This window comes from Triticum aestivum, chromosome 6A (assembly GCF_018294505.1).
Source record: "Triticum aestivum cultivar Chinese Spring chromosome 6A, IWGSC CS RefSeq v2.1, whole genome shotgun sequence".
Classification (NCBI taxonomy): domain Eukaryota; kingdom Viridiplantae; phylum Streptophyta; class Magnoliopsida; order Poales; family Poaceae; genus Triticum; species Triticum aestivum.
The window spans coordinates 385442724-385514812 of record NC_057809.1 but is presented as its reverse complement, the minus strand read 5'-3'; the positions used below and the strand labels follow the sequence as shown (position 1 = coordinate 385514812).

Below are 72089 nucleotides of genomic sequence, written 5' to 3'. Positions count from 1 at the left end.
CTTGGTAAAGGGTGGAAGGCTCGGCCTTATGCCTGGTGTTTTGTTCCGCTCTTGCCGCCCTAGTTTCCGTCATATCGGTGTTATGTTCCCGGATTTTGCGTCCCTTGCGCGGATGGGCTATAACGGGAACCCCTTGACAGTTCGCCTTAAGTAAAGCTCTTCCAGCAATGCCCAACATTGGTTTTACCATTCGCCACCTAGCCTTTTCTTTCCCTTGGGTCGGCCAGCCCGAGGGTCATCTTTCCCTTGGGTCGCCTGAAGATTGAAGTTTGTTCCTTGTTGGAACATGGAGATGTTGTTCCTTGTTGGAACATGTTTACTTGTTGGGATATCACTATATATCTTATTTAATTAATGCATCTATATACTTGGTAAAGGGTGGAAGGCTCGGCCTTATGCCTGGTGTTTTGTTCCACTCTTGCCGCCCTAGTTTCCGTCATATCGGTGTTATGTTCCCGGATTTTGCGTCCCTTACGCGGTTGGGCTATAATGGGAACCGCTTGACAGTTCGCCTTAAGTAAAGCTCTTCTAGCAATGCCCAACATTGGTTTTACCATTCGCCACCTAGCCTTTTCTTTCCCTTGGGTCGGCCAGCCCGAGGGTCATCTTTATTTTAGCCCCCCCCCCCCGGGCCAGTGCTCCTCTAAGTGTTGGTCCGAACTGAGCTGCCTGCGGGGCCACCTCGGGGAAACTTGAGGGTTGGTTTTACTCGTAGCTAGTCTCATCTGAGTGTGCCCTGAGAAAGAGATATGTGCAGCTCCTATCGGGATTTGTCGGCACATTCGGGCGGTGTTGCTGGTTTAGTTTTACCCTGTCGAAATGTCTTGTTGTACCGGGATGCCGAGTCTGATCGGAATGTCTCGGGAGGAGGTCTATTCCTTCGTTGACCGTGAGAGCTTGTGATGGGCTAAGTTGGGACACCCCTGCAGGGATTTGAACTTTCGAAAGTCGTGCCCGCGGTTATGGGCAGATGGGAATTTGTTAACGTCCGGTTGTAGAAAACCTAAAGTCGACCTTAATTAAAATGAATCAACTGCGTGTGTAACCGTGATGGTCTCTTTCCGGCGGGGTCCGGGAAGTGAACACGGTTGTTGGAGTTATGCTGGACGTAGGTTGTTATAGGATCACTTCTTGATCATACTTTTATCGACCGAGCTTTGCCTTCTCTTCTCGCTCTCATTTGCGTATGTTAGCCACCATATATGCTAGTCGCTTGCTGCAGCTCCACCTCATACCTTTTTCCTTACCCATAAACTTAAATAGTCTTGATCGCGAGGGTGCGAGATTGTTGAGTCCCCGTGGCTCACAGATACTTCCAAACCAGCTTACAGGTGTCGATGAGTCCGTGCAGATGACGCAACCAAGCTCAGGAGGAGCTCGATGAAGATCTTGTCCTTTATGTTGTTTCGTTCTAGTTGATCAGTAGTGGAGCCCTGTTGGGGTCGATCAGGGACCTTTGTCGCATTTGGGGTTCTTCTTTTATTTTGGTTCCGTAGTCGGACCCTGATTGTATGTGGATGTTGTAATGCTTTATTCATGTATTTGTGTGAAGTGGCGATTTTAAGCCAACTATGTATCTTTTTCCCCTATTGTATTACTTGGGTTGTGTGAAGATTACCTCACTTGCGACATTGCTTTCAATGCGGTTATGCCTCTAAGTCGTGCTTCGACACATAGGAGATATAGCCGCATCGAGGGCGTTACAAGTTGGTATCAGAGCCTTCCCCGACCTTAGGAGCCCCATTGCTTGATCGTTTTTAGCGGCCGAGTTGTGTCTAGAAAAATGGTTTGAGTCATTTAGGAATTATATATCGGAGAGTTTAGGAATTCTTTTTACTTCCCAGTCTCCTCATCGCTCTGGTAAGGCATCCTGACGTAGAGTTTTGACTCTTCTCTTCTCAAATTTCACTAAAAAAAATTAGGATCACGCGGGTAACTTGGAATCGTTCCAATGGTTTTATGATGAGAACCTTGTCTTGGTGCCTCCTGTCAGGGGTTTAGTGAAAGTGTCCCGGGGAGTTGAGCTCTGAGGTGTTGTCTTCATAATTTTATCGTTGCAGTTCTGGAATACCTGAGTTTAGTACGCCGACATCAAAAATCTCTTTTATGCAGTTCGTTGGTGAGATAACCTCGACGCCACCCAGTACTGGGGCGGGAGTTCGGGAGTATCGCCATAACTTGTATAACGGATGCTTTTCGAAGGTTGAGGTAGATGATTTCCGGAGGTTTCTTGGTTATGTGTTGAAGGATGGGTACAGCTGGATGTAGGATTTGTTAGTTTGGGTGAGATATTATGCTTCCCCTGTATCCCCAACACCTGATTGCATAACCGGAAAATTTCGGGGGTTTTCATAGGTGGGAATTCAAGTAGCTCTTAGGATATCTTTCCGACAGATGTATGATATGAAATTGGGGTTCGACGTCTAGTGGTCCGCCTATTCACGGTCGATTTTACAGTGGTCTCGTTGTGTCTTAAAGAGTCCTTGGCTATGCCGACTCGGGGACACTTCGTATGTCATGTGCACTGCCTTGTACATGATGGTGCTGTACGATCGAGCCCGTGTAGGCCCCACCACGAAAACTTCGGACGAAATCTCTATCATATGTTTGTTCCGGCTTATTTCGCAAGCCAATCCTTTGTTTTGTTTTGAGTTGTGGTATTCGAGTTGCTTTGAATTCAAGAGTTGATTCCATACCTTTCCCAAATGGTGTTCTCATACTCCAATGTGAATACCAATCCTTCTTGATCATCAAGTTTGTCATGTCAATCCTTTTTCACCGGCGTGTTTTTCTCTTCAAGTGGATCCGATCACTTCAACATTCACAAGATCAATTATCAGTTCTTCTCAACGGTGTTCATTTCTTCCGTCTCCAAGTTGCCTTTGTTTTTTCCCACCCTCCCTCCCTTTGTTTTCTTCAAGGACTCAGATTTCTTAATCAAGTATCTTTTTATTCGTGTGAAGTCTCTCCATTCTTTTCGTCAATGTTCTTATCCGGTGATTCTCAAGAAGATACTAACGGAGCTTCAAGTTATCATTATTCATTCTTTTCTTCTCCGGTGGTTTAAATTCAAGCGTTATTGATCATATCTTTATCCTCGTTTCAAATACCTTCTCATGTCGGTGCACCTCATATTCATTCACTTCTCGCTATTTAATTGTTCCGGAGTGCTCAAGATATCTTGAAGATTCGTGTTTCCACTCTTCATTCGTTCAAGCTCTTTCGAGATTGGTATCTCATTCAAGTCATTTAATTCAACCGGTGCAACCTCTCTTTTTAATCATTTCAACGGTGTTTCTTTTGAGTGGGCCCTAACCCATAGGTCTTTCCCAGGATCTTACCTGACTCTTCATATTTTCCCGGAGCTATCCTAAATTCTTTTAAAGTTTGACGTAAGAATGAGTTATCATCAGTAAAATGCCATCTCCTAGATCTTTCACAATTCTTTTCATCGTTGGCTCAACGTCTTCGTTTTGATTCTTCCAGAGTGTCTAAATAATTCTTGGTGATGTTTCTCGTCGTCATTCTCGGATTTTGAAGACCGAAGAAGAGTTTCTCTTTAATCTTGCCCCATTCTCTGCCATCCTCTCATAATTGTTTTGACTGTGAGAATTCTTTTCACCTATCCGGAACAATTCAAGAGTCTTCTCAGTGTGTTATCCGGAGTCCACCAATTCAGTTTTATTCATTCTCAGCTGTCGGTTATCATTCTCCAATCTTACCGGTGCATCATTCAAGTTTTCTCTTACCAGCTCGCGATCTCTTCGTTCTTATGTATCTAAATTCCCCTCAAGTATCTTCATTTGCTCTCTAATCCTTCCCGGTGCTTCTTTATTTTTCTTCTTCGTTCATTTTCAATTCTTACGGTGGTTCGCTCAAGTGTTCTCTTTCTTCTTCATAATATCAATGCATTCGTTGTTTCAATCCTACCGGTGGTCCATTAAGTTTATGTTATATCTCTCTTAATCCTTGATACGAGAATGAGTAGTATGCCAAATCCATTATTTGTCATCGATTTAATTGATGAAGGATAAGCATAATGTAATTCTTATTCTTGTTTCATCCAAGTGATTAATTCCTTACTCCGGAGGCTCATCAAATTCTTGATTTCATTTGTTCATCTTTCTTTTCTGGAGTTCCAAGCTTTTCCGCATTATCTCGTCGCGAAGCTCCATCTAAATCATTGCAAGGCTTCACCTTGTGATTTTAACCACCCTTTCTTTCCGTTTGATCATTCTTTTGTTTAACGGAGTTCTTCATGGAGGTTCTACATGATAGTTCATCAAGGACTTAATTCGTTCTAGAAACATTCATCAAGATTATTTTCAGAGGAGTTCAAGCTTTCTTCTTCTTGCAATCCGGAGTGCAATTCCTTCTACCATATCATTTGAGGTGGTATTATGTCATTCCTGATAATTTGAATTCATGTTTCATGATTCACAGGTTGTTAAGAATGGGGTATTTTAAATCCATCAATCTCTTCATTGGAGTTATCTTGTCATGGCACACCTAAAGCCTTCCCTAAGGATTGTTGCTACTTATGGTGCTTATAAATGATCCAAGTTCTTCGTTTATCCTCCCGGGTGAAATAAGTTTCTCATCTCTATGTTCTTATCAATCCAAATTTTTTCCCGTGAGTGGTAGGTTATCACCTCATAATTGGAGTTGTACTCCATAATACCATATCAAACTTATTCTTTTCGTTCTTGGTTTTCAACAACTCCATTCTAGCATTTGTTGTAACCGTGCTCTCTCAAGATATTGTTTTCCCTTCATTCCGGAGGCAGTGTTTTGTAATGTCATCAAGTATCTTCTCATCTTATCAAGTTATTATTTAACTCTTTTTCTTTTCAATCGGAGTGCTTTCAACCTTGTTCTGCCTTGTTCCTCTTTTCTAACGGAGTGTTTTTAGCTTCGATCATCTCCGTTGTATTCTTTTCTCGATTTGGCTTAACCTTTTCAAGGTTCGTGGTTTCACTCGTTTGTCAAAGGAGCAACTTAGTTTTACCTCTTCTCTTTCTCTCTGTTTTCCCTCCGGTGCCATTCTAGATCTCGGGACGAGATCCTCTCGTAGTGGTGGAGTGTTGTAACGCCCCGAGACCGATGTGCCAGGTGTCGTCCAGTTATTCGCTGTGGTTGCGTTGTCATTGCTTGCGTGTCATGCATTGCATATCATCTCATCATGTGCATTTCTTTTGCATACGTGTTCGTCTCATGCATCCAAGTATTTTCCCCTTTGTCCGTTTTGCATTCCGGCACTTCGTTCTCCTCCGGTGGTCATTTCTACTTTTCTTTCGTGTGTGGGGATTAAACATTTCCGGATTGGACCGAGACTTGCCAAGCGGCCTTGGTTTACTACCCGTAGACCGCCTGTCAAGTTTCGTACCATTTGGACTTCGTTTGATACTCCAACGGTTAACCGAGGGACCGAGAAGGCCTCGTGTGTGTTGCAGCCCAACACCCCTCCAATTTGGCCCAAAACCCACCAAAACCTGTTCCATCATCTAGAGCGTTCGATCTCGATCGCGTGGCCGAAAACCGCACCTCATTTGGACTCTCCTAGCTCCCTCTACCTATATATATATGTGATCCCCTCCGAAATTTTCGCGGATGAACCCTAAAAACTCCTCCTCTCGTCGCCGCCGGACGCGTCCACGCTGCGCCGGACGTGTCCATCTCGCCGGCCACCTTACTCCCTCCAATAGGAGCCCGCCACCTCAGCTCCACCGCTCCGCTCGACCACTCCCCTCGCGCCACCTCGGCCCCGCCTTCCTCTCTCTCCTCAGCGCGCCGCCGCGGCCCGCAGGGCCCGAGGCAGGCCCGCCCGGGCCCGGAGCCGCCCGTCGCCGCACTCGCGCGCCCGCCGGATCCCGTGCATCGTTGGAGTTCCACGCGCTCACCGGACCTTCGTCGTCGCCGCCGCGCATCTCCGTCGCCGCCCGGCCTGCGCCTCACCGGCTTCCGCCTCGGCGCCGCCCTGGCTCCGGTCGCCGGACCGTGCCGCGCCCGAGGCGTTTGCCCCAGATCCCGCGCCGCCGCCGCCCGGACGTCGCCACCTCCGCCGGCGCCGCCTCGCCACTGCCGTCCATCGCCGAAGTTCGCGCCATCTCGCCGGAATCCGCTCCGGTCAGATCCGGGCGGGTAGATGAGATCCACCGGTCCCCGATCCGAACGCCCTCGCCCGTCCCCGCACCGCTCCGTCCTGGATATCCCCGTCCGCCGTTGACTTTTTCCGCGGGGTAAATTCCTCTAAGTCCCGAAAATCCCAGATCCAAGTGCTCCTGTTCATAGCCTCGTAACTCTGCATCCGTAGCTCCGATTCATGCATATAGCGTATCAAAATGTTCATCTCAGAGAGTACATCATTTCATTCCATTGCATCATTTTCATTTGAGCTCATCTTGATGCCCGAAATGTTGTTAGAAGAGGGCTACTTGAGATAATTGTCAGATCTGCTACTCCATTTAGGTTTTTGTCATTTTTGCCATGATTAATGTGTGCATGATATGCCCTTATGCTCTACATATGTTTTGTTAAGGGTTTTGTCATCTTTCCAGAGGTACAACCCATGTATTTTTGTGATGTGTGAGGTGACTAGTGCAAGCTTGCAAAGTGGTGCACTTAGTAATTCTGTTTTCAGGGACTTAGCAATTCCACTAAGTCCTTGAGCTGTTTATCTCATGTTGCCATATGTTCATGTTGTTTCCTAGCGATCCGTGCCTCTTTTGAGGATGATCAGTAAGGATGTTTTGTTAATATTGTAGTGCTCTATGCATCCATGTCTTTGTTTGCAATTATGGAGCAACCTAGCTTGAGTCAGTCGAGCTCTACTTTTGCTACTTTGTGAATCTGGGCAGATTGTCAACTTGTTTGCAATTTTGCCGGTGATGTTGTAGTTGATCCGTGCATGCTATGCTATTGTTCTTGCCATGTATAGCTTGCATTTTGTGCCTTCTTGATGGTTGTATGCTTGTCTTGCCATGACTTGCACCGTAGTGAGTGCATCGAGCTCGTAAACATGCCTACTTGAGTTATATTTCAACATGTGCCAGTTTTCACTAAGTCTGAAAACTGATTATGTTTTTGCTATGTTCACATGCTTGCAATTGTATTTTCTGATCCCTTTTGGCTCAAGGTCACTAAGGGACTTTTGTTAAGCTCTTTGAGTAGCTCCATGCCATGCTTTACTTTGCCATGTTCAGGTCCTGTAGCATGTAGTTTTGTTTCTCCGAAGAGGGCTACCTGATCTGAAATTCCAGACAAGTGTTAATTTCATAAGTCTGAGATCTGTTTGCCATATGCATTTTGCCATGCTTGTTTGAACATGTTAATGGATGATTTGGCTGTAGCTTAGTGCTAGACTTTTGTTAAGCATATTGAATGCATCCCTGCCATGTATTTTGTTGTCATGTTTGGGTGCTGTAGCATGTTCATCTCATTGCATTTAGATGGCTACTTGTTGTAAATCGCAGACCGGTGTCATTTTTGAAACGCTTGCCATTTCCAAACCGTAACTCTGATTCCGGTGTTCTTTATATCGTTTTCAAGCGATTTCATCTCATCTTTCCAGTGGCACACTTGGATTCCAAGTTGAGGCCAGGTTCATGCATTCCTTGTCAATTCATGCATATGCATCGCATCCCGCATCCCTCATATCATATCATGTTCATGTGTTGGTTGTTTACTATGTTGTGTGCTTTCTTTTCCGATGTTTGCTTCTTCGGGTTGGTTCCGGTAACGTCGCGTTTGTGAGGAACCATTCGTCTACGTCCGTTTGTCTTCTTCATGGACTCGTCCTTCTTCCTTGCGGGATTTCAGGCAAGATGATCATACCCTCGAAATCACTACTATCTTTGCTATGCTTGTTTGCTCGCTATTTTGCTATGCCTATGCTGCGATACCTACCACTTGCTTATCATGCCTCCCATATTGTTGAACCAAGCCTCTAACCCACCCTGTCCTAGCAAACCGTTGATTGGCTATGTTACCGCTTCACTCAGCCCCTCTTATAGCGTTGTTAGTTGCAGGTGAAGATTGAAGTTTGTTCCTTGTTGGAAATGGAGATGTTGTTCCTCGGTGGAACATGTTTATTTGTTGGGATATCACTATATATCTTATTTAATTAATGCATCTATATACTTGGTAAAGGGTGGAAGGCTCGGCCTTATGCCTGGTGTTTTGTTCCACTCGTGCTGCCCTAGTTTCCGTCATATCGGTGTTATGTTCCCGGATTTTGCGTCCCTTACGCGGTTGGGCTATAATGGGAACCCCTTGACAGTTCGCCTTAAGTAAAGCTCTTCCAGCAATGCCCAACATTGGTTTTACCATTCGCCACCTAGCCTTTTCTTTCCCTTGGGTCGGCCAGCCCGAGGGTCATCTTTCCCTTGGGTCGCCTGAAGATTGAAGTTTGTTCCTTGTTGGAACATGGAGATGTTGTTCCTTGTTGGAACATGTTTATTTGTTGGGATATCACTATATATCTTATTTAATTAATGCATCTATATACTTGGTAAAGGGTGGAAGGCTCGGCCTTATGCCTGGTGTTTTGTTCCACTCTTGCCGCCCTAGTTTCCGTCATATCGGTGTTATGTTCACGGATTTTGCGTCCCTTACGCGGTTGGGCTATAATGGGAACCCCTTGACAGTTCGCCTTAAGTAAAGCTCTTCCAGCAATGCCCAACATTGGTTTTACCATTCGCCACCTAGCCTTTTCTTTCCCTTGGGTCGGCCAGCCCGAGGGTCATCTTTATTTTACCCCCCCCCCCCGGGCCAGTGCTCCTCTAAGTGTTGGTCCGAACTGAGCTGCCTGCGGGGCCACCTCGGGGAAACTTGAGGGTTGGTTTTACTCATAGCTAGTCTCATCTGAGTGTGCCCTGAGAAAGAGATATGTGCAGCTCCTATCGGGATTTGTCGGCACATTCGGGCGGTGTTGCTGGTTTAGTTTTACCCTGTCGAAATGTCTTGTTGTACCGGGATGCCGAGTCTGATCGGAATGTCTCGGGAGGAGGTCTATTCCTTCGTTGACCGTGAGAGCTTGTGATGGGCTAAGTTGGGACACCCCTGCAGGGATTTGAACTTTCGAAAGCCGTGCCCGCGGTTATGGGCAGATGGGAATTTGTTAACGTTCGGTTGTAGAAAACCTAAAGTCGACCTTAATTAAAATGAATCAACTGCGTGTGTAACCGTGATGGTCTCTTTCCGGCGGGGTCCGGGAAGTGAACACGGTTGTTGGAGTTATGCTGGACGTAGGTTGTTATAGGATCACTTCTTGATCATACTTTTATCGACCGAGCTTTGCCTTCTCTTCTCGCTCTCATTTGCGTATGTTAGCCACCATATATGCTAGTCGCTTGCTGCAGCTCCACCTCATACCTTTTTCCTTACCCATAAACTTAAATAGTCTTGATCGCGAGGGTGCGAGATTGCTGAGTCCCCGTGGCTCACAGATACTTCCAAACCATCTTGCAGGTGTCGATGAGTCCGTGCAGATGACGCAACCAAGCTCAGGAGGAGCTCGATGAAGATCTTGTCCTTTATGTTGTTTCGTTCTAGTTGATCAGTAGTGGAGCCCTGTTGGGGTCGATCGGGGACCTTTGTCGCATTTGGGGTTCTTCTTTTATTTTGGTTCCGTAGTCGGACCCTGATTGTATGTGGATGTTGTAATGCTTTATTCATGTATTTGTGTGAAGTGGCGATTGTAAGCCAACTATGTATCTTTTTCCCCTATTGTATTACTTGGGTTGTGTGAAGATTACCTCACTTGCGACATTGCTTTCAATGCGGTTATGCCTCTAAGTCGTGCTTCGACACGTAGGAGATATAGCCGCATCGAGGGCGTTACAAGTTGGTATCAGAGCCTTCCCCGACCTTAGGAGCCCCATTGCTTGATCGTTTTTAGCGGCCGAGTTGTGTCTAGAAAAATGGTTTGAGTCATTTAGGAATTATATATCGGAGAGTTTAGGAATTCTTTTTACTTCCCAGTCTCCTGATCGCTCTGGTAAGGCATCCTGACGTAGAGTTTTGACTCTTCTCTTCTCAAATTTCACTAAAAAAAATTTAGGATCACGCGGGTAACTTGGAATCGTTCTGATGGTTTTATGATGAGAACATTGTCTTGGTGCCTCCTGTCAGGGGTTTAGTGAAAGTGTCCTGGGGAGTTGAGCTCTGAGGTGTTGTCGTCGTAATTTTATCGTTGCAGTTCTGGAATACCAGAGTTTAGTACGCCGACATCGAAAATCTCTTTTATGCAGTTCGTTGGTGAGATAACCTCGACGCCACCCAGTACTGGGGCGGGAGTTCGGGAGTATCGCCATAACTTGTATAACGGATGCTTTTTGAAGGTTGAGGTAGATGATTTCCGAAGGTTTCTTGGTTATGTGTTGAAGGATGGATACAGCTGGATGTAGGATTTGTTAGTTTGGGTGAGATATTATGCTTCCCCTGTATCCCCAACACCTGATTGCATAACTGGAAAATTTCGGGGGTTTTCATAGGTGGGAATTCAAGTAGCTCTTAGGATATCTTTCCGACAGATGTATGATATGAAATTGGGGTTCGACGTCTAGTGGTCCGCCTATTCACGGTCGATTTTACAGTGGTCTTGTTGTGTCTTAAAGAGTCCTTGGCTATGCCAACTCGAGGACGCTTCGTATGTCATGTGCACTGCCTTGTACATGATGGTGATGTACGATCGAGCCCGTGTAGGCCCCACCACGAAAACTTCGGACGAAATCTCTATCATATGTTTGTTCCGGCTTATTTCGCAAGCCAATCCTTTGTTTTGTTTTGAGTTGTGGTATTCGAGTTGCTTCGAAGTCAAGAGTTGATTCCATACCTTTCCCAAATGGTGTTCTCATACTCCGATGTGAATACCAATCCTTCTTGATCATCAAGTTTGTCATGTCAATTCTTTTTCACCGGCGTGTTTTTCTCTTCAAGTGGATCCGATCACTTCAACATTCACAAGATCAATTATCAGTTCTTCTCAACGGTGTTCATTTCTTCCGTCTCCAAGTTGCCTTTGTTTTTTCCCACCCTCCCTCCCTTTGTTTTCTTCAAGGACTCAGATTTCTTAATCAAGTATCTTTTTATTTGTGTGAAGTCTCTCCATTCTTTTCGTCAATGTTCTTATCCGGTGATTCTCAAGAAGATACTAACGGAGCTTCAAGTTATCATTATTCATTCTTTTCTTCTCCAGTGGTTTAAATTCAAGCGTTATTGATCATATCTTTCTCCTCGTTTCAAATACCTTCTCATGTCGGTGCACCTCATATTCATTCACTTCTCGCTATTTCATTTTTCCGGAGTGCTCAAGATATCTGGAAGATTCGTGTTTCCACTCTTCATTCGTTCAAGCTCTTTCGAGATTGGTATCTCATTCAAGTCATTTAATTCAACCGGTGCAACCTCTCTTTTTAATCATTTCAACGGTGTTTCTTTTGAGTGGGCCCTAACCCACAGGTCTTTCCCAGGATCTTACCTGACTCTTCTTATTTTCCCGGAGCTATCCTAAATTCTTTTAAAGTTTGACGTAAGAATGAGTTATCATCAGTCAAATGCCATCTCCTAGATCTTTCACAATTCTTTTCATCGTTGGCTCAACGTCTTCGTTTTGATTCTTCCGGAGTGTCTAAATAATTCTTGGTGATGTTTCTCGTTGTCATTCTCGGATTTTGAAGACCGAAGAAGAGTTTCTCTTTAATATTGCCCCATTCTCTGCCATCCTCTCATAATTGTTTTGACTGTGAGAATTCTTTTCACCTATCCGGAACAATTCAAGAGTCTTCTCAGTGTGTTATCCGGAGTCCACCAATTCAGTTTTATTCATTCTCAGCTGTCAGTTATCATTCTCCAATCTTACCGGTGCATCATTCAAGTTTTCTCTTACCAGCTCGCGATCTCTTCGTTCTTATGTATCTAAATTCCCCTCAAGTATCTTCATTTGCTCTCTAATCCTTCCCGGTGCTTCTTTATTTTTCTTCTTCGTTCATTTTCAATTCTTATGGTGGTTCGCTCAAGTGTTCTCTTTCTTCTTCATCATATCAATGCATTCGTTGTTTCAATCCTACCGGTGGTCCATTAAGTTTATGTTATTTCTCTCTTAATCCTTGATACGAGAATGAGTAGTATGCCAAATCCATTATTTGTCATCAATTTAATTGATGAAGGATAAGCATAATGTAATTCTTATTCTTGTTTCATCCAAGTGATTAATTCCTTACTCCGGAGGCTCATCAAATTCTTGATTTCATTTGTTCATCTTTCTTTTCTGGAGTTCCAAGCTTTTCCGCATTATCTCATCGTGAAGCTCCATCTAAATCATTGCAAGGCTTCACCTTGTGATTTTAACCACCCTTTCTTTCCGTCTGATCATTCTTTTGTTTAACGGAGTTCTTCATGGAGGTTCTACATGATAGTTCATCAAGGACTTAATTCGTTCTAGAAACATTCATCAAGATTATTTTCAGAGGAGTTCAAGCTTTCTTCTTCTTGCAATCCGGAGTGCAATTCCTTCTACCATATCATTTGAGGTGGTATTATGTCATTCCTGATAATTTGAATTCATGTTTCATGATTCACAGGTTGTTAAGAATGGGGTATTTTAAATTCATCAATCTCTTCATTGGATTTATCTCGTCATGGCACACCTAAAGCCTTCCCTAAGGATTGTTGCTACTTATGGTGCTTATAAATGATCCAAGTTCTTCGTTTATCCTCCCGGGTGAAATAAGTTTCTCGTCTCTGTGTTCTTATCAATCCAACTTTTTCCCCGTGAGTGGCAGGTTATCACCTCATAATTGGAGTTGTACTCCGTAATACCATATCAAACTTATTCTTTTCGTTCTTGGTTTTCAACAACTCCATTCTAGCATTTGTTGTAACCGTGCTCTCTCAAGATATTGTTTTCCCTTCATTCCGGAGGCAGTGTTTGTAATGTCATCAAGTATCTTCTCATCTTATCAAGTTATTATTTAACTCTTTTTCTTTTCAATCGGAGTGCTTTCAACCTTTTTCTGCCTTGTTCCTCTTTTCTAACGGAGTGTTTTCAGCTTCAATCATCTCCGTTGTATTCTTTTATCGATTTGGCTTAACCTTTTCAAGGTTCGTGGTTTCACTCGTTTGTCAAAGGAGCAACTTAGTTTTACCTCTTCTCTTTCTGTCCGTTTTCCCTCCGGTGCCATTCTAGATCTCGGGATGAGATCCTCTCGTAGTGGTGGAGTGTTGTAACGCCCCGAGACCGATGTGCCAGGTGTCGTCCAGTTATTCGCTATTGTTGCGTTGTCATTGCTTGCGTGTCATGCATTGCATATCATGTCATCATGTGCATTTCTTTTGCATACGTGTTCGTCTCATGCATCTGAGCATTTTCCCCGTTGTCCGTTTTGCATTCCGGCGCTTCGTTCTCCTCCGGTGGTCATTTCTACTTTTCTTTCGTGTGTGGGGATTAAACATTTCCGGATTGGACCGAGACTTGCCAAGCGGCCTTGGTTTACTACCCGTAGACCGCCTGTCAAGTTTCGTACCATTTGGACTTCGTTTGATACTCCAACGGTTAACCGAGGGACCGAGAAGGCCTCATGTGTGTTGCAGCCCAACACCCCTCCAATTTGGCCCAAAACCCACCAAAACCTGCTCCATCATCTAGAGCGTCGATCACGATCGCGTGGCCGAAAACCGCACCTCATTTGGACTCTCCTAGCTCCCTCTACCTATATATATGTGATCCCCTCCGAAATTTTCGCAGATGAACCCTAAAAACTCCTCCTCTCGTCGCCGCCGGACGCGTCCACGCCGCGCCGGACGTGTCCATCTCGCCGGCCACCTCACTCCCTCCAATAGGAGCCCGCCACCTCAGCTCCACCGCTCCGCTCGACCACTCCCCTCGCGCCACCTCGGCCCCGCCTTCCTCTCTCTCCTCAGCGCGCCGCCGCGGCCCGCAGGGCCCGAGGCAGGCCCGCCCGGGCACGGAGCCGCCCGCCGCCGCACTCGCGCGCCCGCCGGATCCCGTGCATCGCCGGAGTTCCCCGCGCTCACCGGACCTTCGCCGCCGCCGCCGCGCATCTCCGTCGCCGCCCAGCCTGCGCCTCACCGGCTTCCGCCTCCGCGCCGCCCTGGCTCCGGTCGCCGAACCGCGCCGCGCCCGAGGCGTTCGCCCCAGATCCCACGCCACCGTCGCCCGGACGTCGCCACCTCCGCCGGCGCCGCCTTGCCACTGCCGTCCATCGCCGGAGTTCGCGCCATCTCGCGGGTGGATGAGATCCACCGGTCCCCGATCCAAACGCCCTCGCCCGTCCCCGCACCGCTCCGTCCTAGATATCCCCGTCCGCCGTTGACTTTTTCTGCGGGGTAAATTCCTCTAAGTCCCGAAAATCCCAGATCCAAGTGCTCTTGTTCATAGCCTCGTAACTCTACATCCGTAGCTCCGATTCATGCATATAGTGTATCAAAATGTTCATCTCAGATAGTACATCATTTCATTCCATTGCTTCATTTTCATTTGAGCTCATCTTGATGCCTGAAATGCTGTTAGAAGAGGGCTACTTGAGATAATTGTCAGATCTGCTACTCCATTTAGGTTTTTGTCATTTTTGCCATGATTAATGTGTGTCTGATATGTCCTTATGCTCTACATATGTTTTGTTAAGGGTTTTGTCATCTTTCCAGAGGTGCAACCCATGTATTTTTGTGATGTGTGAGGTGACTAGTGCAAGCTTGCAAAGTGGTGCACTTACTAATTCTGTTTTCAGGGACTTAGCAATTCCACTAAGTCCTTGAGCTGTTTATCTCATGTTGCCATATGTTCATGTTGTTTCCTAGCGATCCGTGCCTCTTTTGAGGATGATCCGTAAGGATGTTTTGTTAATATTGTAGTGCTCTATGCATCCATGTCTTTGTTTGCAATTATGGAGCACCCTAGCTTGAGTCAATCGAGCTCTACTTTTGCTACTTTGTGAATCTGGGCAGATTGTCAACTTGTTTGCAATTTTGCCGGTGATGTTGTAGTTGATCCGTGCATGCTATGCTATTGTTCTTGCCATGTATAGCTTGCATTTTGTGCTTTCTTGATGGTTGTATGCTTGTCTTGCCATGACTTGCACCGTAGTGAGTGCATCGAGCTCGTAAACATGCCTACTTGAGTTATATTTCAGCATGTGCCAGTTTTCACTAAGTCTGAAAACTGATTATGTTTTTGCTATGTTCACATGCTTGCAATTGTATTTTTTGATCCCTTTTGGCTCAAGGTCACTAAGGGACTTTTGTTAAGCTCTTTGAGTAGCTCCATGCCATGCTTTACGTTGCCATGTTCAGGTCCTGTAGCATGTAGTTTTGTTGCTCCGAAGAGGGCTACCTGATCTGAAATTCCAGACAAGTGTTAATTTCATAAGTCTGAGATCTGTTTGCCATATGCATTTTGCCATGCTTGTTTGAACTTGTTAATGGATGATTTGGCCGTAGCTCAGTGCTAGACTTTTGTTAAGCATATTGAATGCATCCCTGCCATGTATTTTGTTGTCATGTTTGGGTGCTGTAGCATGTTCATCTCATTGCATTTAGATGGCTACTTGCCGTAAATCGCAGACCGGTGTCATTTTTGAAACGCTTGCCATTTCCAAACCGTAACTCTGATTCCGGTGTTCTTTATATCGTTTTCAAGCGATTTCATCTCATCTTTCCAGTGGCACACTTGGATTCCACGTTGAGGCCAGGTTCATGCATTCCTTGTCAATTCATGCATATGCATCGCATACCGCATCCCGCATATCATATCATGTTCATGTGTTGGTTGTTTACTATGTTGTGTGCTTTCTTTTCCGGTGTTTGCTTCTTCGGGTTGGTTCCGGTAACGTCGCGTTTGTGAGGAACCGTTCGTCTACGTTCATTTGTCTTCTTCATGGACTCGTTCTTCTTCCTTGCGGGGATTTCAGGCAAGATGATCATACCCTCGAAATCACTACTATCTTTGATATGCTAGTTTGCTCGCTATTTTGCTATGCCTATGCTGTGATACCTACCACTTGCTTATCATGCCTCCCATATTGTTGAACCAAGCCTCTAACCCACCTTGTCCTAGCAAACCGTTGATTCGCTATGTTACCGCTTCGCTCAGCCCCTCTTATAGCGTTGTTAGTTGCAGGTGAAGATTGAAGTTTGTTCCTTGTTGGAACATGGAGATGTTGTTCCTTGTTGGAACATGTTTATTTGTTGGGATATCACTATATATCTTATTTAATTAATGCATCTATATACTTGGTAAAGGATGCAAGGCTCGGCCTTATGCCTGGTGTTTTGTTCCACTCTTGCCGCCCTAGTTTCCGTCATATCGGTGTTATGTTCCCGGATTTTGCGTCCCTTACGCGGTTGGGCTATAATGGGAACCCCTTGACAGTTCACCTTAAGTAAAGCTCTTCTAGCAATGCCCAACATTGGTTTTACCATTCGCCACCTAGCCTTTTCTTTCCCTTGGGTCGGCCAGCCCGAGGGTCATCTTTATTTTACCCCCCCCCCCCCCGCCCCGGGCCAGTGCTCCTCTAAGTGTTGGTCCGAACTGAGCTGCCTGCGGGGCCACCTCGGGGAAACTTGAGGGTTGGTTTTACTCGTAGCTAGTCTCATCTGAGTGTGCCCTGAGAAAGAGATATGTGCAGCTCCTATCGGGATTTGTCGGCACATTCGGGCGGTGTTGCTGGTTTAGTTTTACCCTGTCGAAATGTCTTGTTGTACCGGGATACCGAGTCTGATCGGAATGTCTCGGGAGGAGGTCTATTCCTTCATTGACCGTGAGAGCTTGTGATGGGCTAAGTTGGGACACCCCTGCAGGGATTTGAAATTTCGAAAGCCGTGCCCGCGGTTATGGGCAGATGGGAATTTGTTAACGTCCGGTTGTAGAAAACCTAAAGTCGACCTTAATTAAAATGAATCAACTGCGTGTGTAACCGTGATGGTCTCTTTCCGGCGGGGTCCGGGAAGTGAACACGGTTGTTGGAGTTATGCTTGACGTAGGTTGTTATAGGATCACTTCTTGATCATTCTTTTATCGACCGAGCTTTGCCTTCTCTTCTTGCTCTCATTTGCGTATGTTAGCCACCATATATGCTATTCGCTTGCTGCAGCTCCACCTCATACCTTTTTCCTTACCCATAAACTTAAATAGTCTTGATCACGAGGGTGCGAGATTGCTGAGTCCCCGTGGCTCACAGATACTTCCAAACCAGCTTGCAGGTGTCGATGAGTCCGTGCAGATGACGCAACCAAGCTCAGGAGGAGCTCGATGAAGATCTTGTCCTTTATGTTGTTTCGTTCTAGTTGATCAGTAGTGGAGCCCTGTTTGGGTCGATCGGGGACCTTTGTCGCATTTGGGGTTCTTCTTTTATTTTGGTTCCGTAGTCAGACCCTGATTGTATGTGGATGTTGTAATGCTTTATTCATGTATTTGTGCGAAGTGGCGATTGTAAGCCAACTATTTATCTTTTTCCCCTATTGTATTACTTGGTTTGTGTGAAGATTACCTCACTTGCGACATTGCTTTCAATGCGGTTATGCCTCTAAGTCGTGCTTCGACACGTAGGAGATATAGCCGCATCGAGGGTGTTACAGAGTTTATGTGATTTGATGTACCGAAGGTAGTTCGGAGTCCCGGATGAGATCGGGGACATGACGAGGAGTCTCGAAATGGTCGAGACGTAAAGATCGATATATTGGACGACTATATTCGGACATCGGAAAGGTTCCGAGTGATTCGGGTATTTTCGGGAGTACCGTGGAGTTACGGGAATTCGTATTGGGCCTTAATGGGCCATACGGGAAAGGAGAGAAAGGCCTCAAAGGGTGGCCACACCCCTCTTCATGGACTGGTCCGAATTGGACTAGGGAGGGGGCGCCCCCTTCCTTCCTTCTCCTTTTCCCTTCCCTTTCCTTCCCTCCTACTCCTACTACTTGGAAGGGCTCCTAGTTCTACTAGGAAAGGGGGAATCCTACTCCCGGTGGGAGTAGGTCTCCCCTAGGGCGCGCGGTGCCCCCTTCCACCATAGTCCTCGATAATATTGTAGCAGTGCTTAGGCGAAGCCCTGCGACGGTAGTACATCAAGATCATCACTATGCCGTCGTGCTGACGGAACTCTTCCCCGACACTTTGCTGGATCGGAGTCCGGGGATCGTCATCGAGCTGAACGTGTGCTAGAACTCGGAGGTGCCGTAGTTTCGGTGCTTGATCGGTCGAGCCATGGAGACGTACGACTACATCAACCAAGTTAACGCTTCCGTTGTCGATCTACAAGGGTACGTAGATCACACTCTTGCCCTCTCGTTGCTATGCATCACCATGATCTTGCGTGTGCGTAGGAAATTTTTTGGAATTACTACGAAACCCAACATTGGCATCCGAGCCTAGGTTTTATGCGTAGATGTTATATCCATGAGTAGAACACAAGTGAGTTGTGGGCGATACAAGTCATACTGCTTACCAGCATGTCATACTTTGGTTCGGCGGTATTGTTGGATGAAGCAGCCCGGACCGACATTACGCGTACGCTTAAGCGTGACTGGGTTTACCGTCGTGCTACGCACACAGGTGACTAGCGGGTGTCAGTTTCTCCAACTTTAGTTAAACAGAGTGTGGCTACGCCCGGTCCTTGAGAAGGTTAAAACAGCACCAACTTGACAAACTATCATTGTGGTTTTGATGCGTAGGTAAGAACGGTTCTTGCTCAGCCCGTAGCAGCCACGTAAAACTTGCAACAACAAAGTAGAGGACGTCTAACTTGTTTTTGCAGGGCATGTTGTGATGTGATGGTCAAGACGTGATGAGATATAAGTTGGTGTATGAGATGATCATGTTTTGTTGAAGTTCTCGGCAATTGGCAGAAGCCTTATGGTTGTCTCTTTATTGCATAAGATGCAAGTGCCAAATAATTGCTTTACTTTATCGCTATGCGATAGCAATAGTTGCAAGAGCAATAGTTGGCGAGACGACCATGTGACGACACATTGATATAGATCAAGATGATGGAGATCATGGTGTCATGCCGGTGACGATGGAGATCATGACGATGCTTTGGAGATAGAGATCAAAGGCACAAGATGATGATGGCCATATCATGTCACATATTTTGATTGCATGTGATGTTTATCTTTTATACATCTTACTTTGCTTAGTTATAACGGTAGCATTATAAGATGATCTCTCACTAAATTTCAAGATAAAAGTGTTCTCCCTGAGTATGCACCGCTGCCAAAGTTCGTCGTGCCCAGACACCACGTGATGATCGGGTGTGATAAGCTCTACGTCCATCTACAACGGGTGCAAGCCAGTTTTGCACACGCAGAAATACTCGGGTTAAACTTGACGAGCCTAGCATATGCAGATATGGCCTCGGAACACTGGAGACCGAAAGGTCGAGCGTGAATCATATAGTAGATATGATCAACACAATGATGTTCACCATTGAAAACTACTCCATTTCATGTGATGATCGGTTACGGTTTAGTTGATTTGGATCACGTGATCACTTAGAAGATTAGTGGGATGTCTTTCTAAGTGGGAGTTCTTAAGTAATATGATTAAATGAACTTAAATTTATCATGAACTTAGTCCTGGTAGTATTAGCATATCTATGTTGTAGATCAATAGCTCGCGTTTAGCTCCCCTGTTTTATTTTTGATATGTTCCTAGAGAAAACTAAGTTGAAAGATTTTAGTAGCAATGATGCGGATTGGATCCGTGATCTGAGGTTTATCCTCATTGCTGCACAGAAGAATTATGTCCTTGATGCACCGCTAGGTGAAAAACCTATTGCAGGAGCAAATGCAGATGTTATGAACGTTTGGCTAGCTCAATATGATGAATACTTGATAGTTTAGTGCACCATGCTTAAACGGCTTAGAATCGGGACTTCAAAGACGTTTTGAATGTCATGGACCATATGATATGTTCCAGGAGTTGAAGTTAATATTTCAAGCAAATACCCGAGTTGAGAGATATGAAATCTCCAACAAGTTCTATAGCTAAAAGATGGAGGAGAATAGCTCAAGCAGTGAGCATGTGCTCAGATTGTCTGGGTACTACAATCACTTGAATCAAGTGGGAGTTAATCTTCCAGATAAAATAGTGATTGACAGAATTCTCTAGTCACAATCACCAAGTTGGTAGAACTTCGTGATGAACTATAGTATGCAAGGGATGACGAAAACGATTCCCGAACTTTTCATTATGATGAAATCAATGAAGGTAGAAGTCAAGAAAGAGCATCAAGTGTTGATGGTAGACAAGACCACTAGTTTCAAGAAAAAGGCAAAGGAAAGAAAGGGAACTTCAAGAAGAACAGCAAGCAAGTTGCTGCTCAAGTGAAGAAGCCCAAGTCTGGTCCTAAGCCTGAGACTAAGTGCTTCTACTGCAAAGGGACTGGTCACTGGAAGAGGAACTGCCCCAAGTTTTGGCGGATAAGAAGGATGTCAAAGTGAACAAAGGTATATTTGATATACAGATTATTGATGTGTATTTTACTAGTGTTCGTAGAAACCCCTCGGTATTTGATATTGGTTCAGTTGCTAAGAGTAGTAACTCGAAACGGGAGTTGCAGAATGAACAGAGACTGGTTAAGGGTGAAGTGACGATGTGTGTTGGAAGTGGTTCCAAGATTGATATGATCATCATCGCACACTCCCTATACTTTCGGGATTAGTGTTGAACCTAAATAAGTGTTATTTGGTGTTTACGTTGAGCATGAATATGATTTGATCATGTTTATTGCAATACGGTTATTCATTTAAGTAAGAGAATAAATTGTTGTTCTGTTTACATGAATAAAACCTTATATGGTTACACACCCAATGAAAATGGTTCATTGGATCTCGATCGTAGTGATACACATATTCATAATATTGAAACCAAAAGATGCAAAGTTAATAATGATAGTGCAACTTATTTGTGGCACTGCCGTTTAGGTCATATTGGTGTAAAGCGCATGAAGAAACTCCATGCTGATGGACTTTTGGAATCACTTGATGCTTGCGAACCATGCCTCATGGGCAAGATGACTAAGACTCCATTCTCCGAAACAATGGAGCAAGCAACAGATTTGTTGGAAATCATACATACTGATGTATGTGGTCCAATGAATATTGAGGCTCATGGCAGGTATCATTATTTTCTGATCTTCACAGATGATTTGAGCAGATATGAGTATATCTACTTGATGAAACACAAGTATGAAACATTTGAAAAGTTCGAAGAATTTCAGAGTGAAGTGGAGAATCATCGTAACAAAAATAAAAGTTTCTACGGTATGATCGCAGAAGGAAAATATTTGAGTTACGAGTTTGGCCTTCAGTTAAAACAATGTGAAATAGTTTCACTACTCACGCCACCTGGAACACCACAGTGTAATGGTGTGTCCAAACGTCGTAACCGTACTTTATTAGATATGGTGCGATCTATGATGTCTCTTACCTATTTACCACTATCGTTTTGGGGTTATGCATTAGAGACAGCTACATTCACATTAAATAGGGCACCATCTAAATCCGTTGAGACGACACCGTATGAACTATGGTTTGGCAAGAAACCTAAGTTGTCGTTTCTTAAAGTTTGAGGTTGCAATGCTTATGTGAAAAAGTTTCAACCAGATAAGCTCAAACCCAAATCGGAGAAGTGCGTCTTCATAGGATACCCAAAAGAAAATGTTGGGTACACCTTCTATCACAGATCCGAAGGCAAGATATTCATTGCTGAGAATGGATCCTTTCTAGAGAAGGAGTTTCTCTCGAAAGAAGTGAGTGGGAGAAAAGTAGAACTTGATGAGGTAACTATACCTGCTCCCTTATTGGAAAGTAGTTCATCACAGAAATCTGTTCCTGTGACTACTACACCAAATAGTGAGGAAGCTAATGATGATGATCATGTAACTTCAGATCAAGTTACTACCGAACCTCGTAGGTAAACCAGAGTGAGATCCGCACCAGAGTGGTACAGTAATCCTGTTCTGGAGGTCATGTTACTTGACCATGACGAACCTACGAACTATGAGGAAGCGATGATGAGCCCAGATTTCGTGAAATGGCTTGAGGCCATGAAATCTGAGATGAGATCCATGTATGAGAGAAAAGTATGGACTTTGATTGACTTGCCCAATGATCGGTGAGCCATTAAGATTAAATGGATCTTCAAGAGGAAGACGGACACTGATAGTAGTGTTACCATCTACAAAGCTAGGATTTTCGCAAAAAGGTTTTCGACAAGTTCAAGGTGTTGACTATGATGAGAGTATCTCACTCGTATCTATGCTTAAGTCTGTCTGAATCATGTTAGCAATTGTTGCTTTTTATGATTATGAAATTTGGCAGATGGATGTCAAAACTGCATTCCTGAATGGATTTCTGGAAGAAGAGTTGTATATGATGCAACCGGAAGGTTTTGTCGATCCAAAGGGAGCTAACAAAGTGTGCAAGCTCCAGCGATCCATTTATGGACTGGTGCAAGCCTCTCGGAGTTGGAATAAACGCTTTGATAAGTTGATCAAAGCATATAGTTTTATACAGACTTGCGGTGAAGCCTGTATTTACAAGAAAGTGAGTGGGAGCACTACATCATTTCTGATAAGTATATGTGTATGACATATTGTTGATCGGAAATAATGTAGAATTATTCTGCAAAGCATAAAGGAGTGTTTGAAAGGAGTTTTTCAAAGAAAGACCTCGGTGAAGCTGCTTACATATTGAGCATCAAGATCTATAGAGATAGATCAAGACGCTTGATAAGTTTTTCAATGAGTACATACCTTGACAAGATTTTGAAGTAGTTCAAAATGGAGCAGTCAAAGAAGGAGTTCTTGCATGTGTTACAAAGGTGTGAAGTTGAGTAAGACTCAAAACCCGACCACGGCAGAAGATAGAGGGAGAATGAAAGTCATTCCTTATGCCTCAGCCATAGGTTCTATAAAGTATGCCATGTTGTGTACCAGACCTATTGTATACCCTGCCCTGAGTTTGGAAAGGGAGTACAATAGTGATCTAGGAGTAGATCACTGGACATTGGTCAAAATTATCCTTAGTGGAATAAGGATATGTTTCTCGATTATGGAGGTGACAAAAGGTTCGTCGTAAAAGGTTACATCGATGCAAGTTTTGACACTGATCTAGATGACTCAAAGTCTCAATCTGGATACATATTGAAAGTGGGAGCAATTAGCTAGAGTAGCTTAGTGCAGAGCATTGTTGACATAGAAATTTACAAAATACTTACGTATCTGAATGTGGCAGACCCGTTGACTAAACTTCTCTCACAACCAAAACATGATCACACCCTAGTACTCTTTGGGCGTTAATCACATAGCGATGAGAACTAGCTAGATTATTGAATCTAGTAAACCCTTTGGGTGTTGGTCACATGACGATGTGAACTATGGGTGTTAATCACATGGTGATGTGAACTATTGATGTTAAATCACAAGGCGATGTGAACTAGATTATTGACTCTAGTGCAAGTGGGAGACTGAAGGAAATATGCCCTAGAGGCAATAATAAAGTTATTATTTATTTCCTTATTTCATGATAAATGTTTATTATTCATGCTAGAATTGTATTAACCGGAAACATAATACATGTGTGAATACATAGACAAACAGAGTGTCACTAGTATGCCTCTACTTGACTAGCTCGTTGATCAAAGATGGTTATGTTTCCTAACCATAGATATGAGTTTTCATTTGATTAACGGGATCACATCATTAGGAGAATGATGTGATTGACTTGACCCATTCCTTTAGCTTAGCACACGATCGTTTAGTTTGTTGCTATTGCTTTCTTCATGAGTTATACATGTTCCTATGACTATGAGATTATGCAACTCCCGTCTACCATCGGAACACTTTGTGTGCCACCAAATGTCACAACGTAACTAGGTGATTATAAAGGTGCACTACAGGTGTCTCCGAAGGTACTTGTTGGGTTGGCGTATTTCGAGATTAGGACTTGTCACTGCGATTGTCGGAGAGGTATCTCTAGGCCCACTCGGTAATGCACATCTCTATAAGCCTTGCAAGCATTGCCACTAATGAGTTAGTTGCGGGATGATGTATTACGGAACGAGTAAAGAGACTTGCCGGTAACGAGATTGAACTAGGTATTGAGATACCGACGATCGAATCTCGGGCAAGTAACATACCGATGACAAAGGGAACAACGTATGTTGGTATGCGGTTTGATCGATAAAGATCTTCGTAGAATATGTGGGAGCCAATATGAGCATCCAGGTTCTGCTATTGGTTATTGGCCGGAGACGTGTCTCGGTCATGTCTACATAGTTCTCGAACCCGTAGGGTCCGCACGCTTAAAGTTTCGGTGACGATTGTATTATGAGTTTATGTGATTTGATGTACCAAAGGTAGTTCGGAGTCCCGGATGAGATCAGGGACATGACGAGGAGTCTCGAAATGGTCGAGACGTAAAGATCGATATATTGGACGACTATATTCGTACATCAGAAAGGTTCCGAGTGATTCGGGTATTTTCGGGAGTACCGGGGAGTTACGGGAATTCGTATTGGGCCTTAATGGGCCATACGGGAAAGGAGAGAAAGGCCTCAAAGGGTGGCCGCACCCCTCCCCATGGGCTGGTCCGAATTGGACTAGGGAGGGGGGCGCCCCTTCCTTCCTTCTCCTTTTCGCTTCCCTTTCCTTCCCTCCTACTCCTACTACTTGGAAGGGCTCCTAGTTCTACTAGGAAAGGGGGAATCCTACTCCCGGTGGGAGTAGGACTCCCCTAGGGAACGCCATAGAGAGGGCCGGCCCTCCCCCTCCTCCACTCCTTTATATACGTGGCCATGGGGCACCCCATAGACACACAAGTTGATCTGTTGATCTCTCCCAGCCGTGTGCGGTGCCCCCCTCCACCATATTCCACCTCGGTCATATCGTAGCAGTGCTTAGGCGAAGCCCTGCATCGGTAGAAACATCATCACCGTCATCACGCCGTTGTGCTGACGGAACTCTCCCGTGAAGCTCTGCTGGATCGGAGTTCGCGGGACGTCATTGAGCTGAACGTGTGCTGAACTTGGAGGTGTCGTGCGTTCGGTACTTGGATCGGTCGGATCAAGAAGACGTACGACTACTTCCTCTATGTTGTGTCAATGCTCCGGTTGCCGGTCTACGAGGGTATGTAGACAACACTCTCCCCTCTCGTTGCTATGCATCACCATGATCTTGTGTGTGCATAGGAATTTTTTTGAAATGACTACGTTCCCCAACACCATGTGTGCGTCCAACTTGTTGTTGATGTAGTCCCTTTTCCTTGCTTCGGAGTGTCGTATGTCGATGGAGAGTTGCTCGATGCGGTTGAAGACCGAAGATGACGTGCATTGCCTATCCATCACAAGTCTTGAGCAAAGGTGAGTAGGAAATGAGAGAACAAAACCAAAGTTACATTTTCCGAAGATTGAGAATGTATCGAGTATCACTCAATGTAATGCTACAATAGTAGAATTGGTATCGGGTTTGTTTCTCACACCTACACAAGTAAAGCTTATGGAGGAGCTTGGTTAGGATGGGTGGCACAAAATTTCAAGCAAATGTTAGTCAAGTTATCGATAAGGTTGAGAAGGTTCACAAAATTGCAAGTAAAGCAAGTAGACCAATAGCAAAGAATGGCACACGAAAACACACACACGGATAGATAAACGGGGTCGTGCAACCAAGGAATGAGCTCAAAAATGTGGAATCCACAAAAAGCGCTCGTGTTGCACAACTCTAGAGAGACGTTAGCACGATTGCTCAATAGGTGGATACGACACTTGTGCACAACCTATAAGATGCAAAATATGTCAACTTTCTATCCCAAGTATGCTATATATGTATGATATTTCGGTGTTTCGCACACGATGATCCAAGATGGTCAATATGGTAGTATGATATGCAATGTGGCGATGCTATGGCTATTGCTTACAAGCTCTTTGTGTTTTCTCTTTGTGCTTAAAAGCTTTTTTTTCTTTGGCCACCTTTGCAAAATGTTCGAACCAAGATAGCAATTGTGTATGCGGGAACAATCTAATGACACAATAGATGATATGATGATACCAAGATGAGGTATGTATGCAATGGTAGGTTCGTATCGATGATCACTAAAGTGCACAAGTACCATGGCCCGGCAATACTCAAATGGCTAATCTCGATAGGAAAGTGACGCAAAATGGGCAAGGGGTTAACAAAGCAATGGCAAGAAAGAATTTACAATGATGGGATACCACGATACCAAGATGATATAGAGGTTACCGTTCTTGCTTACGGTTAGGTTGTCAAAAAGGTGAAGGTGGACGATGTCGAATCCGTGGCGAAGATGAGCAGCAGTATTGACGATGTCGAACCATTCCTAGTTAGTAGAAACACCCTAGGAAACGGAAAAACCGCGAACTCAAAATCTCAAACTGAAAATGTCAAATGGTGATAGCGGAATGCGCTGGTGGTTCCGGAGTTGGCAATGCAGAAGTGGTGGTGGTGGTTGATGAAGAAGCAACCGTCCCTAAGTAGCCAAAAGACCTTAGGAGACTCAAGTCACCCCTCAAGCAACCACAAATGCTATATGAAACTAAAATGGGTTAGGTACCGGAAAGCTATGGTGGTTTTGCGGATGATATGGTGGATGGCCTAGGCAAAGATGCCAAGATGCCAAACATTTGATGGAGTCAAATCGTGGTGGTAGTATTTTTGTTGTATGCAGGATGTTAATAGCTACAAAACGAGCTAAAGAACGCAAAAATCAGACTCTGGATGAATTAGTTATGGCCGAAACGGTTTTTGTTGGTGGGCTGATTCTGGGGGTGCGGGCACCTGGGGGTACGGGGTGCGGGTGCCCGGGGTGGTCAGGGGTGTTGGGCGAAAAAGTGGCCCGAGGGGTCCGGGTGCCCGGGGGTAACGGGTGCGAGCGTCGGGGTGGTCACGGGGGTTGGGCAAAACTTGCCCGGGGGTTGAAGTCCGGGTGCCCGAGGGTGGCCGATTTGTGTGGAAATTTTTGAGAAATGGCCAAATTCGGTGGATTTCGTGGTGGGAAGGGTGTGGATTATACCTGGCCAAACCTCAGGCCGGGCCGGGCCGGGCCTAGCCAAGCCTGAGGCAAAAAAACCTAGGCCCGGGCCCAGCCATCGGGCCTGGTTTTTTGGCCCAAGCCCAACCCGAACACGTAAAAGTCCGCCGGGCCTCGGGCCGGGCCACTTCAGAAAAGCACAAAAATGATGGGCCCGACCCGGTCATCGGGCTCAAAATCTAGGCCCAAACCCGGCCCGGGAGCAGCGTCGGACCGGGTCGGGTCGGGTCGGGCTTTTTCGGGCCGGGCCGGCCGGGCCGGGTTTCTCATGGCCAGGACTAGTGTGGATGGATGGGTAAGGGCTAGGTCCACTTGCCAAACAACATATCCATGGACCAAAACAACCAAATCTCACAAGATCAAACAAATTGCAAGAAAAAATTGGTGCTATTTTTGTGGGGATTTTCGAATCAGGACGAAAAACAATAAAATCAAGCTAGCAAATGGGGGGTAGGGACTCCAAGATGTGAATCAACCTTGCTCATGATACCAAGATATTGTAGGGTGAAACCCTAGAGGGGATCTTTTCACACTTGGAGGGGGGGAAAGTGATGAACACAAAAGAACACAAGGGGGAAATCACTCAAACAAACCCAAATCACACATCCACTAGAGTAGCATACATGAGATCCATAAGCATACAAGAACAATTCAAGGAACATAGCACTAGGGTAAAGTTCTTCCCAATCCAAAGGAGGTGAGGTCTTGATGATGATCTTCTCCAAGAGGGATTGAATCCACACGAAGATCTTCTCCAAGAGGAGGTCTTGATCTCCAAGAGGAGGCCTAGATCTCCAAGAGGAGGAAGATGAGAAAAGCTCTCTCTTTGTCTATCTAATACTTTGCTAACCTCCCCAACAAGCTAGGTGAGGAGTATATATAAGCTAGGGATGAATTGGGGGTAAAACAAGGGTACATAGGTAAATTATGCCGAAATACGCGTAGCCACGGTGGAGGGTCCGGGCACCCAGGGGTCACCTGGAGATGGAGGGCCCAGCACCCGGGGGTGCAGTCCTGGCACCCGGGGCGCGCCTAGGGAGGGGGGGCGGGCACCCGGGGTGTGAGGCCCGGGCACCCTGGGTGTCCAGGGAGCTTCTGGTGCTTTGTGCTTTTCGTGACTTCCATCCTCTTCCTTCCTCCATGGTCGCTTGTATCCTCGTCCTAGCTTCTTCATGGTCTTCTTCTTGGTACCTAAGAGTGCATAGAGTTTCCATTTGAGGTAGAATCCGACTCTCGTGTGAATCCAAATGAAACTCGAAGAGGAAAGAGTTAACCTCAGTTTCGACGGCACGTGTGTGTGCTCTTGTCATTGGTTCCCTTCGTGCTTGTGGTGGTGACGGAACGCCCATGGGGATGGTCAAAGGATGATTTGCATCAATATAGAGTGCAAAATTTTGACTAATGTTGAGCATATAAATAGCAAGCACAAAATAAAGAACATGCCCATGTTGTCTTACACAAACATGAAAGCTTAGGCCAAAACAATGCGCCGACCCAAATAGATGCAGATTTGGTCCTTTTTGTCCGCTTGTGTCGGCTGGAGGCACTCCGTCTGGCCGCGTCCACCCAAATCTGGCCAGTGCGCCCAACCGGCCGACCCATTTCATCCACCCTGGTGAAATTTTTGCAACGAACATATATTTTTTGTGACTAATTCAGGCCTGCGGCCATAGTTCATGCTGGAATACATGCCATCCTACAAAAAAATCACCATAGTTCATGTTGGCACACTTGCCAGCGGCCATCATACATGCCAGCACATAAAAAAGGCAATAGTTCATGCATCTCGGCCGCAGTTCATGTCGGCACACATGCTGGCATACAAAATGATCGCGCTATCGGTCATAGTTCATCCATCTAGCTCGAGCATCTCCCTTTGACTCTTCTCAAACCAAACCCTTTTCTTTGGGTACACTGTGTTCAAGTCGACCGTCATGATATGCATGTCCTTCGCCATTAGGGCGAGCTTCACCTCATTTGCTTGTCTTTGCAATGCTCGCCTCAATCTGAAGCTTCTTCTTTTGGACATTCTCCTCGATCTTGAGCTTGATCTTTTGTATCTCGATGTAGGCCGTCATTTGCTACTCCTTCTCTTGGTGTTCCTCTCCTTCCTCATTTCCTTTTGGTTCATGAACACCTTTAAAGTTTCTTGCAAGGCGAGTGGCGCCGCGTCACGCTTGTCGTTCACCTTAGAGTTGGTCTTCCCCCCTCGACCGCTTCTCACCTTCACCATTCTCAACGACCACGGGCGGCCCTCCATTCTTCTTTAGGGTGGAATATTGCTCCTTGAACTTAGGGCAATCACAAACTATCGTTCAACAACTGGTGAGGGTGAATGGCTTGTCCCCATGTTGGGCCTTGAAGGCTTCCAAAGCTTGGAATGCATGCAAATGAAAATGAAGGCAACAATATGCATTCATATGCAATGGAGATGAAAGCATCAATCAACAAGATACACACATATGAACAAGGGGAAGAAGTGGAGTACCATGTCTTTGATGCCTAGGCCACTCACGGGATAGCCATCGATGCTCTAAATGGTGGCACAAAACGTGTTGCACTCTTCTTGGATGAATCCTAACCTCTTTGTGATTGTCATGTCACCACGGTTGCTCTCAAATTTGTAGGGAGGGAACTTCCTACGTTCATGCAAGTATGTATGGACCCTCGCCCAAAACGTTGATCCTTTTTGCTCGGTACTGGTCTTGGGGTCTTGTCCAATTTCCTTCCAACTTTCCCAAATCAACTTGTCCTCATCCTTGGCGTATGCTCCCGTCAAAATGCTTTTCCTCCTCGTTTGTGCATTGGCTTGTTGAGAGAGCTCATCGTGACACAATGGCTCCCCCTCGATGTCCAGATCTTCTTCTTCCTCTTGGTCGTAGGTGTCTTCTTGCCATTGGTCGCCTTGCCTGTCGGTGTCTTCTTGGTTGTCATGGCCGTAGGTGTCTTCTTGGTTGTCATGGACGTCCATGTCTTCTTGGCCTTGCGTGAAGTGGTCGCGAACGCCTTGGCTTTGCATCTCGCCGGCATCATAGTCTTGGCCACCCTCAGAAATGATGTTCTCCATGAAATATTGTAGTAGGCCAGGTCATCATGCGTCGGCGTCGAGGTCGCGTATCGTTGAACAGGTTGCGGGCGTTGGGAAGGTTGCCCGTAGGGATCTGCCGCAGCCACTTCCTTTGTGTCCAGGTGGACTGCCTGGCCACATGTGTGGCGTTGAGGTCGAGGCCATGGGCTTGGGGGTGGCCGACGCCATCACACTCACTTCCAGCGAGCAGTCCCGAGGTGAGGTGGACAAGCGGGACACACCGGGTCGTGTTGGAGAGGGAACCCATGCATCTGTGGTGTTGCAGAGGTTCGCAACGACTCCAGATATGGCGGTCGAGCAGCCGAGGAGCATGTGCTCGTCGTGGCCATGGCGGCGGCTGCAAGAATGGCTGGCTCACCATGATAGAACCCTAGCATGAGGAGAGCATGATGTGTGGCTTTGGCAACGAGGGCCTCGTTCTCCGCAACGGCGGCTGTTGTTGTGCGACGACGGACGACTTTTTTCTCCGCCTCTTTGGCCCTCCGACCAGCCCTCTTCACCATCTCCCTGGTCGTCTCCTCCGGCATGCACACCTTCTTGAGCTTCTTCTTTGGGGGATCAAAGCAGGTGGCACACCATCAACCGTGGTGGCCGAAAAGGCGGTGGTAGCGAGATTTAGCTCGTCGGCCATGGCGAGCTGGCAAGAAGGCAACAGGATTTTGGGTAAAGGGGGAAATGCGGTGAATGCACCTCCGACAAACAGGCAGAGGAGGACAAGGACAGGCACCACATGTGTCCACGCCGTGTCACAAACCCAGCCCAAATTTTGGCCAGAAATGGGTTGCTGGCGGAGAGAAAACATCTGTTTGCATCAACAGACTAGGCCGTGTTTTCTCTTCGTTTCGATCCAAACCGTGTTTTCTGTTCATTTCGACCCAAACTGACACGCACGGACAAAATTGGTCAGTGAGTTGAAGTTGGCCTGGCCTTAGAAGAAAAAAACAATGACTGGCTGACGTAGACAACAGAATGGATACACTGCATCAGCAGAAAAGTAGATCCGGCGGCCTAGGCATGATGCAGAACAGAGCAAAACAAACAAATCATGTTCACGGATATCTTCAAAATTTTAAGAAAAAATCTCATCACAAATGGCGCCTAATTAGTTTCAGATAAGCAATGTACTAATGTCATAAACAAAAAAAAGAGAAATAGTGAACTTTCATGAAGTGGGAAGAGATGCTACAAGCTTATGTAAGCAGGTGGGGCAGAGATGCCCATGGCGGCAGGGAATATCCTCTTGATGAAGAAAGTCTATGTGTACATGCATGCACTTGTTCAAACTTCTGACACCACAAACTTAAAAATATACGGAAGGATGTGTTTTAGGCTTCAGCATGTTATGCAAGTTCAACGCCCATCTTGAAACTGCATATCAGTTTCTTCACCACAAACCATGAGTTGACTAGCAAGCTACTGCTGTTTCTCAGATGCGGCAGCCGTGCTTGAAGTTGACGATGATTCTGCTTGAGCAGAAGCCCTTATAACTGCTTCGTTCTGAAAGCAAAAACATTGCCGCGTTAGTAGTTTGGTATTCATTACAGAATATGACCTAGAAAGATACAAACTCTACAAATCCAACAAGTGAGAATTACACATGCAACCGTGAGACACTTCCGGCAGTTATTGACTTACACCCGGTCAACTAGTAAAGATTTTAGACTGTACACTCACAAGATTTTTCAACAAAAGAACATGTGGATGATCACCATCGTGTTAGTCAAAACCAATGGAATAAATTGTACAGCTTGGCGGGGAGTAAGTCATGTCGATCAGCAACATGGAACATAAGTCATAACATCACAGTAAGGATAATTTTGGATTACTGTAATAGATGTCTAAATGTCCAGAATCAAAAGAATCATAGCTTCATTGGAATTTACAGGGCCAGGTTTCACAGAGAAGGGGACAAGCATACAGTAAGTCATGTCGATCAGCAACATGGAACATAAGTCATCTTGATTGATTCTGGTGGGGAATACGTCAGTAAGGATAGTAGTTTTGGATTACTGTAATAGATGTCTAAATATCCAGAATTAAAAGAATCACAGCTTGAATGGAATTTACAGGGCCAGGTTTCACAGAGAAGGGGACAAGCATAGAGCGAACAACGGATAATAATATGTTTTTTGAGTAACTATTAAAAAGATGTTAAACCATACAGATGGCTACTTGAGGTTCTAAACTCAATAGTCAGCAATTTTCGTCTCAAACTTCATAGTCGATGCATGATGATAGACTCAGCCTACTATTATGTGTTGCAAGCCGCCTGGATTCAGTTTATCACTTCCTTTTGCACTTGGCTCAAGTACAGGAAACCGCATTTGGAGTGATAAACCTTAGGTTCCGATAAGGGCAATGATCCATGGTAATACACATGAGAGGTTTTCAGAGACACCTTCACCCAATGGTAATACCCTGAAAATTTTGAATAAAAAGAAGAGAAGGCACGCGCTTGACTTCTTAGCTCGTCTCGATGATCAGAAACTGGTTGCATTCGTCAAACTGAACAGCCAAAATGTAGTGTGAGTTTGTTCAAATTCGAATATAATCTGGGGTGATCAGGATTAAATACAGTAAAACTAATATTGTGTGTGTGTGCGGGCGAGGAGGGGGGGCACCAAGTTCAAAGGAAAAATGTATTTGCATCACATCACATCACATCACTAAGGCAGTCCCAATCAATTTGCAAGGAGGAGAGGGGGGAATATAATCATGTTTTGCCTGCGCAACCAGCATAGAGGAGAGGAAGAGAAAAGTAATTAAAGGATTCCGCCAAAACATTGTCAAGCTCATGCCAAATTTGCTACACACTACGAGGGTAAATTCCTCATGCTCCCTAGCGCACTGGATGAGCTATTGACAGACCAATTTTATGCAATTTTGGTTGATTCGATCGTAGATCAGAAATATAAATTCAAAATACGGGATTAACTGGCACGTAATTCAAGTTGGTCTAAAATAAGGAAGTTGTGAAGTTAGTCGATACAGTTTAAACAGTACAATTTTGGTCCATTCCAACAAGCCATACAATCCAACAAGCCATACGAAAAATGATGTTGCTGATTTAGTATTTCTCATTGCCACAATTCTCTATTTAGCATGAGTCCATAACGATGGGGACAACAAAATTATACCCATAACAAGTAAATTGTAGAACTTCCTTACATAGCTGTTGAGACATCAATTGCTATGTTTAGGTAAGAGAAATTCCAATGTAAATATAAACTTGCAAATGAGAGGTTATACAAGCTGAATATTTGAGAAATATAAGTTGCAACTTGACATATTTATCATGAGGCATCGGGGAGCAGTTAGTTCTCATATTGTGTCTTTTGGTGTTTCTGAAGCATGATTTGCCCTACAAGTTCAGCGGTCCTGGTAAAGGTATATCTTTTGTTAATTGTCAACATTAAGGCGAGTGGATGTTGAATCAATGTATATACGTAAGCACCAAAACAGAACAGCAACATGCTTAAGAAACAATATGAAAGTAACCTTCGATTCGCCTCAGGACAAACTAAATTTCCAACAGATCTCTCAAATATTCAACTCCAGTAACCACTATTTCATATCTTTTATTTTATGTATCCAAACATGACAAATGATACATGCACAAATATTTAAAGAAATTTCTGCTTCACACTGTTGAAAGCTATTGACAAATATTTAGAGAAATTACTGCTTCATACTGTTGAAAAGAATCCAACTTTGCAGGTAGCTAATGATTCCTACTCTGAGTTGACTGAAAGTCCATGATCACTTTTTTCCTCTAATTGTTGTCTACGATTAATTTTCTTCCTGCTTTCAACTCCTAGCTTCTAAACGCTTCACGACTCTATTGTTTTGGCAAGGAGAATGCCTAATCTTTTACCTTCTTCTACACGGCCTCATGTTGCATGTTGTGTAGGTGTGTGCAGGTGATAGAGATGTGGACAGTTCATTGATGCAAGCCCACATTAGGGCGTCGGAGATCTGCCTCCACCCCACCCCTCTCCCCCTCCTTTATATATACATTTAAAAAATCCCACATTGAGTAGGAGACAAACCCTAACTTAAACCAATTGTTCACATTCACCGTAGCCAAGACTCATGGGAGTTCCAAACGGAACAAACATTACTCCCCTTCGGTTGATTTGACAACATGAACACAACCAGTCTCCTATCATCCATACAAGCTTCCACGTAGAAGTATAACTTTAGGGGCTGTTCCACAAAAAAAAAGAATTTTGTAGGAATTTCATATGATTGGATTCCTATTAGAACAGAACTTTACCTGTGAAGCCCTTATCGAGGGATTTCATCGGGTCCTAACAACGGTGCAGGAGCTCGTACATGGATTTGTAGTCATAGGAACATCACGTCAGGTCACCAGAGGATCTACAACACAAGTCGAGAGGGGGACACTATATACCCAACTTTGCGCCCCCCCCCCCCCCCCGGTCACGCGTAAGAGCCCTACTCCTGCATTCCTCATTGTCATTATATATTCATGGGAAGTACACAATCTATTACAGAGTTGGGAGAACTTGATGAGATCCAAGTACCGATTTGGGTACTAAGTGTGCAATCACTAGGGTTTGATGGCTCCAGATTATGTAGTACTTCCTGTGGGGTCCACACATCAACTTTGCAAAATTCCTGTGTTTTCCGTTTCTTCAAATCCACAAGATAGAAAACTCAATCCCTATGTTTTTCCTACTCCTATATTTCGGGATTCCTTCGTTCCAAACGGCACCTAGGTTTCTCCTTACTATTTTGTATAGTTCATTGCTCTAAATTTCAAGGTAATATAAAAATCATGTAGATATAGTGTTTTACCTATTTGGATAAAATTAATCCTGGTGGCAAACACAAGGAATGGGCAATCCACACTTGCATGTGCTTTGCCCAACAAGTTCCACCGTGCCAAGCCCTAACCCACAGCCAAGTCTAGAATCCCCAAACATAAAATTAATAGTCTGTACCCAGAATCATCCTCTTGCTGAAGTGATATTTGTGCTCCCCCATTCTGTTTCATAGCTTATTCTTCACACAGATCATTGAAGAAAAGAACTCGCAAGTGACAACAACACTTGCAGTTAGGACGCGCCTCGTCTGCTGTGAAGAAGGCACGGCAGAACTGCCATGGAGCATAATCTGAGCCGTTCTTATCTCACCAAACTGATCCGACGAACAACAAAACAGCCCGTCCACGTACGCACGCAGGGAGCGCGCCAAATCTCTCCTTCCTTTCTTTCGTTGGCGCCAAAAAGCAGCCGTCTGCTCGTATTCTGGCGCCAAAAATCAGGTTCTCGGCTACGCGCAGAGAGACGTAGACGATCATCCACTGGCACGCCGCTGTGGCCGCCGGCAATCATTGCTGAAGACGGTGGGCCGTTGCTACAGACGGCGATCAACTCGGAAGACGGCGGGCTGCCGTGGCCGACGGCATCTGAACGCCGCTGCCTCCCTCCATAAACCCTCACGCTCTCTATATTCTTGAAGGTAAAACACAATCCACGATCTTGTTTGTCATCAACCACAGTCCACCTTCACCCTCATCTTCTTATCTTCTATATCACTCTGAAGTCTGTTTAATCGCTGCTGATTTTGTGCAATCCACCCAAGTGAGCTTCTGTAGCATGGAGAACCAGCAAATCAACAAGGAAAACCAGACCTCTGCTTCAATTGGGTAAGTGAGAAGCATTACAACAACAGCAACATAATCCTCTTTATGTTTTAGAAGAAACAATTGTGTGCAATCTCCTAACTATTGTCTAGTGTTGTCTATTTTACAGAAATAATGTACCAAGCTGGATAAAACAAATTGGCATGAAGTTTAGCAGTTTGGATGAGGCTTGGATTTTTGGGAGCATTATGGTGGCAGAGTTGGGTTTGGTGTTAGGAAAAGGTACTCAAATCCGAGCAAATTTGATGGAACAATTACTTCATGCAGATTTGTGTGTCATAAAGAGGGTCGTCGAGGAAAAGACAAAAGAGATAAGTATATTAAGCAACCTCGAGCAGAAATTAGGACTGGTTGCCAAGCTCGTATGGGTCTTACAATAGATCGGGAAAGTGGTAATTACGAAGCTTTTGATCTTGTTCTTGAACACAATCACATGTTGCAGTTGCAAGAAACATGCCACCTCATGCCCTCACAGCTAAAGATAACTGAAATTCAAGCATTTGAGATTGAAATTGCCGACGATTCGGGTATTGGACCAAAAGCTGCACATGAATCAGCTTGCCGACGAGTTGGCGGATCATCCATCCTTGGCTACATTCAACGGGATCACAAAAATTACTTGCGTACTAAGCGCCAAAGGGAACTAAAATATGGTGAAGCAGGAAGTATCTTGAAATATTTCCAGGATAACATCAGAGAAAACCCATCATTTCAATATGACATACAACATGATTGTGAAGAACAGATCACAAATATATTCTGGGCTGATGCAAGAATGATAATTGATTACGCTCATTTCGGTGACGTTGTAACTTTTGACACCACATTTGGAACAAACAAGGAGCATCGGCCGTTTGGCGTATTTGTTTGGTTCAACCATTTCAGAGAAACTGTTATTTTTTGGTGCTTGTCTTCTGTATGATGAAACATTTGAATCTTTTAGATGGCTTTTTGAAACTTTTCTGTCAATACACAATCAGAAGCAGCCCAAGACCATATATACCAATCAAGACATTGCAATGGGAAATGCAGTGGAGTGTATTTTCAGCAGCACGACATGGGCTATGCACTTTTCACATAATGCAAAATGCCGTTAACCATTTATCTTGTTGCAAGGACAAGGACAAAGAAAATGAAGAGGACAAGAAAAAGGAAGAATCAAATATTCTTGCAGACTTTAGTGCTTGCATGTTCGAGTACGAAGAGCTGGACAAATTTGAGGAAGCTTTTCACACCATGAGAACTAAAGTAGAGAAACAAACTTGGTTTGATAGCATTTATAAGGTAAAAGAGAAGCGGGCTGCATGTTATATGAAGGATGCATTCACCTTGAGAATGCGAAGTACACAACTAAGTGAAAGTTTGAACAATGACCTCAAGCACCATTTGAAATCAGATCTTGACGTGATCCGTTTTTTCAAGCATTTTGAAAGGGTTGTTCAAGGGAAATGAGACATTGAGTTGAGTTCCGAGTATGAGTCAAGGGAGCCAGTACCTAGGGTCAAAATGAGAACACCCATGCTGGTCCAAGCAAGCCAAGTTTACACTCCTATCATATTCGAATGTTTCCAAAAAGAATATGAGAGATCCATTGCAGCCTGCACTAAACAGTTGAATGTGGAGTATGAATTTGCAGCAACTATTAGTACTCCTTTTGAAGCGCCAACCTTTGAAGAGGAAAGCAAAGTCATTGCTAATCCATTGGAGCAAACAGCTTTTTGTAGTTGTGGACAATTTAAGAGAATAGGGATATTTTGTGCACATGCTCTCCAAATTCTTGATTTGATGAACATTAAGCTACTACCAGCGCATTATATTTTGAAGTGATGGACTCGAGAAGCACGGTCTGGAACTGTTCAAGATAGAGGTGGACGAAATGTTGTTGAGAATCCAATGTTGGCTGCTGTTCTTCGCTACAAATATCTCTCGCATGAATTCGTAAATTTGGCCACTCCAGCGTCTAGATCTGAAGAATGTTGTGTTTTACTTGATGAAGTGCTCGATAGTGTTGGTAAGGCTATTGCTGCCAAGCTGCAACTTGGAAATGAAAGTAACCCTGATAAGGGATGTGATCCACAAGTAATAGCAGAAAAATCAAATGAACATTTAGCAGCTGCACGCCTAAAGAAAAAATCTCCTCGGAAGAAAACAAAAAAGAGAAAACTAAGTTGGCTTGACAAATTCCACAAGGGGAAGAAGAAGAAAGAACAAGCTGAAGTTGTGAAAGCACAAGAGTTACCTAAGGTATGTTCTTTATTATATGCAACAAGAGACTTAAATGTTGAAGTTTTCTGAAACAAGAGACTTACTTAAATGTTGGGTTCCCAGCAACAAGAAAGTGGGAACACAAATACAAAAAATCAGAATAATAATTCCCGGGGTTCTGGGTTCCGAAGCTTCACCGATCTATTGACGGTATGTTCCATGTGCAAGTCTGTTGAGATGTCAAGTTTTGCTAAAGTCAATAATGCATTGGTGTTAAGATATCAAATGTTCTTTAAAATGCAGGTTTTTAGTATTGAAGACATTGATGCCGAATATATCTTTTGATCATGCAAAGATTTCAAGACGAAGTTTTAAGAAGTGTTTGGTGTGGCTCCAGGATTGGTGTGTTCAGAAATTTAGAAATCCTCTAAAACAAGCATTTGCATTTTGGCCTTTCGGGAAATGGCATAATAATCCGTCTGTGACTCTGTGAGTTGCATGCTCCGGTGCTAAATTTGTATTAACACTTTGACATTTCTTGATTAAAAGTTGTATCTCTGACTGTGTGTTGATTAAAGAATGAGATGAGCGTTTAGTAGCAGCCAAGGTGGCTTTGTTTTGTACCTCCTGGTTCTCTTTGTGTGTGTTTCAGGCTTGCTCATATTCTGAACTGTAGGCCGGCGATTTGCTTGTGGTCGTCAGTTTTGCTCCCTTCCGTTAAGAGTGACAAGACGGTGACAAGTCATCGTGCAGTGCTTAGTGCCGACGGCCGCCGCGTCGCCGGACGTTCAACTGTGCTCTGTTTTTCCTTTCTGCGTCAGGTCTGTTGCTCGGAAATACTCGCAGAGTAGAAGGGAAGAGAGACTTGGCGCGCTTCCTGTATGCGTACGTGGACGGGCTGTTTTGCTGTTCGTCCGATCAGTTTGGTGAGATAAGAACGGCTGAGATTATGCTCCACGGCAATTCTGCCGTGCCTTCTTCACGGCAGACGAGCCACGTCCTTGCAGTTCACGGGTCCTCTATGAGCATAACTAGCAAAAAGGCCCGTGCGTTGCAGCGGAAGGAAAAAATCCTCTCATATCTCTAACTGGGTCAGTTGGACAAATTGTGTGTGGACGGTTGGTAGGTTATGAGATCGAACCCTCCCATCGGCAATTTTATTTTTTTACCACCTCTCCAGACGTGGGCCACAGTGCGCCGCCGCCAGGTGGGCTTCCTCCGTTGGGCCAAAACAGGTGGCAAGTAATGAAACCAAATAGCATACGTGAAATTAATTGAAGCGGAACCAAAGGAAGCGGGACGAAACCAAGAATATCACCTCCCTTTAATAGTAGGTATAGATATAGATATAGATATAGATATGAAGCTCCGCAAAACTTTATTACTCACCTTAACCTTTCACCCCTCTACACATATGAGCAATGAAGTTTGCAAGTTCAAAGAGCGGAAACGTCAACTTTGTCTAAGAAATCCTTAGGCTGCAACAAACGATTTAGGTGAGCATAGTTGCCGAAAACGGGGAACTGTGCCACGTCCCCTGTACCGGGAACATCGACCCGGATCGAGGGTTGGGGTCGACAGAGGGAACGACGCGATTCGGTGACGGGAACGCGACCCCGGAAACGTAGGTTCGCAGCTTCGATTCAGCAATCCCAAATATTGGTTCTTGACCCAACTTGCCAAGGAACGGAAGGCCAACTGGATAGTCAAGACTTACCTGGAGCCCATTGCATGAGCCTTCTGCCGTCGACCAAAACGATGAGTGTCGGAGGCTGGCGTGGAGTGTGGACGTGTGGATGCGGTGCCCGGTGGTGCCGGCGGCTGGTGTTGACGTGCAGACTGTGGACGTGGTGCTCGATGGCCGTATGGCGCCGGCGACTGGTGTAGACCTGCGGATGCGGTGCCTGTGGACGTGCGGACGGGGTGCCGGGCTTTCCGCTGCCCATCCTCTTGATTAGAGTTTGGGATTTGGGAATCATACGTAGGGGCAGATTTTGTGGAGTAGATTACTTGCCGCTGTCAAAACATTCAGCGGAATATTTTCACACTTTCCCTCCCTCCGTGTCATCTCCCTAAAATGAAATGTGCTTTAATATATATTCTCTGCAAAATGGATAATTTGACGAGGGCCCCGTTCCTCGACCCGCCGTATCGTTCCGGGGTCATCGTTCCCAAACTAATTGGGTCGCGTTCCACCTATCGATCGGTTCCACCAGGCGATTCTCGACCCTTGTTCCCGTCCCTCGTTCCCGTCGTCCCGGGAACTTGGCAACTATGTAGGTGAGTAAGACCGACCACATCACACGAAACACAAATGAATCGGGGAGGCAAAGAGACCATCCCAGATTGTTGCAGTAAACAAACTCGCGCCGGGTACAAAAGATAACATCCGATGGAAAGGAGAGGAAAGATAAGGAGGGGGGTGGATGGGTCCTGATGTTACCTGCCAGAGGCGCTTTAGGCGTTTCTTGGCGTTGTTCTTGCGGGTGGTGGTGAGCTTGATCCGCTTCCACAACAGCCCCGGGGAGTCGTTCCGCTTCACCACCTCCAGCGCTCTTGTCGCCCAGAACGCGGCCGCGCCGCCGGACAGCCCACCGCCCGCCATTGGTGATTCTGCCCCTCGCTCGCTTCTTCTTTTCTTTTTTGATTTGTTTGATGAGGGTTTCTTCTTCTTGGTCGACCCTTCGGCGGCGGAGGAGGTTTAGGGCAGGGTTTATTTCGGGCCTCTAGCTTTAGATGGGCGTCATGGGCCACATGTGCTTTTTTTTTTGCGGGAATGGGCCACATGTGCTAGCTGGTAGTAACTAATCAGTTATTTCTTTATAGGAGGAAATGGGACTGATGCAAGAGTGTGTTTGTTTAGACCTGTATACTTACAAGAAGGTTGATTTCAGAATTCTTATGTTTATTGTAAGAAGCACATTCTCATGTATAGATATAGGAGGATATGTGTCAATTTCGGAATTTCTTATGTTTATTGTAAGAAGCACATTCTTAGATTTATGGTTCTAGATTATCAGTTATAAAGAAATTTACATCTTATAGTAAATGATATTTGTTCAGTACTTCAGTTGATAACCAGATTCAAGGAAAATTAGTACAAGTTTTCTTTTTCTTTTTTTTTGAGAGAAAAACTTTCAATCTATTCATTTTCAATCATGGTACTCCCTCTGTTCATTTTTATAAGTCGTTTCAGACAAGTGAAATTGTGTTGTTTTGCACACTGTCTGAAACATCTACAAAGTTTTATAAAAGTCTTTTATAAGTCGTTTCAGAGAAGTGAAATTATATTGTTTTGCACATTGTTTGAAACATCTATAAAGTCTTATAAAAGTGAACAGAGGAAGTAGTACAATGAACACTAGAAATAATAAAAATTACATCAAAATCCGTAGACCACCTAGCGACGACTACAAACACTGAAGCGAGCAGAAGGCGTGCCGCTGTCATCGCCCCTCCCTCGATGTCGGAGTTATTGGCCATGGGTAGCCTCATCTGCCCCCCATGGCCTTTCAAAACAACGGGGCCGACTGCGCCCCTCAAGCCTCAAAGATTGATCGTCGCCTTCTTGTGGCCGGCTGGTCCAAGTGGCAGGCTGCGGGAGGGGCCGGCTCCTAGCAGGCGGCCCTCAGAGGGGTCGGCTCCTAGCAGGCGGCCCCCAACGCCTTCAAAGTCTGAGCCACCGTGAATGCGATGAGACGAGGTGTGGTTACAGAAAAGTCTGCCACCCTCGAATCCAGGGCGGGTCGTGGCTACAGTGCGTCGTACCGGCTGGTGATCTCCCGCACGACGCGGCACTGTAGCCCTTTCCGCCCATGACATCACCCAAGACATAAGGGGCCCAACTCCCACGATAGGCTGTCGGTACGGCTCGCAGGCGGCGGGTCCTACCAACCTGTGGAAAACCAGAAGGCGGCAAGCTCAGCCAACCGGCTTGGGGGAGGTCGGCTTCCGGCAGGCGGCCCTCCCCCTCTTAAGAGTTTGTGCACCATCAGTCGGGAGAAATAGGGAATGGCCACAGTAAACGACCGCCGGGCAGCGGGACTGTAGTCACGCCTCCCCCGACGAAGCAAGCGTCATTAGAAGCACAGCTACAATGATGAGCCGCCGGTAAGGCCCGCAAGCGGCGGGCGTGGCCTGTCGGCCGAGTACAAGACAGTCGGCGGGGCCCACCAGTCGGCGGACCCTAGCTGCCAGCGGAGAAACCGACCACAAGAGACACTGACGGCCTGAACCTACACCCAGCCAGTTTACCATTGTACCCCTGGAGGCTAGGCCTATATAAATCCCTAAGGGCACCCATGCAAAGGGTTCAGACCCTTAGAGAAACACAGACACATAGAGAGGGAGTTAGGGCTAGCCTTGTTCTTCTTCCTCCTCTAGAGAAACAACTCAAGGAGCAATCTTGTAGCCACTCTTGTTGAATTAGTGATCATGCGAAGATCCCGCAGAGCAGGACTAGGGGTGTTATCTCCTAGGAGAGCCCTGAACCTGGATAAGATCCGCTAGTGTGCATGTCTTCGCCTCATCCCGTTTCCTGGCACCGGCAACGTCTTATTAGCCCATCCATGATAAGTCATCCTTTGGCATATGTCGCACGACACCCCCAACATTTGGCGCCCGCCGTGGGGCTAGGTGCACCGTCGTCCGGAGATCTGTTCTGGACGAGAACCCTCTTCCTCCCCAGCGAGCGTAGCCAGCCTGGCACGCCAGACGGTGTTTACACCAACGCGCTGCACGGCACGGAGGTCACATGTGCAGCGAGCTGCCTCGCCGACCTTGTTGGCGAGGTCCGCCTTTCCGACGAGCCTGTGTCCGACGTAGGCACCGATGGCCCCGAGAGCCGCCTCGTCAATCTCCTCGACCAGCTCCACATCACCAACGAGTCGGCCTTCGACTTGGAGTCAATTGGCTCCACCGACCCGATGCTTGTCGACTCCAACACGGCTTCCCTCGACGCTTTCCCCACCAACATGGTGGTCATCGATGATCCGCTCCCACGCACGGAGAGCGGCGGCAGCACCGTCACGGAGGTGCTTGTTATCAACCACAATGGGGGCTCCGGAGGAGCCGGCCAGGACCCATTGCAGGCGGCAATGCGGGATCTGTCCACGCCCATTGCTGCGGATGCGGATGCCGAGACGCTGGAAGCCTGCCACGTTTTGCTTGTGGAGAACGCCAAGAAATTGGCTACCATGAGACGCCTCTCCGAAGCCTTCCAGCGCAAAGTTGATCGCGCTGTCGGCGGCACGCCGACTGCTGCTGGGCCCAGCCGAGCTGGCACGGCAGGCAGCAAGGCGGAGCCGTCGCCAACATGTTTGGAGTAGATCGCCCGGTCTACGCGCCCATGGAGAACATATGCGCCGCCCAGGCGGCAGCAGATGAGCTGGACCACCTGGAGGGCGATGAGCGTCGCTATATGACGGAGCGCGTTTAGCAGCTTATTGATGCGGCTGCTGCCCAGCAAGAAGCCGGCTATCGCACTGAAGAGCTTCACCAGCGGGTTGAAAACCCACCCCCTCACCAAGAGCATGGTGCAACCTCCCGGACAAAGAGTCGGCTGCCAGTCACAGCCGGACTCGCGTCACCATCGAGCGCGACCAAGACGGCCGCCCTCGAGTAGTCGAACAACGGGACGATGATCCATTACCGCCGCCTCCTCGAAGGGAGAGGCGCACCCCCCCCCCCCCCCCCCCCCGTCGCCTGTTGATCATCCAACTCTTGGCGAACGGCTAGGCCGCCGAGAAGGAGTCGGCGAGAACGATGCATGCCACCAGATCGACCGGCTGGCTCGATCCCTGGCACTAGAAGAAGAAGACGCGATGGGTCTGCCTTGTTTTGGCCCCCGCATCCGTGACGAGCCTTTTCCCAAGGGGTTCTCACTCCCAAGGGACACGCCCAAGTACAATGGCTCCGTGAAGCCAGAGGATTTGCTGGTGGATTATTCCACAGCAGTCAACATAGCAAACGGCAACAAGCTCGTTGTCGTGAAGTACGTCCCGCTCATGCTCCAGGGCACAGCCCGGACATGGCTGAATAGACTCAAGCCCTATAGCATCAACAGCTGGGTAGACTTCACTTAGGTGTTTATCCGAAACTTCACCAGCACCTACAAGCGGCCTCCCAAGCCTCGCCAGGTCTCGTTGTGCGTCCAAGGCCCCAATGAGTCCACCCGCGATTACCTGACGTGATGGATGGAATTGCGCAACTCCTGCGAAGGAGTGCATGAGGTCCAAGTTATCGAGTACTTCACCGTCGGGTGCCGAGAGGGCACCTTACTCAAGCATCGGCTTCTCTGCGACGAGCCGGCGACCCTCGACGAGCTGCTGACATAACAGTTAAATACGCCACAGCCGACTCCTCCATGAAGTCGGAGCTCCGGGTGGACACTTCTGGGAAGGTGCTTCCCCCGGCTCCTCGAACACCGGTCAGAGACAACATTCGACGCCAACAGCCGAACGACAACAAGCGCAAAGCCCCCCAGCCGGCAGGTGGCAACCGTTGAAGACCAAAAACCTGAAGGGCAGCCACCTCCCAAGCGTCAGAAAAGCGGCAAGTCGACTTGGTTGCCCGCCTTCTCCTTCGAGCAGACTCTCGATGCCCCCTGCAAGTTCCACGGCGGTGCGACGCCATCCAACCACACGACCCGGAAGTGTCACTGGCTTGTCTGTATCGCCAAGGGAGAAGGACTGCCCCCTCTGCCTGTTGGCCCGCCGGCTCCACCTCCTCAGTAGTCGGTCGCCCGTCCAACAGTCAGCCAAGTCCAAGATGATTACCCTGAAGAGCATGGCGCTTATGTCGTCTTCACCAATATGGCCAACGATAAACACAGCCGGCGCCAGCAACACTGCGAAATAAATGAGGTTGCTTCTACTACTCCAGAGTTCATGCATTGATCTGAGAAGCCCATCAGCTGGAGCCGGGCCGACCACCCAGAAGTGATGCCCTCTCCGGGTTCCTATGCCCTGGTTTTGGATGCCACCCTTGCAACAGAGAGGCGAGCTGCTCGTTTCTCCCGAATCCTGATAGATGGCGGCAGCAGCATCAACATCCTTTACCGGGATACCATGAAGAAGTTGAAGATCAAAGAGAAGCAGTTGATGCCCAATCGGACTGTGTTTCATGGCATTGTGTCCGGCTTGTCCTGATCACCAATCGGCAAGATCAAGATAGATGTCCTCTTCGGAGACAAGGATCATTTCCGCCGCGAAGCCATTTGGTTCGAGGTGGTTGACCTAGAGAGCCCTTACCATGTGCTCCTAGGCCGACCGGCTCTAGCCAAATTTATGGGGGTGCCGCATTATGCCTACCTCAAGATGAAGATGCCAGGAACTAAGGGCATTATCACAATCAGTGGCGACTATGAAAAGTCGGCCGCCTGCGCTGTGGCCAGCAGCCGGCTGGCCGAGTCCCTCATGATTGCGGTAGAGAAAAAGCTCCTGGACCAGGTGGTGGCATGGCCGGCAAGCAGCCGGACATGTCCCCAGAAGCCCAAGAGTCGGAGACCCTGGGCTTCTTCAAGCCGGCCAAAGAAACAAAGATCCCATTGGACCCTAAGCACCCGGAGAGGTACGCAGTCATAGGTGCAAACCTTGACAGCAAATAGGAAAGCGAGCTCATCAATTTTCCTCCGTGAGAATTAGGACATCTTTGCATGGTCCCCTAAAGACATGCCGGGTGTTCTGACGGATTTTGCAGAGCACAAGCTACATGTAAGAGCAGATGCCAAACTAGTCAAACAGCCCCTTCGCCGACTGCCAAAGGAGAAGAGGAGAATTGTTGGAGAAGAGATCGCCCGCCTGTTGGCAGCCGGCTTCATCATGGAAGTTTTCTTCCCAGAATGGCTTGCCAACCCAGTCCTTGTGTTGAAGAAGAACAACAAGTGGTGTGTGTGTATTGATTACACCAGTCTCAATAAAGCCTGCCCCAAGGATCCGTTTGCCTTACCACGGATTGATCAAGTGATAGACTCCACAGTCGGATGCGAGCTATTGAGCTTCTTGGATGCCTACTCAGGTTATCATCAAATCAAGCTGAACCCGGCAAACCGCCTGAAGACCTGTGACGCCCCGAGACCATTGCGCCAGGTGTCTGTTCGCCGTCGTTGCCATGTCATTTGCTCGCGTGTTGCATCTTGTCATGTCATCATGTGCATTGCATCACCATGTTTTCAAAACTTGCATCCGTCCGGGTTTCCCTAGTTCTGTTTGTTGTCTGTTGTGAGCCCAGACACACTCGCACGCGCCCGCGGCACGTCTGAAATATTATTTTATAAGTGGCCGGAAAATGTTTTCGGAATGGGTTGAAAGTTGGCATGCAGTGTTCTTATGTTGTCAGTAGGTCGCCTGCCAAGTTTCATCGCATTTGGAGTCCTTTTGACGCCCCAACGGATAACAATAGCGGCATTATAGTCGGTCTATCATCGGACGTTTTCGGTCTCCGGAAACAGTCGTCGGGCCTCTCTCTCTTCTCTTCTCTCAGCTCGAGACCGTCTACACAGTCCGCTATCAACCGCCAGGCCCCGAAACCTGTCTTTGCACAGTGCATCGACCCCTCGCGTGTGTTTGAAACTTACCCGAACCCGACCCGGGTTGTCGGTACCGATGGATCCGGATCATTCCCAAACATCCCCTAATTATCTTCGGTTTCTCTTTTGGGCTCCCTAATCCATTTATTCCGGACCGCCCGATCATAATCGGAGGATCCAAATCATCCCCCTTTCGTATATATAGACCCCTAGTCCATTTTTAGACCCAAGCCCTAATTTCTAGGAGTTTTGTCCACATCGTCGCCGCCACCTGGTCTCGATCCACCTCGGGTCCCCTTCTCCTCGTTTTCCTCCACCCACCAACAAGAGCCCGAGCTCCTTCTCCCCGACCCCGAGCACCCAATCCACTCCCTCGCCGAACATCCGTGCAGCAGCCGCCTCCCCGTGCACGTCTCCTGCATCTTCATCATCCAGCAGGCTGCTCCGCGTCTCCTCCCCTACTCCTATGCCTCGATCCAGGGTGGATCGAGAGCAGCGCCGCCCGGCCCAGACCACCGTGCCGCCAGCTCGCTATCAGCTCCTCCAGGCGCAGCCCCAAGCTCCTCCAGGCCGGCCCCTTCGCGCACTGTCTTTCTCCTTTTCCTTCCTTCCCTTTGTTTCTTCACTCTCTCTGACCTCCCCGCTCTCCCTCTCTTGTCCTGGACAGGAACGACGATGCCATGGCACCCGGAACTCGAGCTCGTCCGACCCTACCGCCCAGATTCATCTCTTGCACCATGCAGCTCGGCGTCCCCATGCTCCTTGTCGCCGGAACCCCCGTCAAGTCCCAGACCGCGCCATGGGCGCCTCTCCTGCTTCGGCCTCCAAGTCCCGCCGCGCCAAGTTTCGCTGCCGACGCCTCTTGCATCGCGCCTGTAGCCGCCGTCTCCCTGCGTCCCTACTGCCGGAGCCTTGCCAAGTCCCCGCGCCGCTGACCTTGCCGCTACGCCGCCGTCAGACATCAAGACCTGCCTATGCTTCGCTCGAACAGGGAGGAGGAGCCCCTGCCTCCACTCGCTTGGTTCGCCCGCGTGTTGACCGCGCCATCGCCTCGTCAGGCTGCCCCATCTAAGCCCTGTGCGTGGCCCAGATCCGCGTTGCTTCCCCCCATCGGCCCAGCACGCCTCCTCATCCAGCCGCGGCTTGCCAGCTCCCCCACCGACCGGGCCTTGGCCCGTGGTGAGGCCCCAGCGCCTCATTTGTTTTTTTCTCTTTTCTGTTGGCCCAACATGCACCAGATTCAGCCCACCATGCGTTTTTTTTCTGTTCTGCGAATTTGCCTATTAATCCTGAGGAGAGCAGTTTTGTAGAAAACCCCCTCCTATTCATGCATATAGTAACTCTCAAACCGTGCATCGGATTAAAATAAGTTATATATGAAAAATGCTTAGAATTTTGTCTAGTTTAATAATATCCACCTTTCATCCATGTTTAAAATGTTTAAACTTGATGTTTGCATTAATTTGCCTATTGCCATGTTAAAATGCTTTATTCCATAACTAAATAACCGTAGCTCGGTTTTAAATAAACTTTATATGTAAATGGGGTAGAAAAATGCCTAGTTTAACTTGGTGCACTCATCTTGCATGTTTAACAACTCTAAAATATGGTTTAGGGCAGAACAGTACCAAACCTAAAATATGCACATGAGGAGTTTCTGGACTTGTTGTTTGTTGTTCCGGCCTCATTTAAACTTGCCTAGATAGGTAGTTTTCATTTGCTTCACCTCTTTCCATGCTTAACAATATTTAATATTGTTGGGTGCCTAAATGGGAGAGAACTAAATAATTGATGTGGTGTTTCGTCAATATGCAACTCATTGCATATTGAGCTCCACTTAATTTGTAGTGTTGGTTGTGCATTTTGCCATGTCATGCCTCATTAAACCGGACATGCATCATACTTGGTTGTGCATCATGCCATGTTTATGTGATGGTTGTTTACTATGTTGCTTGATTCTTTCCGAGTTGCTTCTCTCATTAGCTTCGGTTCCGTTCCGGAGTTGTGAGGATGCGTTCGACTACATCCATTTGTCTTCTTCATGGATTCGTTCTTCTTCCTTGCGGGATTTCAGGCAAGATGACCATACCCTCGAAATCACTTCTATCTTTGCTTGCTAGTTGCTCGCTCTATTGCTATGATGCGATACCTACCACTTGCTATATCATGCCTCCCATATTGCCATGTCAAGCCTCTAGCCCACCTTTCCTAGCAAACTGTTGTTTGGCTATGTTACCGCTTTGCTCAGCCACTCTTATAGCATTGCTAGTTGTAGGTGAAGATTAAGTTTGTTCCATGCTGGAACATGGATATGTTGGGATATCACAATATCTCTTATTTAATTAATGCATCTATATACTTGGTAAAGGGTGGAAGGCTCGGCCTTATGCCTGGTGTTTTGTTCCACTCTTGTCGCCCTAGTTTCCGTCATACCGGTGTTATGTTCCTTGATTTTGCGTTCCTTACACGGTTGGGTGTTATGGGGACCCCTTGACAGTTCACTTTGAATAAAACTCCTCCAGCAAGGCCCAACCTTGGTTTTACCATTTGCCTCACCACCACCTACTTTTCCCTTGGGAGTCGCTCTCCCGAGGGTCATCTTTATTTTAACCCCCCGTCAGTGCTTGTCTAAATGTTGGTACGAACCGAGCTGCCTGCGGGGCCACCTCGGGGAAACTTGAGGTTTGGTTTTACTCGTATCTAGTCTCATCCGGTGTTGCCCTGAGAACGAGATACGTGCGACTCCTATCGGGATTGTCGGCACATCGGGTGGCTTTGCTGGTCTTGTTTTACCATTGTCGAAATGTCTTGTAACCGGGATTCCGAGTCTAATCGGGTCTTCTTGGGAGAAGAAATATCCTTCATTGACCGTGAGAGCTTGTGATGGGCTAAGTTGGGAAAACCTTGCAGGGTTTGAACTTTCAAAAGCCATGCCCACGGTTATGGGTAGATGGGAATTTGTTAATGCCCGGTTGTAGAGAACCTGACACTTTACTTAATTAAAATGCATCAACCGCGTGTGTAGCCGTGATGTTCTGTTTTCGGCGGAGTCCGGGAAGTGAACACGGTTCTTGTGTTATGCTTGAACGTAAGTAGTTTCAGGATCACTTCTTGATCACTTCTAGTTCATGACCGCTGCATTGAAACTCTTCTCGCTCTTATTTGTGTATGTTAGCCACCATATATGCTGGTGCTTGCTGCAGCTCCACCTCACTACCCTTTCCTACCCATAAGCTTAAATAGTCTTGATCTCGCGGTTGTGAGTTTGCTGAGTCCTCGTGGCTCACAGATACTTCCAAACAGTTGCAGGTGCCGATGATACCAATGCACATGACGCAACTGAGCTCAAGTGGGAGCTCGATGAAGATCTTGATCATTGTATTATTTCGTTTCCTGTTGATCAGTAGTGGAGCCCAGTTGGGACGATCGGGGATCTAGCATTTGGGGTTGTCTTCTTTTGTTTTGGTTCCGTAGTCGGACCTTGTTTGTAATTTGGATGATGTATGTTTAACTTGTATTTGTGTGAAGTGGCGATTGTAAGCCAACTCTTTATCCCTTTCTTATTCAGTACATGGGATGTGTGAAGATTACCCCTCTTGCGACAAGCCTACCATGCAGCCATGCCTCTAAGTCGTGCCCCGACATATGGGAGATATAGCCTCATTGTGGGTGTTACAAGTTGGTAATCAGAGCCTTCCCCGACTTAGGACCCCCCTACTTGATCGAATCGCCAGCGTTGTTGAGTCTAGAACAAAATGTTTTGAGTCTTAGGATTATATATATCGAAGGGTAGGATTCTTTTTACTCCTCAGTCCCTTCGTCGCTCTGGTGAGGCCTCCTGATGTAGAGTTTTGACTCTTCTCTCCTCAAATTTCATGAATTTTTTTTACGATCACGCGGGTATCTTGGAATCGTTCCGATGGTTTTGTGACGAGAACATTTTTCTTGGTGCCCCTGACATTTAGGGGTTGTGGCAGTGTCCCGGGGAGTTGAGCTCCGAGGTGTTGTCGTCACAATTTTATCGTTGCAGTTCTAGAATACCTGAGTTCGTCGACATCGAAAATCTCTTTTATGCAGTTGTTGGTGAGATAACCTCGACGCTACCCAGTACTGGGAGGGAGTTCGGGAGTATTGCCATAACTCGTATAACGGATGCTTTTCGAAGATTGAGGTAAATGATTTCCGAAGGTTTCTTGGTTATGTGTTGAAGGATGGATACAGCTGGATGTAGGAATTGTTAGTTTGGGTGAGATATTATGCTTCCCCTGTATCCCCAACACCTGATTGCATAACCAGAAAGTTTCGGGAGTTTATAAGTGGGAATTCAAGTATATCGTAGGATATCCTCCCAACAGACACATGATACGACATGGGGTCTATCTTATGTTTGTTTCCGGCTTATTTTGCAAGCCAATCCTTTGTTTTGTTTTTCAGTTGTGGTATTCGAGTTTCTTCAAAGTCAAATGTGGATTCCATACCTTCTCTAAGCGGTGTTCTCATATTCCTATGTGAATACAGATCCTTCTTGATCTTCGAGTTTGCCATCTCAATTTCTTCTGAACCAGTGTGTCTCTCTTCAATTGGATCCGATCTTTTTTCAACATCCGCAAGATCAACTCAAGTCTTCTGAACGTTGTTTGTTTGATCCGTTGCAAGTTGCCTTTGTTTTCCCGCCCTCCCACCCTTTTCCTTCAAGGACTAAGATTTCTTAATCAACTATCCATTTTATTCACACAAAGTCTCTTCATTCTTTTCTGTCAATGTTCTTACCCGGTGATTCTCACGAAGATACTAACGGAGCTTCAAGTTTATCATTCTTCATTATTTTCTTCTTCGGTGGATTCAAGTCAAGCTTTCTTGATCATTTACCTTCCTCATTTCAAATGTTTTCTCATGTCGGTGCATCTCTTAATCATCCACCTCTTGCTATTCATGTTATCTGGAGTGCTGAAGACATCTCAGGAGACTCGTCTTTTCATTCAAGATCCTTTAACCTATTTCGGGGTTGTTATCTCATTCAAGCCATTTAATTCAACCAGCGCAATCTCTCTTTTAAATCGTTCAATGGTGTTCCCCTTGAGTGGGCCCTAACCCACAGGTCTTTTCCCAAGATCTTACCTGACTCTTCTATTTTCTCGGAGCTATTCTCAAATCTTCTAAAGTTTGACGTAAGAATGAATTATCGTCAGTCATATGTATTTCTCTAAGATCTGTCAAATTCTTTTCATCATTGGCTCAACCTCTTTGCTTTTGATTCTTCCGGAGTGTCTAAATAATTCATGGTGGTGTTTTTTTGACTATAAACAGTAGGGTAAAACCCCACTACAACTTTTATTAAAAAAATAAAGGGAAAGAGCACAATGTCTTAAGGGCTTGAGGTAAGCCCAAAAAAGAGAAAGAAAGAAAGAAGGAAAGAAGAGAAAGAAGAGAGAAAAATAAGAACTAAAAAAACAGAAGAAAAAAAAGAGAGAAACTATCAAAAAAATCTATACTACCCCTATAATTACAAGATGGACTCTAACCAAGCTGAAAATTGTGGCAGTAACTTATTCTTCATCCTGAATTTCAATAACTTGAGCTCTTCCAAATAGATGTGTTTCCAACCCTGAAAAGAGGGATTAATATGTTCGAAGATCTTGTTATTTCTAGATATCCAAATAGCCTAAGAACCTAGTATAATGATCTCCATGAAGAAAGGAAGCTGCAGTTTGTCTTTAAGGTCTTGAAATGCTTCCAACACTGACAGGTTGCTTGTTCTGGTTGGGCAAATGTAATCCCAACATTGTGCAGCAAAAGGGCAACTCCAAAAAAGATGATGTAAAGTCTCCTCCTGATGACAATTTCGAACAACACAGTTATAATCATCCAGCTCAAAGTTCTTTCTTCTTAGTAGATTCCTAGTATTAACTCTGTCATGCAACAGTTGCCAGAAGAAAATTTTGTGTTTAGGTTGACATGAGCTTTTCCATATCCAACTGAAATGAGGTGGGGTTATCTTATATCCAATTAACACCTTATATTCTTTGATTGAGGAGTAAAATTCATTGCCCCATATGTAGCTCCATGTGTCCCTCAAATGCAAGTGCTCTGAGTTTCTCAAAGAGATGCAAATAGTTTCCATTTCAAGGAATTCCTCATATGCTTGGGTGGTCAGTGGTAGGTGAAATAACTCCTGGAGATACTCAGTATGGATGACTTGATTGACAGTAATAGAGGTATTTCTGGCAAAAGTAATGAGGTGGTGAAATTTGTGTTTCATGACAAAGTCATGCCAACAATCAACCCAAAATAGAGAACTTTGACCATCTCCTACATTACATCCAGCAATTGCTTTGTATTGATCAATAAGAGCTAAATTTGACTTCCACCAGAAGGACCCCTCTCTGTTGTTGCCTGGCAAATTCCCAGTACTGTAGTATGTCTCCCAAACAAGATTTACCCAGGGAATATCATGTCTGTTGAAAAACTTATGAAGATTTTTCATGAGCAATGTCTTGTTGTGAGTGAAAATATCCATGACTCCTAAACTTCCTTGACTCTTGGGTCTACAAACAGTTTTCCATGCCACAAGTGCTGGTCTACGATCCCCCAAATCCGGGCTCCTCCATAGGCAATGTCTCAAATATTTAATGATCTGCTGCTTGATAGTAACAGGAACATCTAGGCAGCACATGAAGAAAATGGTTAATGAAGCAAGCACTGATTTTACCAATAGTAGTTTTCCTGCTTGTGTCATGAATGTAGATAATCCAACAAGTCTTTTGGCAATTCTTTGAACTAGTGGCAAACATTGCTCCACAGTTGGTTTGTAAATTCCTAGAGGTAATCCCAAGTATGTGAAAGGGAAGTGACCTCTGGAGCACTGCAACGTGTTTGTGAATATATCCACTCTTTCCTCTGCAACATTTATGGGCACCATGACTGACTTACCATAATTTACCTTTAAACTAGTGGCTGCAGCAAAAGTGTTGAGGAGTGCCTTAATACAAATGAGCTCTCTGGCATTAGCTTTCATAAAGACCAGGGTATCATCAGCATATTGCACTATTGGAAAATCAGGGCAAGAATTAACTTGAAGAGGGGGAGTTATAATTCCCAATCTCATAGCCTTATTAAAGATGGAATGAAGGAGGTCAGCAGCCAGAACAAAAATCAAAGGTGAGTAAGGATCACCTTGTCTGACCCCTCTTTTGCAATAAAATTTCTTCCCAGGAACTCCATTGAGCATAACATCAGAAGAAGCAGATGTGAATATAAGATTCATCCAAGAAATCCATTTTTCCCCAAAACCTTTTGCTCTGAATATGTCAATGATGGCCTGATGTTCAATAGTATCAAAAGCTTTTTCAAAATCTAACTTGATCACCAACATCTCCTCTCTAGATTTGATGGTGGTGTTTCTCACCATCATTCTCGGATTTTGAAGACCGAAGAAGGATTTCTCCTAAATCTTATCCGTTCTCTCAAAGAGTCATGATTCTAGCTTGATGCCATCCTCTCATAATTGTTTTTGATTGTGAGAATTCTTTTCACCCATCCGAAGCATTTCATGAGTTGTTTCCAGTTCTTTCCTTCGAAGGCCATCTTTTCAAATGTTATTCATTCCAGCTTTCAGCTCTAGTTCTCCAAATCTTATCGGTGCATCGTTCAATTATTCTCTAATCAATTCAGGATCTCTTCGTTCACTTGCATCTAAATTCTCTCAAGTATCTTCGCTCATTTTCCAATTCCTCCTACTGATGTGTTCGTTTTCTTCGTTCATTTTCAATTCTTACGGTGGTTCGTTCAAGAGTTCTCTTCCTTCCTTATCATATCAATTCATTCGTTCTTTCCAAATCCTACAAGTGGTTCGTTGAAGACCTTCCCAAGGTTGCGCTATATCTCTCTTAATATTTTCTACGAGAATAAGTAGTATGCCAAATCCGTTGCTTGTCATCAATTTAAATTGATGAAGGATACGCATAACATAATTCTTATTCTTGCTTCATCCAAATGATGGATTCTTTCTTCCGGAGTTTGTTCACGATGAGTAAACTTCTCGGTTCAAGTGCTTCATACTTTTCCCGGAGTTCCAAGATCTCTCAACTATATCACCACGAAGATCCATCTAAATCATTGCAAGGTTTCACCTTGTGTTTTCAACTTCTCTTTCTTTCTATCATCCTTGTTTACCGGAGTTCTTCATGGAGGCTCTACATGGTGGTTCGTCAAGGATTCTTTTCAGTCTCCAATTGTTCTTCAAGATTTCTCTTGGAGCTAAGATCCGCCAAGCTTTACTCTAAAATAAACATGATGTTCAACACATGTCTTGTTTTGAGGAGTTCAAGTATTCTTCATCTTGCATTCCGAAGTGCAATTCGTTATACCTTATCATTTGAGGTGGTGTTATGTCACTCTTGACAATTTCCCTTCGCGTATCATGATTCAACAGTTGTCAAGAATGAGATAGTTAAACCCATCAATTTCTTCGAGCATGAGCTCTTCTCAATCCATCAATCTCTTCGTTGGAGTATTTTGGTTTAGATTTCACCAAAAGCCTTGCATTGGGAATGTTGCTATTGTGATGCTTATCAGTGATCCAATCTTCTCCTTCCTATCCCGGTGAAATAAGCTTCTTGTCTCCTTGTTGATATCAATCCAATCTTTTGTTTCCGTAGTGGCAGAATTTCGCCTCAATCTTGAGAAGTTCTCCATAAGCCCACTACAAGTTTATTCGTTTCGTTGTTGATTTTTTTCCAACAACTCCGTTATTACCTTCTTTGCAGGGATGCCTTCCAAGCTCAATTGTGGCAGAAGTTGTCATTTTCTTCTCCATTCTATTATTCCAATGATCTATCTTCTATTATTTTCTTCCGGAGGCTTTGTGATGTTCCTATTTTCAATCATCATCTCGAATTGCGAGGGTCGTGTTCTTTTCGTGCTTATCGTTTCAACCGGAGTGTCGTGTCCTCTTTTCAAGTATCCTCTCATCTTGCCTAGTTCATGTTCAATTCCTTCCATTTACAGTCGGAGTGTTGTCCAAATTATATCAATTTTATTCCTTCGCTATCTTGTTTTAACCGGAGTGGTTTCAATATCTATCTTGTCACTTAACCTCAAGGTTCTCGTGATGTTCCTTGTTCCACTTTCCTAACGGAGTGTTTTCAACTTCGTTCATCTTCATTGTATTCTTTCTTTCAATTTGTTCAACCTCACAAGGTTCTTTGGTTTCACTCATTGGTCAAAGAAGCAACTTAATTTCACCTCTTCCTTTTTCCGTTTCTCTCTAGTGCCATCCCTAGGATCTCGGGTCGAGATCCTCTTTTAGTGGTGGAGTGTTGTGACGCCCCGAGACCGTTGCGCCAGGTGTCTCCCGGTTGTTCGCCGTCGTTGCCATGTCATTTTCTCGCGTGTTGCATCTTGTCATGTCATCATGTGCATTGCATCATCATGTTTTCAAAACTTGCATCCGTCCGGGTTTCCCTAGTTCCGTCCGTTGTCCGTTCTGAGCCCAGACACACTCGCACGCGCCCGCGGCACGCCCAAAATATTATTTTATAAGTGGCCAGAAAATGTTCTCGGAATGGGTTGAAAGTTGGCATGCGGTGTTGTTATGTTGTCAGTAGGCCGCCTGCCAAGTTTCATCGCATTCGGAGTCCGTTTGACGCCCCAACGGATAACTATTGCGGCATTATAGTCGGTCTATCGTCGGACGTTTTCGGTCTCCGGAAACAGTCGCCGGGCCTCTCTCTCTTCTCTTCTCTCAGCTCAATACCGTCTACACAGTCCGCTATCAATTGCCAGGCCCCGAAACCCGTCTTTGCACAGTGCATCGACCCCTCGCGTGTGTCCGAAACTTACCCGAACCCAACCCGGGTTGTCGGTACCGATGGATCCGGATCATCCCCAAACATCCCCTAATTATATTCGGTTTCTCTTTTGGACTCCCTAATCCATTTATTCCGGACCGCCCGATCGCAATCGGAGGATCCAAATCATCCCCCTTTCGTATATATATAGACCCCTACTCCATTTTTAGACCCAAACCCTAATTTCTAGGAGTTTTGTCCACATCGCCGCCGCCACCCGGTCTCGATCCACCTCAGGATCCCCTTCTCCTCGTTTTCCTCCACCCACCAACAAGAGCCCGAGCTCCTTCTCCCCGACCCCGAGCACCCAATCCACCCCCTCGCCGAACCTCCATGCAGCAGCCGCCTCCCCGTGCGCGTCTCCTGCATCTTCATCATCCAGCAGGCTCCTCCGCGTCTCCTACCCTCCTCTTGTGCCTCGATCCAGGGTGGATCGAGAGCAGCGCCGCCCGGCCCAGACCACCGTGCCGTCAGCTCGCTGTCAGCTCCTCCAGGCGCAGCCCCAAGCTCCTCCAGGCCGGCCCCTTCCCGCACTATCTTTATCCTTTTCCTTCCTTCCCTTTGTTTCTTCACTCTCTCTGACCTCCCCGCTCTCCCTCTCTTGTCCTGGATAGGAACGACGACGCCATGGTGCCCGGAGCCCGAGCTCGTCCGGCCCCACCGCCCAGATCCATCTCCTGTACCATGCAGCTCGGCGTCCCCATGCTCCTTGTCACAGGAACCCCCGTCAAGTCCCAAACCGCGCCATGGGCGCCTCTCCTGCTTCGGCCTCCAAGTCCCGTCGCGCCAAGTTCCGCTGCCGACACCTCTTGCATCGCGCCTGTAGCCACAGTCTCCCTGCGCCTCGCCCTGCGTCCCTGCTGCCGGAGCCTTGCCAAGTCCCCGCATTGCTGACCCTACCGCTGCGCCGCCGTCAGACAGCAAGACCTGCCTATGCTTCGCTCGAACAGGGAGGAGGACGCCCCTGCCTCCGCTCGCTTGGTTCGCCCGCGCGTTGACCATGCCATCGCCTCATCATGCCGCCCCATCTAAGCCTTGCGCGTGGCCCAGATCTGCGCTGCTTCCCCCCGTCGGCCCAACACGCCTCCTCACCCAGTCGCGACCTGCCAGCTCCCCCACCGACCGGGCCTTGTCCATGGTGAGGCCCCAACGCCTCCTTTGTTTGTTTTTTCTCTTTTCTGTTGGCCCAACATGCAGCAGGTTTAGCACACCATGCGTTTTTTCTGTTCTGCGAATTTGCCTATTAATCCTGAGGAGAGCAATTTTGCAGAAAACCCCCTGCTGTTCATGCATATAATAACTCTCAAACCGTGCATCGGATTAAAATAAGTTATATATGAAAAATGATTAGAATTTTGTCTAGTTTCATAATATCCAACTTTCATCCATGTTTAAAATGTTTAAACTTGCTGTTTGCATTAATTTGCCTATTGCCATGTTAAAATGCTTTATTCCATAACTAAATAACCGTAGCTCGGTTTTAAATAAACTTTATATGTAAATGGGGTAGAAAAATGCCTAGTTTAACTTGGTGCATTCATCTTGCATGTTTAACAACTCTAAAATATGGTTTAGGGCAGAACAGTACCAAACCTAAAATATGCACATGAGGAGTTTCCACACTTGTTGTTTGTTGTTCCGGCCTCATTTAAACTTGCCTAGATAGGTAGTTTTCATTTGCTTCACCTCTTGCCATGCTTAACAACATTTAATATTGTTGGGGTACCTAAATGGGAGAGAACTAAATAATTGATGTGGTGTTTCGTTAATATGCAACTCGTTGCATATTGAGATTGAGCTCCACTTAATTTGTAGTGTTGGTTGTGCATTTTGCCATGTCATGCCTCATTAAACCGGACATGCATCCTACTTGGTTGTGCATCATGCCATGTTTATGTGATGGTTGTTTACTATGTTGCTTGCTTCTTTCCGGGTTGCTTCTCTCGTTAGCTTCGGTTCCGTTCCGGAGTTGTGAGGATGCGTTCGACTACGTCCGTTTGTCTTCTTCATGGACTCGTTCTTCTTCCTTGCGGGATTTCAGGCAAGATGACCATACCCTCGAAATCACTTCTATCTTTGCTTGCTAGTTGCTCGCTCTATTGCTATGACGCAATACCTACCACTTGCTATATCATGCCTCCCATATTGCCATGTCAAGCCTCTAACCCGCCTTTCCTAGCAAACCGTTGTTTGGCTATGTTACCGCTTTGCCCAGCCACTCTTATAGCGTTGCTAGTTGTAGGTGAAGATTAAGTTTGTTCCATGTTGGAACATGGATATGTTGGGATATCACAATATCTCTTATTTAATTAATGCATCTATATACTTGGTAAAGGGTGGAAGACTTGGCCTTATGCCTAGTGTTTTGTTCCACTCTTGCCGCCCTAGTTTCCGTCATACCGGTGTTATGTTCCTTGATTTTGCGTTCCTTACACGGTTGGGTGTTATGGGGACCCCTTGACAGTTCACTTTGAATAAAACTCCTCCAGCAAGGCCCAACCTTGGTTTTACCATTTGCCTCACCACCACCTACTTTTCCCTTGGGAGTCGCTCTCCCGAGGGTCATCTTTATTTTAACCCCCCCGACAGTGCTTGTCTAAGTGTTGGTCCGAACCGAGCTGCCTGCGGGGCCACCTCGGGGAAACTTGAGGTTTGGTTTTACTCGTATCTAGTCTCATCTAGTGTTGCCCTGAGAACGAGATACGTGCGACTCCTATCAGGATTGTTGGCACATCGGGTGGCTTTGCTGGTCTTGTTTTACCATTGTCGAAATGTCTTGTAACCGGGATTCCGAGTCTGACCGGGTCTTCCTAGGAGAAGGAATATCCTTCGTTGACCGTGAGAGCTTGTGATGGGCTAAGTTGGGACACCCCTGTAGGGTTTGAACTTTCGAAAGCTGTGCCCGCGGTTATGGGCAGATGTGAATTTGTTAATGTCCGGTGGTAGAGAACTTGACTCTTGACTAAATTAAAATGCATCAACCGCATGTGTAGCCGTGACGGTCTCTTTCCGGCGGAGTCCGGGAAGTGAACACGGTTCTTGTGTTATGCTTGAACGTAAGTAGTTTCAGGATCACTTCTAGTTCACGACCGCTGTGTTGCTTCTCTTCTCGCTTTTATTTGCATATGTTAGCCACCATATATGCTAGTGCTTGCTGTAGCTCCACCACACTACCCTTTCCTACCCATAAGCTTAAATAGTCTTGATCTCGCGGGTGTGAGATTGCTGAGTCCTCGTGGCTCACAGATACTTCCAAACAGTTGCAAGTGCCGATGATACTAGTGCACATGACGCAACTGAGCTCAAGTGGGAGCTCGATGAAGATCTTGATCGTTGTATTATTTCGTTTCCTGTTGATCAGTAGTGGAGCCCAGTTGGGACAATCGGAGATCTAGCATTGGGGGTTGTCTTCTTTTGTTTTGGTTCCGTAGTCGGACCTTGTTTGTAATTTGGATGATGTATGTTTAACTTGTATTTGTGTGAAGTAGCGATTGTAAGCCTACTCTTTATCCCTTCCTTATTCAGTACATGGGATGTGTGAAGATTACCCCTCTTGCGACAAGCCTACCATGCGGCTATGCCTCTAAGTCGTGCCCCGACACGTGGGAGATATAGCCGCATTGTGGGTGTTACAAGACTGCACTCATCACACCATTCGGAGCCTTCTGTTACCTGACGATGACGTTCGACTTGAGGAATGCTGGCGGCACCTTTCAGCTTAGCATGCAGAAGTGCCTCCTCAAGCAACTCGGCAGGAACGCCCACGTCTATGTGGACGATATTGTGGTGAAGACGGAGAAGTGTGGTACCCTATTGGAAGATCTCAAGGAGACCTTTGAAAATCTGAGTCGGTTTCAGATCAAGCTCAACCTAGAGAAATGTGTGTTCGGAGTACCAGCCGGACAGCTCCTTGACTTCTTGGTATCATAACGTGACATTGAGTGCAACCCTGCTAAGATCAAAGCCATCGAGAGGATGGAAGTACCCACCCAACTATGAGATGTCCAAAAATTCACCGGCTACCTGGCATCCATCAGCCGCTTCATCAGTCGGTTGGGCGAGAAAGGCCTTCCCTTGTAGCAGCTCCTGAAGAAAACCACTCATTTCGAGTGGAATGACAAGGCAGATGAGGCCTTTCTCCAGCTCAAGAAGAAGCTGACCACGCCGCCTGTCCTGGCCGCGCCGGCTGCTAAGGAGCCCATGCTCCTCTACACCGCCGCCACCAGCCGGGTAGTCAACACGGTCATGGTGGTCGAACGCAAGGAAGACGGCAAGGTTCTGCCGGTCCAGAGACCGGTATATTATTTGAGTGAAGTAATGTCGGCTTCCAAGCAGAACTACCCCCACTACGAGAAGATGTGCTACGACGTACACTTTACCGCCAAAAAATTAAAGCCATATTTTTCAAGAGCACCCTATAACGGTTGTCTGCACTGCTCCGCTTGCCGAGATCATAGGCAGCCGAGATGCTTCAGGCCGAGTGGAAAAATGGGCCATAGAGTTGGCCCCCACACCATCTTCTACCAGCCTCGCACCACCATCAAGTCCCAAGCACTAGCCGACTTCCTTGTCAACTGGGCCGAGACCCAGCACCTACCGCCAGCGCCGGACTCCACCCATTGGCGGATGCACTTTGACAGTTCGAAGATGCGCACCGGTTTGGGAGCCGACATCGTCCTCACCTCTCCCAAAGGCGACAAGCTCAGATACACATTGCAAATCCAGTTTGCCGCCTCCAACAATGTGGACGAGTATGAGGCACTAATACACAGACTCCGGCTTGCCAAAGAACTCGGCATTCGCCGGATTCTGTGTTACGGTGACTCTGACTTGGTGGTCCAGCAGTCGTCTGGTGACTGGGACGCCAAGGATGCAAATATGGCAAGCTACCGCTTCCTCGTCCAGCAACTCATTGGATATTTTGAAGGGTGCGAATTCCTCCATGTGCCACAAAGCGATAACGAGCAAGCAGATGCTCTGGCGCGGATCGGCTCCACCCGGCAAGCCATACCAGCCGGCGTATCCCTCCAGCGACTCCTCAAGCCGTCAATCAAGCCCTCGCCAGAATCAGATTATATCTTCGTGTCGGCTTCTCCTGAAATAGTCGGATCCGGCTCCAAAATTTCAGCAGTCGGCCCAGGGACTTTGGCAGGCGGCCCGGGGACTGCAGCAGTCGCAACTGGCCCGGGGACTTTGGCAGTCAGCCCGGGGACTTCAACACCGCAGCAAGCGGCGGCCAATTCCAGCCCGCCACCTCCCAACCCAGCCGCCCCAGTGCAAGTGGTAGTATTCACAATGAAGGAAGTCTCAGCACCATCATGGGCTCAGCCCATCCTCAACTTTTTGGTGAACAAGGAGCTGCCAACCGATGAGATCTCGGCCCGATAGGTGCAACATCGGGCAGCAGCATACATCATCATCAACAGGGAATTCGTAAGGCGCAACGTCACTGGTGTATACCAGCGCTGCGTAGAGCCGGAAGAGGGCCAAGCAATCCTCAAAGATATCCACCAACGCGAGTGCGGCCACCACGCGGCCTCAAGATCACTTGTGGCCAAAGCCTTTCGCCATGGTTTCTTCTGGCGACTGCTTTAGAAGATGCCAAAGACTTGGTCAAGAAATGTAAGGGATGCCAGAAATTCAGTTCCAAGCAACACTTGCCGGCTTCTGCACTCAAGACTATTCCCCTTGCTTGGCCCTTTGCCGTCTAGGGACTGGACATGGTGGGACCATTCAGGACAGCACGCGGCGGCATGACTCATCTGCTTGTTGTCGTGGATAAATTTACCAAGTGGATAGAGGCAAAGCCAATCAAGAAGTTGAATGGTCCGACTGCTGTGACTTTCATTGCAGACATCACCACTCGGTACGGCATACCTCACAGCATCATCACCGACAATGGCACAAATTTTGCCAAGGGCGCCTTGGCTCGTCTCTGTGCGACACAGGGCATCCGACTGGACTTAGCGTCCGTTGCCCACCCATAGTCAAACGGCCAAGTCGAACAAGCAAACAACCTCATCTTGACCGGAATCAAGCCCCGACTGGTCGAGCCTTTGTAGCGTTCGGCCGGCTGCTGGATCGATGAGCTGCCGGTCATCCTCTAGAGTCTGTGCACCACTCCGAACAAGTCAACCGGCTTCACCCCCTTCTTCCTCGTGTATGGTGCCGAGGCGGTCATCCCAACCGACATCGAGTTCGACTCACCTCGTGTCACCATGTACACCGAGGCGGAGGCCAAAGAAGCACGAGAAGACGGCGTCGACCTGCTGGAAGAGGGTCGGCTGTTGGCACTCAGCCGGTCCGCCATCTACCAGCAGGGTCTATGCTGCTACCACCGTCGGAAGGTCAAGCCGAGATCCTTCCAAGAGGGAGACCTTGTGCTCCAGCTGATCCAGCGAATAGCCGGCCAGCACAAGCTTTCGGCTCCTTGGGAGGGCCCTTTCATCATCAGTAAAGCCTTGGGCAATAACTCCTACTACCTGATCGATGCCCAGAAGCCCAGGGCGCGCAAGAGGGACGATTCCGGCAAGGAAATAGAGCGCCCATGGAATGCAAACCTCCTTCGAAGATTTGACAGTTGAATGCAGTATGTGCCATGCTATCTTTTGTATTAAGTATGAAGATTTCGGGTCCCTCAAGGAGCACTCAGGGACTACCCTCTCCTTTATATATATGATAAGTATTATGCCTACAAAATGTGTTATTCCATTTTTTCGCTGAGGGAGTCCTGGACTAAGGGGTCCTCGGGCGTCCGGCCTGTTAGCCATGGGCCGGACTGATGGGCTCTGAAGATACGAAGACCGAAGACTGCACCTGTGTCCGGATGGGACTCTCCTTGGCGTGGAAGGCAAGCTTGACTACCGGATATGTAGATTCCTTTCTTTGGAACCGACCTTATGTAACCCTAGATCCTCCCAGTGCCTATATAAACCGGAGGACTTAGTCCGAAGGAGAGACTCATTATCATAGCCATACAAGCTAGACCTCTAGGGTTTAGCCATTACGATCTCGAGGTAGATCAACTCTTGTAATACTCGTATTCATCAATATCAATCAAGCAGGACGTAGGGTATTACCTCCATAGAGAGGGCCCGAACCTGGGTAAACATCGTGTCCCTTGTCTCCTGTTACCATCGACCTTAGACGCACAGTTCGGGACCCCCTACCCGAGATCCGCCGGTTTTGACACCGACATTGGTGCTTTCATTGAGAGTTCCATCGTGCCGTCGATAACAAGATCGATGTCTCATCTTGTTCTCAAGGATAATATCGCCACCTGAGGAACGCTGGCTCCAGGCCAAACCCTCCGGCTGGGCGGCTTTACCATGACCGCACGTTCGGTCATTAAGCCGACGATGACCTCTCGGGTCATCGAAAACCCCCTTCGTATTGACTTCGAACACTCCAAGCAGATGGATCCGGCGGAGCTTTCGTCCTTAAACGAGCTCCTAGATCGCATCACCGCCCTAGGGGTCGCTACAGACTACGATCAAATTGGGCTTAAACCCGACCAGAGAGAAATCAAATCTCCACCGATCACCCACCAGATAGTGGTAGTCGAGGAGCAAGTCGACAACTCTTCCTCCATTTTAAGGACAAACTATGTCCGGATCTCCAGTCGCTAAGAGCCGGACACATACCCGCGAGGTGAAGCGTCATGCCCTCCGAACATAGAATCGGACGACGGGCCTAAGAAATTAGTGGACATCCCGGAGCCCGATTTGCTAAGTTCAGAAGACTTCAGACTCCGGATCCAAAATTGGGGCAGGTAAATCCACCCACCCACCCGAATACAAGCACTCTCATGAGCATAAAATAGCAGTCTGAGGAAACGGTCCACCACTTCTGGGCCAGATTCCTTATCAAAAACAAGATTAAAGATTGCCACGACAAGGAAGCGATCTTAGTGTTCCACAACAATTGCAGGGACGAAGGAATCCTCAACGCCATCAACCGCCGTCGTATCCTACACTTCGCTGACTTGGCAACTATCGTACAGTAGTACAGTGCAATGGGAAGCGCCTGGAAAACTCAAGCAGCTCGTTGGGAATCATCAGTCCCCACTCAACCCCTTATTCAGGCGAAAAGGGCGCACCCTTGCAACACGACCGGTTCAATAGTAAAGAAATACAAGTCTAGTATGGGGCGCGGAACCGTTCTAGAAGGATGGCTCAATGGGCCATGCAAAAAACACGCAACACCGGATAACATACCAACACATAGCCTTAGAGCATGTTGGATACTCCGGCAAGTGGCCAAGAGCGGCAAGGATATCCTCACCAAGAATAACCCAGAACAACACCCCCAGAGGACAATGACCCCAAAGTACTGACGGTCTTCGAGACATTCGCCTCAAACAATAGGCGCAAAAGAGCGCTACGCGGGCTCGCCAAAGTCTGTCACATAGCAGCGATAAACCCTTGGAATGACAAGGCTATAACTTTTAATGCCTGCGATGAACCAAAATACAGGACAGTCCGAGCACCAGCCACCTTGGTCCTCAGTCCAATTGTGGACGGCTTTCGGCTCATGAAGGTCCTCATGGACGGCGACAGCGGACTAAACCTCATCTACGAAGATACACTCCACAAAATGGAAATAGACATGAGCCGCATTGAGCAAAGCAGCAAGACCTTCCGAGGAATTATTCCCAGTCGGGAGGCACGGTGTGCAGGAAAAATAACACTCGACATGGTATTCGGCAGGCCAGAGAATTATCAGTCTGAAGAAATAACCTTCCAAGTGGCCCCTTTCAACAGCGGATATCACGCCCTCTTAGGGCGAGATGCATTTACGCCCTTCCAAGCGGTACCCCATAGAGAATAAAATGGTATAATCACTCTAGTTAGTGATCCGGACATAGCACTCCGCGTCGAGAATAAACCGCGGCCGAAGAATTAACAGCGCTGCGCTCCACGGTGGACAGGGATGATGTGGTCCTACACAAATGACCCAAATCCACATCCTTCAAACCAGCAGAAGAAATAGTCAAATTCCAAGTCCATCCAATGGACCCCAAGAAGACAGCGTCCATCGGAGCACAATTAGACCCAATGGTTGACGCCGCGCTACGAGAGTTCCTGCGCGAGAATTGGGATATATTCGCCTGGCACCCTTCTCATATGCCAGGAATCCCACACGAGTTGGCCGAACACAGCCTCAATATATTAAAGGGATATAAACCGGTCAAGCAAACACTGCGGCGCTTTTCCAAACCCAAACATCAAGCTGTGGGGGAGGAGCTAGCCAAGCTAATTGAGGCCAGATTCATCAGAGAAATAAAGCATCTGGACTGGCTGGCAAACCTGGTGATGGTACCAAAGAAGGACAAATCCTGGCGGTTGTGCGTCGATTTTAAAGACCTCAATAAAGCTTGCCCTAAGGATCCCTTCCCCCTCCCCCGCATTGATCAAATCATTGATGCTACCGCAGGACACGACTCACTGTGTTTCCTTGATGCATATTTCGGATACCATCGAATCAAAATGAAGGAGTCCGATCAAGCTGCAACAGCATTCATTACCCCATATGGGCCATTCTGCTTCAACACCATGCCCTTCGGGCTCAAGAACGTCGGTGCCACGTACCAACGCATGATTCAAACATGCATGGAGAAACAAATCGGCAAGACAGTTGAAGCTTATGTGGACGATGTCGTCATAAAAACTAGGCGCGTCGAAACATTAATAGACGATTTACGTCTCACATTTGATAACCTCCGTGCGTATGACATTAAGCTCAATCCTGAAAAGTGCGTTTTTGGCGTCCCCACCGGAAAACTGCTGGGCTTCATCGTTTCCAACAGAGGAATTAAAGCAAATCCAGCCAAAATCCAAGCTCTGTCACAATTGGCTAAGCCAACAGACCTTAAACAAGTCCAAAAGCTCGCGGGTTGCATGGCAGCTCTAAGCCGCTTTATCTTCAGATTGGGAGAAGAGGCACTGCCACTCTATCGCCTTCTACGGAGAACCGATCACTTCAAGTGGACGGATGCGGCAACAACCGTACTGGAGAAAATAAAAACCCTTCTTGCGAGCAACCCAATCCTGGCCGCGCCAAACGTTGGTGAACCGATGTTGTTATACATATCGGCAACACATCAGGTGGCGAGCGTCATGCTCGTCGTTGAACGAGAACAGGACAGACACAAATTCCCGCTTCAGAAGCCAGTATACTACGTATCCACTGTCCTTACACCATGCAAATCGCGGTACCCCCATTATCAAAAGATAGCATACGCGGTCTTCATGGCATCCCGAAAGCTCCATCACTACTTCCAGGAGTGTTCGATCATGGTGGCTTCCGAAGTACCACTCAACGACATCATAAACAACCGCGATGCCACGGGCCGGATTGCCAAATGGGCCATTGAGCTCCTTCCATTTGATATTACATACAAACCACGTCGAGCTATTAAATCCCAAGTACTGGCTGACTTTGTCGCTGAATGGACGGAGGCCGAACTCCCTAAAGAGTACGGCGCATATTCCAATTGGGTTATGTATTTCGATGGCTCCAAAATGCTAGCAGGGCTAGGGGCGGGCGTCGTCTTAACGTCACCAACTGGAGACGTCATTCAGTACGTACTCCAAATACTATACACAGACTCGAACAATGCAGCCGAATACGAGGCCTTATTGCATGGTCTCCGGATGGCTGTCTCCATGGGCATACAACGCCTAGAAGTGCGTGGGGACTCAAACCTTGCAATATCTCAAATAAATGGAGACTTCGACGCCAAAGAACCAAAGGTGGTAGCTTACCGTAATGCCGTCATAAAAATGCCGGCCCGGTTCGAGGGGCTCGAGTTCCACCATGTGGCTCGAGAAAGTAATCAGGAGGCGGACGTCCTTGCTTGTATCGGCGCTAAGCGCGACCCCGTTCCACCTAATATCTTTCTGGAAAGGCTTTTTAAGCCATTTGTGGTGTGGCAGGGGGAAAATGGCAACACTAGTCCGGATCCGAACATAACCCCAGATTCCGAAAACACCGACATCATCGGAGGCTCAGCCACCGAAATAACACCGCCGGCACATCTCATCATGGCAGTCATTGCCCCATGGACCGAACCCTTCCTGGCCTACCTTAATAGGAAGGAGCTTCCTAAGGACCAGAATGAGGCCCGCTGCATTGTCCGGCGTTCGAAGGCCTACAAGGTTCATGACGGAGAGCTCTAAGAAAAGCGCTACCGGAGTTCTTCAAAGATGTATTTCCGAGGAAGAGGGGCGACAACTCTTGGCCGAGATTCACGCTGGACTCGACGGTCACCACGCTGCAGCTCGGGCCCTTGTTAGCAAGGCCTTCCATACAGGGTTTTATTGGCCAACGGCCTGAGTAGATGCACAGGACCTTGTCCAACATTGCGTCGGATGCCAACTCTTTGCCAACCAAAGCCATATGCCCCCACTGCCTTACAAATAATCCCCATAACTTGGCCTTTTGCGGTCTAGGGGCTCAATATGGTCAGACCCCTTAAAGGAGGAAGCCATAAGAGAAAGTATTTCCTGGTCATGGTGGATAAATTCACTAAGTGGATAGAGGCCAAACTAGTTAAAACGGCCGAAGGGGGTCCGGTAATAGATTTCATATCCGGTGTGGTACACCGTTATGGTGCCCCACACAACATAATCACCGATAATGGCTCTAATTTCATAGCCGATGAAGTAAAAACCTAGTGCGTTAATCTAGGCATTAAGCTCGATTACGTCTCTGTCTATCACCCGCAGACAAAACGGTCAAGTCGAACGGGCTAATGGTCTTATTATGAGCAGCATCAAACCTAGATAGTGCGTTCTTTAAAAGAATCAGACAAGCACTGGGTGGAGGAACTTGACTCCGTACTCTGGGGGCTGCGGACCACACCCAACCGCACTACTGGATATACACCTTTCTTCATGGTGTACGGTGCAGAAGTAGTGTTACCCTACGATATTATTCATGACTCACCTCGAGTGCGCATGTACGAAGAGAGAGAAGCCGAGCTTGATCGGCAGGACAGCTTAGATGCCCTGGAGGAGGAGCGCGACGTTGCAAAGCCCGTTCCGCATTTTATCAACAGCGGGCTTGTAGGTATCAAAGCAGAGAAGTACGGGCCAAGACTTATAACGTTGGTGAACTCGTTCTACGCCTGCCGGAGAAGAAAAAGGACAAACTCAAGCCCAAGTGGGAGGGTCCCTTCATCATTGATGAAGTCCTCACCGGAGGAGTGTACCGCCTGCGTGATGTGTCAGACAATCACCTGGAGCCGAACCCCTGGAAAACGGTTGGACTCCGACGATTTTATGCCTAGCGCCGAACTCTGTGTTCGTCTCCTTCCTCCTGTTATTAACGTTATTTTTTCTCTCTCTTTTCATTTTTTATCTTTTTTCGTTTTGCTCTTTAGCCCTATGACTTTAGTACGGCTAGACCGTCCTCCCCTGATGCGTACATGTCCACATATGTACGTTCATTATACCTGGGGGCTTCTTGTGCAGAAGCTTGCTATTATCCTTTAAGCATCAAGCTCACCACATATGCGTTTTCCCATATGTACCTTTTCTTCGCCATTATATGCATCGATATGACTTAAGTTTTGGCCAAGCTGGGTTGCCTGGCTCCTGTGCTTATGCCCTACGTTCCCGTTAGTTCGGCTAGGGCATAAAGGGAGCACCTCTGCGATTGTTACTGTTGGGTCATCCGGATGTGTACCTCAGACTGGGTGAAGCCGAAAGCTAGCATTCTTAAGGGAATATTCGGCCGGCGAATTAAAGATGTTTCCGCATTCACTCCATTGTGAAACCCCAGAAGTTACTTACTCTGCGATTTTTTCAATCACAGTTCGGACATGCACATTAAACGCATGCACACCCACGGAAAGGAACCCTTAACGAAACTATTCTCTCTAGAAGATGTTTCTTACATAATGTAATATAACATAACTAGCCGGATACACATTGTCTGTTCAAGCAACTATGACCCCTATGCCTGGTTCCCATGCATATCCCGGTATATTCTACCGTTAGGGTATTCGGAAACACTCCGCACCTTCGGGTCCAGAGGTCGAAGCGAAAAGGTCAGCCATGACAATTGTTTTTATTATCCAGCTAGAAGGAAAGTACATAGTCACTCATGACTCAAAAACTTCCTCCTCTATACCGTCCAACAGGCGGTCTGATTTACAATCCTATTGGCAGTATCTAGCAGCCACCTCTACTTGGCCATATACTAAACTAACGGGAATTTCTTCCCCATTTGACCCTAGCGGTCCGACCCGGGCCATGTGATTCAGATCCAGCTTGGTATATCGTGTTTTTACCATGGCCCAGGCTTCTCGTGCACCCTCTCGGTAGGTTGATATCTTCCACAGTTGGATACGCCACCGCGCTCCCTTGAACAGCTCTAGAAGCTTATCCATACTCCCTGAAGGGGAGTCGGATGGCCATAAGGCCTTGGCTACACTCCGCATTGCCTGCCGAGCTTGCTCGTGCAACTGCGACAACCCTTGTAGAAGATCACTTGATGATCCGGACACCTCCTCTTCGGGACGGCCCGTTAATATACCTGCAATCACAGCTATATTAGCTACTTTTACTTCCAAACTGTTCTACGGTAAATACGACCACATACTGAATATGTCGCCTCGCAGTTTTTTGTTCTCCTTCACAGGGTATGCCAGCTGGGCCCGCACATCCTTAAGCTCTTCGCCCAGCTGGGTGTTTGCATCTTGGAGTTTGTTTTTCTCCTGTCTGACATGGGTCAAAACCCGCTCGCCTGCGGCCTGCAGTCTTTTCGACTCTTTTTCCTCCAATTGATCCAATGATCCTGTTATGAGATAAAACCACAGTGTTAACACGGTCGCTATGCAACAAATGTTTCTCGATGGAGGGAAATATCACCGGAGGACGCCGCTTTGGATTTTTCCAGTTCGACGGTCACTGCGTTCAACTACGTCTGACACTTTTCTAGCTCTTGGGCTAGCACGTCATTCTTCTTTGTCAGAACCTGGTCATGCAGCGATCCTCAAATCAGTTGTCCCAACTACTTTAAGTCTCGGGGGCTACTGGCATATGGTTATCATAGTCAGACGAAGTAAACTTACTTGCACATCTTTTAAATGTTGCTTTATGGCTCTGTTAAGCCCATCTCAAGCAGCTTGGATATATGCATCAGCCGAGCTGAAGGCGTTAAATGCCTCTTCTAAAAAGCCAGGGTCTTGTAAAACGGCCCTGCGGCACAGATGATTCATGGCGCTCCCCACTTCCGAGTTGGTGACGGATACGTCATCCGAATCCTCGATCGAAGGATAGTCCGACGTCACCCCCGCATCAGACCCCGTCTTCACGGTAGGATCTGGATCCTTGCCGCGGGAAGTATGGCTGGTCGGACCCTCGGATATTGTCCGGCACACCTTTTTCCTGATACATGATAAACGGAAAGGTCACAGTTGGATGTGACTGCCAAGGTGCATATTTGCAAATTCATACCTCTTTGATGAAGGCTCGGCCGTATCTTCGTTTGCCTTCCTCTTCGAAGGCTTGCCTGGTGTGGGGGATGTTCTCTTCGGAGATGCCCCCGAGGCTGCATGGCGCGCCGAGTGCCTCCCCTTTTGAGCACATGACAGTGCGGTGGGTAAGGAGGAATGAGAAAACTATCTTGGAAAAGGTATCTCCGGATTACTTACATGTGAAGCAGGAAGGAGGCCGGGGTAATCGATGATGATGGGTACATATGTACCATCATAGCTCATCTGATAGAATATTCCATCCTCGAGCTCCACAAATATGTCTGGATCTTCCTCATATCCGGGGTCAAGATCTCGGTTGCGATTCTCCGGCTGAGGGGTAGGGTCATGGATCCCCTCGACAGCCTTTCGCCATTCCTGTTATAAGCAGATAATATACTGCCTGTCAAGAATGATTCAGGGACAGGAGTAAAATAGTGGAGCTGAAGCTTACCTAACTGGGAGGATTATACATGGAAAATCCGTCTCGATGTTGGAGATGGGTGAACTCCTCTTTCTCCCCTTTATACAGCTCGGCTAGTATTTTGGCCAGGGCGGCGGGGGTCTTCGGGCCCTTCCGACCATAGCGTGAGGCGCCGTCTTCCCCGTTATAATGCCACATGGGCATCCCTCTGTATTGGAGTGGCTGGACCCCCCGCGCTATAGAGGTTGCCATTACCTCGAATATTGACAATCCGGACTGGGCAAGCGTCTTAATCTTGCCCACCAGTAGGCTGATCTCTGCACTATCCTCTTCCTCAAGGCTTCGAGGATGCCATCTATGGCGTTTATTCAGCAGGGCACTTGAAAACTCGGGGAGGCCCATACGGACGGGGTCGGGTAGAGCGACGTCGTCGATATAGAACCATTCAGAAGGCACTCTTCGGAAGATTTCTTCGGGGTGCCGGACATGAAGGAAATATGCCCTAGAGGCAATAATAAAGTTATTATTTATTTCCTTATATCATGATAAATGTTTATTATTCATGCTAGAATTGTATTAACCGGTAACATAATACATGTGTGAATACATAGTCAAACTTAGTGTCACTTGTATGCCTCTACTTGACTAGCTCGTTAATCAAAGATGGTTATGTTTCCTAACCATGAACAAGGTGTTGTTATTTGATTAACGAGGTCACATCATTAGTTGAATGATCTGATTGACATGACCCATTTCATTAGCTTAGCACCCGATCATTTAG

General features: G+C 46.8%; 1 protein-coding gene across 1 annotated transcript; it reads right to left on the bottom strand.

Moving 5' to 3' along the window:
• Positions 1–31166: 31166 nt before the first annotated feature.
• Positions 31167–40782, bottom strand: LOC123127602 (uncharacterized). Its single transcript, XM_044547352.1, has 2 exons — positions 40471–40782; positions 31167–31648 (listed from the first exon to the last, which is right to left on the bottom strand). The coding sequence occupies exons 1-2, from the start codon at positions 40630–40632 to the stop codon at positions 31565–31567; spliced, it is 246 nt and encodes an 81-aa protein (XP_044403287.1). The 5' UTR covers positions 40633–40782; the 3' UTR covers positions 31167–31564.
• Between the last annotated feature and the right edge of the window lie 31307 nt (positions 40783–72089).

What these genes read in the sequence shown, in the direction of transcription:
- LOC123127602 (XM_044547352.1), bottom strand. Translation starts at nt 40,632, where the DNA reads ATGGCGGGCGGTGGGCTGTCCGGCGGCGCGGCCGCGTTCTGGGCGACA. An exon ending in GCCTAAAGCGCCTCTGGCAG is followed by an intron (nt 31,649 to 40,470) that starts GTAACATCAGGA and finishes TTTTGCTTTCAG; the next exon opens with AACGAAGCAGTTATAAGGGC.